This window comes from Haliotis rubra, unplaced genomic scaffold (assembly GCF_003918875.1).
Source record: "Haliotis rubra isolate DU_JTF1 unplaced genomic scaffold, ASM391887v1 Scf463, whole genome shotgun sequence".
Classification (NCBI taxonomy): domain Eukaryota; kingdom Metazoa; phylum Mollusca; class Gastropoda; order Lepetellida; family Haliotidae; genus Haliotis; species Haliotis rubra.
This window is the reverse complement of record NW_025767150.1, coordinates 586,080-658,168: the sequence shown is the minus strand read 5'-3', so window position 1 is coordinate 658,168 and position 72,089 is coordinate 586,080. Positions and strand designations below refer to the sequence as shown.

The following is a 72,089-nucleotide window of genomic DNA, read 5'->3' as shown; positions in this document are numbered from 1 at the left end:
TGATTCAGAAAATAAAAGGGAAGGGCTCTTAATCTAGCATTAAGCATCTTAAAGACGGAGACGAATTATTAACTAGTAAAACTGATATAGCAAATAAACTTGGAGAAACTTTGGCCAAACATTCTTCTTCTTCGAATTATATCCCCCAATTTCAAAACTATAAAATGCAACAGGAAAGTGAGTGAGTGAGTTAATATTTAACGTCACATCGGCAATATTTCAGCCATATCGTGACGAGAACATTTTACATTGTAATGGAATATGTTTATATTATAAAACCTGCCATCGAAGGACAGTAAAGCAACTAGATTATCACAGATATATATATGTAAAACTAGTAATTGAATCTAAAACATTTTAACCATAGGGGACATCACAATCTAAAAATGGGCTATAGATCGCTAACAACTGAAGGTAGATCACCATACTAGGGACCATGGGGACTTACAGTACATTTGCTTCCTGCATGGCCCCTAGCTGGATTTATATCATCCCCTCAGCCGTTAGCAATGAGGACATATCTAGCCATACATTAAAATTACAAATATTCTACGATTAAAAAACGGAAAGTTGAAATTTACTTTGAATGTTTTGGGACTTACGTACCCTCTCAGGAGGACAATAATTTTACAGTACTTTAACCCCCCTCGAGGATACAGCCACTAACAATCTCAGTTACTAATTTAAACTACCAATAATAAAATATATATCTATTTAAAAATTAGTTAGCAAGTCTAATTTTTTTAAAAAGGCAATAATTAAATGAGAACTTATATGACTAAAAAGATCCTTCATAGTTTTTACTTTGAAATAAATATCCCTTGTGATGGAATATTCAACACAGTCAAGCAGGACATGCTTGACGGTGATTCTTTCATCACAAGGGATACAAAACGGAGGATCCTCACCTTTTAATAGGTACTCATGAGTATATCTAGTGTGGCCAATACGACATCGTCGTATGATGACCTCTTCAAATCTGGACTGACAACCCAAGTAAGTGTAACCAACATAGGGTTTTATTTCATGTAATTTATTAATACCTACTTGGGTGTCCCACATCTTCTGCATCAGATCACGGATGTAAGTTCTAATGTCAGCTTTATAATCAGAATATGGAATAAGAAGTGGTGTCACAGATTTGTTGAGTGCTGCCTTGGCAGCAAGATCAGCCATTGTGTTCCCAGAAATGCCAACGTGGCTGGGTAACCAACAGAAGACGATGTCGCATTGGCCAGTAGCAAGATCATTATATAATTCAATTATTTCAATTAAAAGTGGATGTTTGCAAGAGAGATTTTTAATAGCCTGAAGGCAAGAAAGAGAGTCAGAAAAGATGATATATTGTTGATATTTAGTGTGTTTTTTAATATATTTTAAGGCTGTTAATATGGCGTTTGCTTCAGCTGTAAAAATAGAGCTGTTATCTGGTAAACGAGAGGAGATTGTTCTGGATCCAATGACAGTGGCACAAGCCACCGCGCCACCACCCTTGGACCCATCTGTAAATAAGGATTTGTATGTATTATATTTATTTTTTAATTGATTATATTCTTGTTTATATTGTAAGTCATTAGTTACAGATTTCTTAAACTTTGTCAGAGTTAGGTCAACTTCAGGCCTCACCAGTTGCCAAGGAGGAGAAGAAAGAAGACGGGAAGGAGATATATTCTCCAACTCAATGCCAGCAGCAGAAATATATTGTTGGATTCTTATCCCAAGAGGTGGGACAAGTGAAGGTTTTTTATTATACAAATCCTCATAAAGAGGATTAAAAACGCAAGTGTGAGCTGGATTGGATTCATTAGAATATAACTTTGTGATATATTGTAGGGACAATTTGATACGGCGAAGTTTTAAAGATGGCTCATCGGCCTCAACGTAGAGACTGTCAATGGGAGAGGTTCTGAAAGACCCAAGACAAAGTCTTAGACCCTGGTGATGGATAGAATCAAGTAGTTTGAGGTTGCTTTTACAGGCCCCACCATATACGATAGAGCCGTAATCAAGCTTCGAGCGGACAAGTGATCTGTAAAGGTGTAGGAGCGTAGCTTGATCCCCCTCCCCACCTTGAATTAGACACGACTTTCAATAAATCGAGTGCCTTCAGGCATTTAGTTTTCAGGGATTTGATATGCGGAAGAAAAGTTAAATGGGAGTCGAAAATGAGACCTAAGAACTTGGCCTCTTTTACAACCTTGATGGGAGTGCCATTTAAAAACAGTTCTGGGTCTGTATGTGGTTTATATTTACGGCAGAAATGTATGCAATTAGTTTTTGATTTAGAAAATTTAAAGCCGTTTTCAAGACACCATTTATTTTTTTTTTGTTTAAACACAACTGTAGTTGCCGTTCAATGGAATGCATATTCTTACCGCGACAAGAAATATTAAAATCATCCACAAAAAGTGATCCATCAATTGAATCATTTAAAACCTTTGACAAACTGTTAATCTTGATACTAAATAAAGTGACAGACAAAATACTGCCTTGAGGGACACCCTGGTCCTGATTATAATGGTCAGACAGGGTAGAACCCACTCGGACTTGAAATTGCCTGTCTTTTAAAAACTGTGATATAAAAAGAGGTAAACGACCCCTTAAACCAAAATCATGTAAATCCTTCAAAATGCCATGCTTCCAGGTGGTATCGTACGCTTTCTCGAGATCAAAGAATATCGATACTGCATGTTGTTTATTGACTATTGCGTTTTTGACAAAGGATTCTAATCGTACCAAATGATCAATGGTACTACGATTTTTCCTGAAACCACATTGAATATTTGTTATGAGGTTATTGGTTTCAAGATACCATGTTAATCGGTTGTTTACCATTCGTTCCATGGTTTTACAGACACAACTCGTTAAAGAGATTGGTCTGTAATTAGACGGATCATTATGATCTCGGCCAGGCTTTGGAATAGGGACTACAATGGCATTACGCCACGAAGTTGGGAAATTCCCTGTAGTCCATATTGTATCAAAATATTCAAAAGTGTTTCCAAACATGATTCAGGTAAATGTTTCAAGAGCTGATAGTGTATATTATCAGCCCCTGTGGCTGTATCATGAGCTTGATCAAGGGCGGTACGGAGCTCATGTAGTGAAAATAATTCATTGTAGTCTTCTCCATTTTCTGAGTTGAAATTAATTCTTTTCTTCTCTTGTTGTTTCTGATGTTTCTGAAACTCAGGAACATAGTTGGATGAAGACGAATGTTTGGCGAGTGTTTCACCAAGCTTATTGGCAATGTCAGCCTTATCAGTTAATATATTGTCACCATCCTTCAAATGATGAACGGTAGATTCGGAACCTTTTCCCTTTATTCTTTGTATCATGTTCCACACCTTTGACATCGGTGTGCGCGAATGTATTTTGGAAACATAGTTTCGCCAAGACTGACGCTTATTTTGTTTAAATGCGCGTCGAGCTTTGGCATGTAAAATTTTAACTTTATCTAAATTGTGAACTGTAGGATGTCGTCGAAAATATTTTTCGGCTTTTTTCCTACTCTTCCTGGCCTGTTTACACTCGTTATTAAACCATGGTTTGCGAATGTGAGGATTTGCAGAGGACTGAGGTATGGTTTGATCAGCTATGTCAGTGAGCTGATCTGAAAATATCTTAATTGGATCTTCAGTATTATCAAAACGATCAGATGTAAGGTTTGAAGTACACAATAACTCATACATTTGCCAGTTTGCTGTATTAAACTTCCATCGAGATGACGATGAGTCAGCAGTTGGGGTCATGGCTTTAGTACAGTGGGAAAGTGATCACTACCACAAAGGTCATCATGAACTGACCAGTCAAATTCTTTTAATAAGTTTGCATCTGTGAGAGAAAGGTCAAGGGCTGAATAGGTCCCAGTGGCAGGGTGTAAATAGGTGGTTGAATCATCATTAAATATGCATAAGTTATTGTCATTTATGAAGTCCTCAAGGACTTTCCCTTTATTATTTGTATTTATACTTCCCCATAGAGGGTTGTGTCCATTCAGATCACCCATGATTATGCATGGTTGAGGGAGCTGATCATATAGGTGTTGAAGCTCAGATGGTCGAAGTGTAGTAGACGGAGGTATGTACAATGAACACAGAGTAAACACAATGTGTAAAGTTATGCGGACGGCAACAACTTGAAGATTGGTATTAAGGGCAACAGGGCTGGAAATAACCCCTTGTCGTATGAAAATAGAAGATCCGCCTGAAGCCTTATCTCCAGGTGGAGAAAACGAATGATAACAGTTGTACTGTCTCAAATCAACTTGATCAGTCGGTTTAAGATAAGTCTCTTGGAGACACAGTGCTGATGGTCGAAAATCTTGTACTAATAACTGTATCTCATTTAAATTCCTCCTGAGTCCTCTGCAATTCCACTGGATCAGAGTTTTGGAGCCATTCATGGAGGCTCAACTAGGGGTCTAGAATGTATGGAATGACCACTCTCATGTATTGGAAGCGATGGAGTGACATCCATATGAAGCGGTTCAAATGGATTGTGAACCGTTACATGAGCATCCAAAGAGGGGACCTCTAAATGCTTTAGAGTTTTACCCTTTTTCTTTAACTGTTTTCGTTGATGTTTTGACAGTTGAATTGTCCCAATTTCCTGGTCAGATGTTGGCACAGTTAGTGGTTCTGATTGTTCCTCCGTCTGAGAAGCTGATGAGGTTTTTTGGACAGTTCCGGATGAGACAGATTTATCAAATGTGACCTGTGTATCTGTCACCCAAGATATCTCTGTCTGACAGGAAACAGATTGCTGTGAAACTTTAACAGGACAAGATGAAGATACGGCTGCAGAATAAGAGGAAACAGTTGTTTGTGTCGGTATTGGAACTAATTTTTTGGCTTCTGCAAAAGAGATGTTGTTGGTATACTTTAGTTTGAGTATTTTAGACTGATTTGGATGATGCTAAATGCTGTCCAGCACAGTTGGCACACTTGATTTCATTTGTGCACCCTGAGCTCTCATGAGCCCCACTGCAACGGACACAGATAGAAACATGATTGCAAGTCCTGGCACCATGACCAAATTTTTGGCAATGAAAACATCGTAGTGGGCTTGGTATATAAACGTCCACACCAATATTAAAGTAACCAGCCTTTATTGATTTCGGAAGAATGGAGAGGGCAAAGGTGAACAGGTAAGTATTTGTTTTGATAATATTGTTGTCCTGTTTTCTGGTGAAGCGTTTCACAGAGGTAATGCCTTGATTTGTTAAAGAAGTAGAAATTTCATCTTCTGTCATATCAGACAGACATTTAGCTCTGTCCCGAACTATCCCTCTACATGAATTCAGTGATTTGTGTACCGAGACAACAACCTTAGTGTTAACAAACTCCTGGAGACCCAGCAGGTTAACAGATTGCTGTTTTCGAGCATATCTCAACAAGCAATGAACCACTGGCGAAGACGAAGTTACATTCTTCACTTCCCTCGCAGACACTTTGTATGCCCTTGGATACAGCTTAAAGGATTGATTTTCAATGGATTTCCATCAGCAGAAGATAGAACGATAAACTTTGGCCAAGATTTTGCAACATCTGGAGAAACTTCTTCATCAGAAGACAAAGATTCTACGTGGCGACGTTTCGTTGTTTTCGAAGAACCAGGGTTTTGGTTTTGAGACATGGCGTACGAATGGTATTCAACACCCTCGATCTCCACCCGCCATCGAGTGTCAACATGGACGGTGGTGCAGAGGTAACCATCTACAACACCAGGGCTACAAGGGTGTTATACTCCAGTAAATACAACGTGAATAGCCATATTTGCCTACGAAAAAACACTGCCAGGCTGGTTCGGCCCATAACAGGTAATTGGAGACATACGGAATTCAGAGGGCGACATTACCAGATTGGCCCATGAGCCACCGCCTTCTGGCATAGGACTCTAGGCAAGATAAGATCATGAATAATTTGAAAATTATTTGTAACCTACATATCAAAGTAACCAATACCCAATAAATTGAATGTGCAAAAATAGGTCTATGCACAGGGCATGGCGTGACCAGCCGATTGATAGAACCGGGCAAGTTCTACCACCCGTCTAGGTGAAGTAAGGGGCGAAGTGGTGTGTTGGGCAAAAGGAACACGGTTCCAGGCTCCCAGTGCCCTCAACCACCAGCCTCCCGTCCTCCACCGACACAGGGGCGCAACCCACGGCAAACGGGTTGGTGGACCTAATATCCCCCCGGGTCCACAACGGGGGGTTGAAGGGCGCTTAGCGTGACCCAGCACCCACCACGAGGAGGTGGCCCTTCATGGGTGCCGCAACAGGAAAGAAAACTATTAATTTCAATTCAGATAATGGGGAAGATTATAATGAAATATTTTCTAGTCATGAGCTTCATACTGCTCTTGATCAATCTCATGATACGGCTACAGGTGCTGATAACATACATTATCAGCTCCTGAAACACTTACCGGATTCATGCTTTGAAACCCTTTGAAACATTTTTGATGATATTTGGACTTCTGGACAATTTCCTTCTTCGTGGCGCGATGCTATTGTTGTACCCATCCCTAAACGTGGGCGTGATCATACTGATCCTTCGAATTATCAACCAGTCTCATTAACTAGCTGCGTTTGCAAGACCATAGAGCGTATGATAAATAATCGACTTGTGTGGTACCTGGAAACTAATAACCTTATAACAGACATTCAATGTGGTTTCCGTAAAAACAGAAGTACTATCGATCATTTAGTGCGTTTAGAATCCTTTGTTAAAAATGCCATAATTAATAAACAACATGCAGTGTCGATCTTTTTCGATCTAGAAAAGGCATACGACACTATAGTTTGGCATGAAATGCATGTGGACCCGGTTTTTTGTAAATATCTCTTCATCCAATGACCCAGTCGATCTCAAACTGTGCAAGTGGATGTTTTCTCAGACAACCTAATAACATTGTAAATCACCGATTTTATGCATTTGTATTAAAGAATCTGTCTATGTAACTGTCAACAAAATAAACAGCAGAACGCAGAATTCGTGCAGAGGGAGGGAGACAATGACCTGTAACAGTGGCAGTGTTGGGTCATAAAGGTCAATGCACGTGCAGTTCATGATAGTTACCTGTGCACTGCACAGTGATAGACCGTTTGGATCATTCACATTGACTACTTCTAGCTGTCATCATGAAAGCTTATTCAGATGATGCTAAACTTTTAATTAGAAATGTGTCGAATTTTTTTTTTTAAGAGAGCAAACGTAGCAAACCGATTTATAAGGTGTCGGATTACATGAAACTACAACTTTTGCTCTTGGCATATAAAGAACATCGTGCTAAAAACTGTGAAAAATAAACCAGCAACCAAAAAACAAAACCTTGTACAAAAAGGTAGGCATCCAAAGTTAGATTTTTTGACATCAGGGTCATCAGAGATGTCATTCGCCGGCTATTTGCAAAATTTAAAGATTTTAACTTACAGAATAATTCTCACTAATGGGTTTTGTGGTTAATGTTGAACAACTCAGAGAAACAATCTCCGTATGGTGGTTTACAAAAAAACCGGGTCCACATGCATTTCATGTCAAACTATACATGGAAACATGGGATTTTAAAGGATTTACATGACTTTGGTTTACGAGGTCGTTTGCCTCAATTTATATCCAATTTTTTAAATGACAGGCAATTTCAAGTCCGGGTGGGTTCAACCCTGTCTGATCATTACAATCAGGATCAGGGTGTCCCTCAAGGAAGTATTTTGTCTGTCACATTGTTTAGCATTAAGATCAACAGTTTATCCAAGGTTTTAAACGATTCAACTGATGGATCACTTTTTGTGGATGATTTTAATATTTCTTGTCGTGGTAAGAATATGCAAACTATTGAACGTTCTATGATGCCTAGCGGTTAGAACAATCGAACAAAAAATACATTATCAGACAATAAAGGTATAGTTTTGTGATGACGTAACAATTGAATGACGTTATCCCGTCACTGCGCCATTCTAGTGTGCCCCCTCGTAATCGAACCATTTTACATTACGTCACAATGTAAGCGACGTCACGATGCATGTCAGTTGTCATCGCCTCGTACGGCCTCCTACAGTAAACTACACCGTTGCATCCAGTTTCTTGGTTTGCTGTTGCTTCACGCAGCTAACATCACTGGTGGAAACATTACGTTTATGTTTTACGACGGTTAAAATGTGTCATTTCGACTCACAAGTTTTCAGCGACACGGTAACGTTCGTAATGTTTACATTCCCACAATGCAATTGTGGAATGTCGCTTGACTACTCAACTTCCTCCGGATGTACTGAGCTAAACTTACGCTGGTAGTAGAAATGCAACGTTCATATTGCCCCATATGGTTTACGTTAATGACAGATGTAATTAAAATAATACAGAGAAGATATTTAATCCGAACGTAGACCGTCATCCAACTGTTATCATTTGTTGTTTTTTCTGGTAACGTTCGTCTTAACGTAGGGGGCAGAGACATCACTAGAACAGCGCGCCAGTTAGCCCTGTGCGAGGATTCTTAATTTAGGTCACCGACACCGTCGTTTGTTTTCTGCCTTAAATTAATCGTAATTATCTTTAGAAAGTATTAAATTTGGCATCTTAGCAAAGAAATACACTTCGCCCTATCACCATGTATAGTGTTATAGAAACGACGCTTTTGTTCTGAACTATTATAGTTGTGCACGAGGACGCTTGCGTCCGAGTGCTTTAACCATAATAGTTCAGGGCAAAAGTGTGCTTTATTACACTATACATGGTGGTAGAGCGAAGTGTATTTCTTAAGCAATTGCAGTTATGTTTAAATAAAATAAATAAATGGTGTCTTGAAGACGGATTTAAATTTTCTAAATCAAAAACTAATTGTATACACTTTTGTAGAAAGTATATGCCGCATAAGGACCCAGACCTATTTTTAAATGGCACTCCGATCAAAGTAGTCAAGGAGGCCAAGTTCTTGGGTTTAATTTTCGATTCTCATATCCAATCACTTAAAGCTAAATGTCTGAAGGCACTTGATTTGTTAAAGGTTGTTTCTATTCAAAGTCGGGAGGGGATCAAGTTACCCTCCTTCACTTATATCGATCATTGGTCCGCTCCAAACTTGATTATGGCTCCATCGTATATGGTGGAGCCTGCAAAAGCAACCTAAAACTACTTGATTCTGTCCACCACCAAGGCCTAAGACTATGTCTTGGGTCTTTTAGAACCTCTCCTATTGTTAGTCTCTACGTGGAAGCAGACGAGCCTTCTCTTGCCCAACGGCGTATAAAATTATCTTTACAATATCTTACAAAACTATATTCTAACGAATCGAATCCTGCATTTCACTGTATCTTTAATCCTCTTTATGAGGATTTGTACAACAAGAAATCTTCTCTTGTTCCGCCACTGGGGCTCAGTATGAAGCCATTCATTACTGCTGCCGGCATTGAGCTTGAGAATATAGCTCCTTCTCGTCTTATGTCTTCTCCTCCTTGGCAATTGGTTAGGCCACAAGTTGACCTAACTTTGACAAAGTTTAAAAAATCAGAAACTAATGAATTACAATATAAACCAGAGTATAATCAATTAAAAAGTAAATATAATACATACAAATCTTTATTTACAGATGGGTCCAAGGACGGTGGCGCAGTGGCATGTGCCACTGTCATTGGATACAGAACAATATCTTCTAGAATACCGGATAACAGTTCTATATTTACAGCAGAAGCAAACGCCATCTTAACAGCTCTTAAATATATTCACAGACATCTTAAACATAAACAATATAAACTCTGTCAAAAAAGAAACGCAACCCCTGTATTTTAGAGATTTTGATCTGAAGTTTTAGGACGACACGGCATTTTTATTATTTAAGACAGAAGTCTGAAATTTGGCAGAATAATAACCCAGATGGGCATGTTTAAAATTGTCATTTCAAAAGTCATCTCACAGACACCAGTTTGTCACCAGGGGGGCGTCTTTCTCAGTATCTCGTATGAGCACCACGCGCTGCAATCACTGCACGGCATCTCCTTGGACAAGAACGGATAAGACGCCGGATTCTTTCCTGGGGAATGGCTCTCCACTCCTCCTGCAGTGCAACGGCGAGCTGTTGCAGCGTCTGTGGCGGCGGCTGACGTTGACGTACGCGTCGATCCAGAGTATCCCACAGGTGTTCAATAGGGTTGAGGTCTGGTGATTTAGAAGGCCATGGCAAGACATTGACGTTGGAATTCTGCAGAAAGTTCATTGTTGCACGTGCAGTATGAGGCCGGGCGTTGTCCCGTTGAAAAATCTGTGTCTGTTGGTCAATAATCGGGAGAAGGTGAAGCTCTAACACGTGGTTGATGTAACGTTGGCTGTCAGGTTCCCTGGAACGATCACCAAGTCTGATTTCTGGTTGTATGGAGATGGTTCCCCAAACCATGACGCTTTCTCCGCCAAATCTGTCCACCCGTCGGACGCAGATGGGCGCAAAACGTTTATGACGTCTCCTATACAGACGCTGTCTTCCGTCGTGACGTTGCAAAGAAAACGTGATTCATCAGAAAACCAGATTCGCCTCTAGTTTTGTAAAGTCCGTATCCTTACGTTGTTGCACCACCTGAGTCGTCGGCGTCGATGTAGGGGCGTAGTACAGGTCCAACAACTGGTCTACAGGCACGTAAACCCGCTTCTTTCAGGCGGTTCCTAATCGTTTGAGCTGACACTCTCCTCAAACCTGGTATTTGTGTGGCAGTCACGGTTGGTAGGGCATGCCGATTACGCAGGTGATGGACCCGGATGTACCGATCTTGAAGGGGGTCGTGATTCTTGGCCTTCCACTTCGGGCGATCGTTGGTCAAATTGAAGTTGTTGTAGCGGCTCCAAAGTCGGGATATCGTTGTTTTGTGAACATTTAGGTGCCGTGCAACAGTTCCAAAACTTTCTCCGGCTTGAACACGACCAATGGCGATATTTCGGTCGGCAGCACTCAATCGTGGCATTTTTAACACAGCTTTTCGGCGACAAATGAATGAATATAATACGAAAGCACATGGGCTTTTATACACCCCTACATTAACTGCCATTTTCATGATTTGCATGTGGTTTTTTTGTGCGAAGTCACCATGAGGGTCATTTCATGCGTTGTGACGGAATAAGCAATAAAATACACTTATGCGTACAAATGCAGTTGTTTGGATGGTAATCTTCATTAATTACGTGTATAATTTCAATACATTCGAATAAAATTTAGTTTGGAAGCAATAACTTCATTCAAACGAATTTTTCATATCTGAGGACAGGGGTTGCGTTTCTTTTTTGACAGAGTTTATAATCTTTTCTGACTCTCCTTTTTGCCTTCAGGCTATTAAAAATCTATCTTGCAACCACCCACTTTTAATTGAAATAATCGAATTATATAATGATCTTGCTACTGGCCAATGCGACATCGTCTTCTGTTGGTTACCCAGCCACGTTGGCATTTCTGGGAACACAATGGCCGATCTTGCTGCCAAGGCAGCACTACACAAATCTGTGACACCACTTCTTATCCCATACTCTGATTACAAAGCTAGCATTAGAACTTACATCCGCGATCTGATGCAGAAGAAGTGGGACACCCAGGTAGGTATTAATAAATTACATGAAATAAAACCCTATATTGGTTACACCTACTTGGGTTGTCAGTCCAGATTTGAAGAGGTCATCATGCGACGCATTGGACATACAAGGTACACTCACAAATACGTGCTAAAAGGTGAAGATCCTCCGTTTTGTATCCCTTGTGATGAGAGAGTCACAGTCAAGCATCTCCTGCTTGACTGTGTTGAATTCTCCATCATAAGGGATAAATATTTCAATGTTAAAACTGTTAAGGATCTTTTTAATACTGTTCATCTTCGTTTAATTCTTGCTTTTTTAAAAGAAGTTGATTTAATTAATGAATTTTGATAATATGTTCTGTAGATAGATGTGTTTTAATGATTGGTAGTTTTGATTAGTAACTTAGATTGTTAGTGGCTGTACCCTCAAGGGGGTTGAAGTATCGTAAAATTACTGTCCCCCAGAGAGGGTACGTAAGTCCCAAAACTCTGAAAGTCAGTTTAATGCTACCAGGATATTTAAACGTAGTATTCTTGTTATTTTAATTTTGGCTAACATTTCTTATAATCGCCAACGGCTGAAGGAATGGTGTAAATCCAACTAGGATCCATACAGGTAGCAAAAGTAATATAAGTCCCCACGGTTTCTAGTATGGTGATTTACCTTCAGTTGTTGGCGATCTATAGCCCATTTTGACATTGTATTGTTTGAAAATAGTTTTGTATTTTTAAAGATATATGCTAGCTAGTTTTAACTCAATCTGTGATAATCTAGTGGTTTTACTGCCCTTTGCTGACGGGGTTTTATATATTATATGTATGTATTATGAATTTAGAACTAGTTTTAGTCACGATGTGGCTGAAATATTGCCGATGTGACTTTAAATCTAAACTCACTCACTATAGTGTGATCAATAACAAACCGAACTGTCTAAATTGCAAGCAAGCAAAATATGAAAATTAAAAAAAGAAATTCCGAAACACAGCTTTCCTTTCATGTACAATATTCCAACAGCATCAGCCTTTGGTGTTGACATTTCACAACCTTTGAAGTACAGTCGAGACAATTCTTTTTACCAAGATTTCAAAGACGCCATACGTTGATTAAGGTCACAACATTCAATTTCTTATTTTGACTTGCACCATACGTTCCTGAGGTTTTCAGGTGAACAGTTATCCAGACTTTGTATATGTATATGAAGGGTGCCACCGGTGAGGCATGATACCCTCACCATTTTTAGAACACCTGGTATCATCATTTTTAATTGTGATTCAGAAACACAATCTCTGCTATCGATTCTCAAAGTGTCAATGACTGGATTGTCTGTTTACTGACCGCGCCTTACAGTGAACCGTAATGTCACACATGGATGACTGACCGTGATGTCACACGTGGATGACTAACCATGATGCCACACGTAGATGACTTGTTGTGATGTCACACGTAGATGACTGGTCGTCATGTCACACGTGTATGATTGACCATGATGTCACACGTGGATGACTGGTCGTCATGTCACACGCGGATGACTGGTCGTCATGTCACACGCGGATGACTGACCGTGATCTCACACATAGATGACGGACCGTGGTGTCACACATGGATGACTGACCGTGATGTCACACGTAGATGACTGGTCGTCATGTCACACGTGGATGACTGGTCGTCATGTCACACGCGGATGACTGACCGTGATGTCACACATAGATGACGGACCGTGATATCACACGTGGATGACTGACCGTGATGTCACACGTAGATGACTGGTCGTCATGTCACACGTAGACGACTGACCGTGATGTCACATGTGGATGACTGGTCGTCATGTCACACGTGGATGACTGATCGTGATGTCACACGTGGATGACTGACCATGATGTCACACGCGGATGACTGGTCATCATGTCACACATGGATGACGGACCGTGATGCCACACGTGGATGACTGGTCGTCATCTCAAACGCGGATGACTGACAGTGATGTCACACATTGATGACGGACCGATATGTCACACGTGGATGACTGACAGTGATGTCACACATGGATGACGGACCGTGATGTCACATGCGGATGACAGACCATGATGTCACACATGCATGACGGACCGTGATGTCACACATGGATGACGGACCGTGATGTCACAAATGGATGATGTACCGTTATATCACACAAGGATGACGGACCGTGATGTCACACGTGCATGACGGACCGTGATGTCACACAAGGATGACGGACCGTGATGTCACACGTGGATGACTGACCAAGATGCCACACGTGGATGACTTGTCGTGATGTCACATGTAGATGAATGGTCGTCATGTCACACGTGTATGACTGACCATGATGTCACACGTGTATGACTGGTCGTCATGTCACACGCGGATGACTGACCGTGATGTCACACACGGATGACTGACCATGATGTCACACATGCATGACGGGCCGTGGTGCCACACGTGGATGACTGACAGTGATGTCAGACAGATGACTTGTCTTCATGTCACACATGGATGACGGACCGTGATGTCACACGTGGATGACTGACCGTGATGTCACACATGGATGACGGACCGTGATGCCACAGGTGGATGACTGGTCGTCATCTCAAACGCGGATGACTGACAGTGATGTCACACATGGATGACGGACCGATATGTCACACGCGGATGACTGACAGTGATGTCAGACAGATGACTTGTCGTCATGTCACACATGGATGACGGACCGTAATGTCACATGTGGTTGACTGGCCGTGATGTGACATGAGGTTGACTGGCCGTGATGTCACACGTTGATGACTGGCCATGATGTCACACGTGGATGACTTGCGCTGCGTCAAACGTGGAAGACTGATCGTGATGTCATTTGTGGATGGCTGGTCGTGATGTCGCACGTGGTAATCCATGCGTGTTGCCGTGCTCAATGAGTGAGTGAGTTAAAATTTATAGTCAGATCGGCATTATTTCATCCATATCGTGACTATGAGAGTTGAATATATGAAAATAAGATTAAAATGACACATATTCTGCAATTAGAATACTTAGTATGAAAAAATACTTTGAACGCAGTTGGACTTTATACATATGACTGTATTACCTGTATGCACGACTGGGTGAACTTAGAATACCTATATGTAGCCTATACCTTCCAACTGAAAGGAAAAACATGTACATCTTTATACATATGAATGTATTATCTATATGCACGACTGGGTGAACTTAGAATACATATCTGTAACCTATACCTTCCAGTTGAAAGGAAAAACATGTACATCTTTATACATATGACTGTATTATCTATGAATGAATGAATGTTCTTTATTTCCACCAATGGTTTGATGAGTTATACATCCAGTTATGTATATATTTTTAGAGCATAACACACATTTGTGACAAAATAAACAGTTCAATAATATTTGAAAAATTCAACAGAACATAAAAAATCATAGCTCTTGGCAACAGATGATCACTGGGCAATATGTACAAAGCATTGCATGCTATTCTTATAAATACAGAATGCTGGCTAGGTTCCATAACTGAGGAGAGGGCGTATGAATGGCACCAATCTCTGTAACGCTCTATACCTTTCAATAGAAAGGAAAAACATGTACATCTTTATATATATGACTGTATTATCTATGTGCACAACTGGATGAACTTAGAATACTTATCTATAACCTATACCTTCCAACTGAAGGAAAAACATGTACATCTTTATATATATGACTGTATTATCTATGTGCACAACTGGATGAACTTAGAATACTTATCTATAACCTATACCTTCCAACTGAAGGAAAAACATGTACATCTTTATATATATGACTGTATTATCTATGTGCACAACTGGATGAACTTAGAATACTTATATGTAACCTATACCTTCCAATTGAAAGGAAAAACATGTACATCTTTATACATATGACTGTATTATCTATGTGCACAACTGGATGAACTTAGAATACTTATCTATAACCTATACCTTCCAACTGAAGGAAAAACATGTACATCTTTATATATATGACTGTATTATCTATGTGCACAACTGGATGAACTTAGAATACTTATCTATAACCTATACCTTCCAACTGAAGGAAAAACATGTACATCTTTATATATATGACTGTATTATCTATGTGCACAACTGGATGAACTTAGAATACTTATCTATAACCTATACCTTCCAACTGAAGGAAAAACATGTACATCTTTATATATATGACTGTATTATCTATGTGCACAACTTGGAACTTAGAATTCTTAGAAACCTTATACTAATAACCTATAACCATTACCAACTGTGGTTAGGAAAAAATTCATTCTTAAAAAACTTGTGGTTAATTAATACCGAGCGATTAAAAGTTGCCAAAAAGTCGCCTGCTTCACTCTCGCCCGCAAACGAAACCACAGACAGGTTCCGTAACTATGTAGCGAGACCACTGCAGTGACGTCATGTGAGGAATGATTTTCAGTTAGTTGTATATAAAGTGTGTAGCAGGCTCGTCATTTTGATGATTTCTCGACATCAATGAAGACATGCCGAATCGTGGCGTTGTCGTCAATTGCGCCTAGGGGTCGGGCGATGGTGTCACCATGCACAGATTTCCACAGGACCCCGCAGTTCGTGCTAAATGGGTTATGTTTGTGAGTGCGAAGCGAGCATTGTGGAAGCCTGAAACGATATCTTACCTGTGTTCAGATCGCTTCACGGAAGTTAAAGAATCAAAACTACTAACTAGTTGTAGTAAAATATGTATATGATTGATGACCATAAAGATTTTCCATGACACAACTTGTAACATAACGATTTCTACCTCGGAAGCGAGGTTGTAGTCGAAGTAACAATAATATTGTAAGTAGTATTATATTGACACCCACCTCGCTTCCACGAGAGAAATTATTATGTTATAAGCTATGTCATGCAAAACCCTATTGGCCATCAATCAAATACTGAGTTTAGTTTTACGCCGCTTTTAGCAATATTCCAGCAATATCACGGCGGGGGACACCAGAAATGGGCTTAACACATTGTGCCCATGTGGGGAATCGAACCCGGGCCTTCGGCGTGACGAGCCAACGCTTTAACCACTAGGCTACCCCACCGCCCCCATCAATCAAATACATATTTTACAAGCAGTAGAAAGTAGTTTGGATTTTGTAACTCCGTGAAAACAAACCTAAATAACATTTATCCTCAGACTGGCGGATGTTCGCGACAGGCCGCCGTCAGTTTTGAAAATCGTAAAGTCACGGGCTAAAGTCTGTTAGAATTAATGAGATTATGGTTTGTTTTCATCAAGTTAGAAAATCAAAACTACTTTCTACTCGTAGTTAACTATGTATTTGAAGCATGGCCAAAGGGATTTTGCATGACTCAACTTGTAACATAACGGAAGCGAGTTGGGGGTCGAAGTGACAATACTGCGCGATAAATTTCTTGCTACATTCACGTGGTTAACGTCCACTCACCAGTATGTAGATACTAGTCAATGTACGTCTTTATATTTGGTCTTATAATCCTAATTTGTTTATTATCATACTTGTATGCATTTTGAAACTAAATAAAAAGCAGACGATGTGCTGATACTTATAGTGAATTTATAACAGGACTGTAATATCTAGACATTTTATAGTTTGCCAATGTGATTCATAGGTGTCCTCCCATTACGCAGACAGCCAGTTCGCAGACACCTTAAAACAACAACATTTACGGTTCAGTGAACAGATTATCTACTACCTGATACCTACAAATTATAATGGAATAGTCCAAACAAACACACAGGGACAAACTGAAGCTATATTATTTATTTTCAAAGATGGACGAAAATACAGTAATTTGAATTTTTATTGCTGCAATATAAAAACAGTTTATTTTTTAATAAACATTTCGTTTTAACCTTCTAGTCTAACAGGAGTCGGCATCATCATATTGAAAACATTAGCTTAGCTATTAGAAATTGCGACACTGTTCTATCATATAAATCAAATAAAGACAAATGTGAACCTAAATATTATTCACATGGAATAAAGAAGTTATATGTTTTGTACACAATATTATAAGATATATAAGTAAAAACAGAATGCCTTTTTCTCCTACATGTTTCGTTCTTTACTCTTCAGGGAGATTGTCATATATATATGAGACGAGTGCACTTAATTACGATTTATTTAGAATTGATATTTAAAATATGACGCACCATGTCAATGTGGCCATGAATGTGAGAATGTTTTTCAATTACTTACTTGAATGTCCATTGTATACTACTCAAAGACATAAACTGTTACAATCTTTAGAAAGTATTGTTAAAATTAGAACAGTGATTGGTATTAATTGTATCTTACATGGCAATGCAGGTGTCTCATTTACTGCAAATTAGAATGTTTTCAAATATGTACATATCTATATCTCTCCAACAAAACGTTTTCTCAGTTAACTTCTGTTGTACATATGCTATTATTGGGAGGGGTCTTTTCTATCAATAAACACAATCAAACCTCTCAGTGACAAACCTGTTTTAATATTCGATAGTAATTGATAGTAAAATCAATTTTGAGAAGAGAAATCATTTATCATTTAATCACAATAAAGTTCTATTTACAATCACACTTCTCAGTAACGAGCCTGTTTCAGGCTCACCCTGCTCTACTCACTGGACAGTGGACTGTTCCATTATACCCGTAGGTGTTACCCTTTATTAACCATCTAGTTCAGTGTCTGTCAATTGGGTGTCTGTCAATTGGGAGATAACCGATTCATAATTCGCACACACGCTCTAATGTATATTGTCAGTCTCATTACACGGCGAAAACAATGATTCTGTTGAATGCTACGACAAATGAATAAAAACAAAATGCAAATATGTAAACTAAAACAGATTAAAGTTATAGGAACAATGTCAGGCTATTACCTTGTTCGTGGAATGTATCCATAAATATCCACAAAAACGAGATATATGCCATTCATCTGCAGCTGTTCCAAGTGATGTGTCTTTTAACAGCCGAATATACGAAAAAGTGATATATCGTGTCAGGTATTTCACATTGGTGTATAGTCTCATTGGTCACCCAAGATAGCACACCTGGCAACTACTAGTAATTGCCTAATGTCTGCCATTCTTTAAAAACAAAAGTAATTTAGTTAGCCAATAATGAGCAATCAATCAATGTATTGGCGGTTAATCCTTTGAAAGAAGGACGTTGTTTTTACATAGACACAGACACGACAGAGTGTATTCAGTATAGATTAGTAAATCTACATACATAAACACTACCTTTTGACAAATCCGCTGTGCAAGATAAAACAATTAATCAATCAGCGTGTTATCGGTTAATCCTTTGATCGATGTTTATAATGTTGAGTATTTACTCCAGACACAAAAAATGCCAAATGGGAACCTTTGTCGGGTAATCTAAGTGGTGTTACCACTAATTATACCTGTTATAAATTCATTAACTGACCATCAAGTGAATGATGACAAATAACATGTTTTATACAACCTAACACGGGTTACAACAAGAGAGTATTAATTGCTGTATTGCATGCAATTTTAATTGCATATGAAAACTTATGGGCCGACACTGTTTTGAGAATACGAACAGAACTTCATTGTTGCATAAGAAATACATATAAGCATTTGCTGTGTGCTAAACCTGTTTGTACCTATTTACCTAAGTAACTTTTCAGATTCTTCTAGCAACGGCAATGTAGGGTTGTTTAGTTTACGGAATCAAATAAATCAAATGTCAATTTTTAATATCATACGTAATAGACGTCATATTTTTACATGACATGATTAAATATCGAGGTAAAAACACACAGAAATGGGATTAATTTGGATCAGTCATTATACCATCCAGGCATTAGAAAACCTGAAAAAGCCCACACCGCTTTGATACTTTATTACAATCAGACAAGAACTACCGGGGATATTTTCAAATAACTGCATCAGATGGGCATCCACCCTTCTTAATGTCACACTGTTTAGGTTGAAGAAATTAACCGTAGCTGTGATGAGCGAGGCTGATCATCGTTTTCACTTTCTGGCTCGAACAAATAAGGCCTCGCGACACCAAGCGATTTTGACAGAATCGTCTATGAAAACAAGTTGTAACTCGGAAGCTAGGCAAAGCAGGAGACAAAATTAAATGACAGTAGATTGTGAGAACATATAGCTTTCATTTTTCACAACAGTTGTCACGATTTCAGGTTTATACAAACCTGTAAACAAGATAATTTACCCCCTGAAATGTACATGAATTCTGCATCGCCCTCATGTCTATTCCTCACATGACGTCACAGAGACGCGCCGCTCTGATTGGTTGAAATTTCGTTCGCGGGAGAGAATTGTGCACTGTTGTCAAAAAGGTCGATTTAAGTTAATTGAAGATCGAAATGAGTACTTTTAATGACGGGTTTTCATTTATAACGATGCCAATAAGTGATTTATGTATTTGTACCCCCCTAGAGTATATGTGATCTTTAACCCATTTAATTAGCCTATTAGCAATTTCTTACTCATCAATTAAGCGGTGTGAACAGCATACTGCCAGAAATGGGACTTACGGAAATCGCACTGCCAGATATGGCACAATGCGCTAAACCAATTGAAAGATGTGATAATCTCACTGCCAGAAACGGGACTAACTCAACTATAGTTCCTGTGAAGTTTACATATCTTTCGTTGCCAAGCTCCAGCAAGCCTGCTACAAATCTTTGACATTTGAACAATCTCATAACTAGTGGGGAAATGCTGAAACACTTTAGAACAACGACAATGGTGCACATTTCAGAACATATTGTATTCCCTGTGGATTCTAAAGCGTGGAAACTGATCAATCTATATTCATGTGTTTCCGAAATGTCAATACGTTTAAAGTATCAATCGTTGGGTCTTAAGAATAGTGCGTTTTTCTGATTGTCAAGGTTCTCAGTCTGTCTTTTCTTCACTCGGATATACCGCTTAGTTAAACAATACACTGTATTCTGTATATGTACAATTTCATCGAATATACATTAAAGTGTGGGCCAAATTGTTAAATCATCATGAAATATAGTTTCTTATGTTTACATACATTTTCTATGTACAAGTGCATGTTTCACTATTGGACGTACATGATTCATTGACATCAATTTGTTTTATTCAATATTGCTTCTTTTGAACGTACAAAAAGAAGGGACCTTAATATTGCATTAAACAGTTTCAATCCGAACACTCAGGTTACATGTTGTTTCGACATATAGAAACAATTTGGACAGACCTTTGTTACATATTCCAGCAACTGTAGTCTTTGGCGTCTACATATCACAACTTTTGAGGTACAATCAAGTCTTTTCTCGGACTCTTACCATTAACGTCATTTGTCCCCCATACCAGAGTTGTTTGATCGTCCTACATATACAACTTACACACTGTTTGTGTTATACATTTAGAAGACAAATACAATTCCACGAATTGATCTTCATTGTCAAATATCACGTGTTTTCTAAATGAGACTTTGCCTTTGTTTGTGAGAAGGATACGCCCGTCATTTCGCGAACACTTGGTATAATCAATACTTGGGACTTACTCATATCTAAAACTTAGATGTTTGGATATGATGGATAGAATGTTTATGAATGTAGTATATGAATCGCACCAACGATTTGGCTTGAAGGCCATATTTCTTATAATTATGAAAAGGGTTTTCCTTTCTTTTATGTAGGAAAGGTCAGTATGTTGACTGCAGAGGTAACTTTCATTACCAATGAGTGTTGTTAAGTAATTATGTTGATATTGTAAGGCATCAGTAAATTTTAAAAAAATATATTGGACAAGCGAAGACGTACAAGCATATCTTATCAGAACATCGATACAATAATAATATAGTGCATTTAGGGGGCGATACAAACAAAAATATCCTTTTAACATGTTTTTTGTCGTTTACTGTGTGAGAGAACTGGAGCTTGTTAGGGTGCAGATGGTAGTGATTGTTAGTATTGCGACAGCCGGATACTGCAGATCTTGATGAATCTACTTGTGTCTGTAAGGAAGAGTTGGAATAATGATCGGTTCCTTAGAAACAAGTCGTGAATATAGCTTTGCGTACTTTCAATATGAAACAGAGGTAAAAACTGTAACACATTTTAACATGCTTGGTGCGGCAATCATGTGGAAAAATAAATTATATGAATATGAAACACAAAACTAAACGTCAATCCTTAACGTCAGCACTATCACATCAAGGTAACAATATTTTTTAAAGAATGTTTCTTTTCATCTTGTTAACCTTTTCTAATAAGTTTCTGTTCGGCTGGGGCGGTGGGGTAGCCTAGTGGTTAAAGCGTTCGCTCGTCACGCCGAAGACCCGGGTTCGAATCCCCACATGGGTACAATGTGTGAAGCCCATTTCTGGTGTCCCCCGCCGTGATGTTGCTGGAATATTGCTAAAAGCGGCGTAAAACCAAATTCAGTCAGTCAGTTCTGTTCGGCTGAAAAAAATAGAATTTTCTTTGATTACTGTTTTGGAGCTTGTATGCAAATAGCTTGTCACAGGCTTAAATGGGACATTTGTGATTGAACAGTATTAATGGTTTTTAATGGCATTAACTGGGGTACCGTTAACAGTTCATTATCTTTATTATATAGTTAATCAAATAGGTTGAATCATGATTTGAAAGAAAATATGCCACCAGTAGATGGAATAGCATGTTTAATAAGAGCTTTATCTCTATAGTATAGCGCCTTTTGATATGATTATATATGTTTCAAGGTGTACTGTGACCACCTCCAACGATTAATAAACCATATTTCATTACATTTTGAAAGTATGTTGAGCAATGTCCTTCAACTGGTTTTCTAGGCGAGATGACAAGGGTACCATTATTAAAAACGGTTGACGAAAATTCTGATGTCTATATTATTGGCAACAGGTATATGCAGTTTTATCGTCATTGGTCCAGTATCTTCAGACATGACAGGAAACAATGCATCAGGCATTCTGACGTTTCTAGGCAAACTGAAACCAGAGGACTTTGAAATATCCACTGCATTATAAATTATGTCACCACATAATGTTCATTTGACTACCACCGATGGTTCAGAAAGTTACACACATTATATCAGTAATATAATATCGCAAAAAGTATTTGTTCATACTCTTGCCAAATGGGTGGTATGGTGGCCTATATGAATCTCCACTTGAAATAGAATCACAAAATATCCAGTTTTTTTATGAATGAACACATTTGATGCTTGTTGACACGAAGTAACAGGAACATTGCTAACGGGCAAAATCTGTAAGTGTTCTTTTCATGAAACATCTGCTTGGCAAGCCGTAAATCTTTCACTGACCTTTGAGCACTGGGTTACAATCGGAGTCAGGCAGCCAGGTCTGGCAACTGCAAGCTGCAACTGTTATATGCACACATTAGCATTAATAAAGCACCACCCACTCTTTCCTATAAGTACGAAAACACTACATGCAGTTCCATATGCTTTGAAAACCAAATTAAACCAATTCAAATGGTAACTGTAATTTACGTGGATCCGATTAAACACAAAGTTAACATTGAAATTTTGTTACAATGTTCTTGAATGGAGTGTCTGCGTCAATTCCCACAAATACGAGGTTCGCTTGCTCAGATTTGGCATTCACGATAGTCCTTTGGATGTTCGATGGGGTTCATATCAGCGTTCCTTGCATTCCATGGGAAGTTGTTCTGCAAATGAACGGTGAGGACTAGGATTGTCATCCATGAATATCGGACCACTGGCAAGGGAGTGACATTAAAGGCGGGATCTAGTACCTACATGTAGGCGGTCCGTAAATAAGCGAATCTGGACCAGACAATCCACTGATCAACGTAATAAGCATCAATCTACGCAAATGGGATAAGAAGACATTTGTCAGCCAAGTCATCGAGTCTGGCCACCAGATGCCTCTTACGACGAACGTGGGTTGCTGAAGACCAATTCTAACCCGGATCGTCATTGGTTGCTAAATATGGGTAAATGAAACCCGTGCGAACTCGAACCTCTAGGCTAAGCTAAGGCGTAATTGCGTCTGTTCTTACAATTTGGAGAACCGCAAATACTTCTTTCCATACTGTTTGTAGTACTCACCAACCTATATCCACCATAGATAGATAAAACTACATTCGTAGTCGTTGCTGCATCATTCACTTTACAAGATTACGTCCTTTTGGGAAGGACACAAATTACTTTAAACATTTGCAATGAAAATTCCAGGTGATGTATTTTCTTAATCATATTTTAAGGCATAAAATACTTATAATTGCACAGAGCTTATAGAATTTAGAATATATTTCCACATACATACATATATTGATTGAAAGTAGGTCAATATTCCTCGTCAACAGAAGCAAACTGCCAAGGTACAAGGTATCTGTTAATGTCCTATCAATTCAATTATAACGGGACATGTTTGTATTATTTGTGAGCCATAATGGTGATTTATGTTCTCCACAGAACTCTTTTCCTTTGCATAGACAGAGCTATCAATGGGCGTACAAAAATATATTTTGTAAAGTTATTTACAGTTGATATTGCGTAAACAATCAGTAAAGTATACATTTGTCAATCTATGCAGTGACTTTAAATGTTAAATCACTCACTCAAAGATTCGAAAACGAGATCGTTTATCAAGAACCTGTACAGGACGTGTCAAATGTCCTTGTGTAACTTCAAACAGATCCATAATTCAGAGTAAGACAGAGTAATAACACATCCATAGAGGCGGTTTGAGTATCATTCTGAGCCATATTTTCGTTCTTGATAGTGTATGAAGGTCATAGCTATTAATTTTGTATACTAAAGAACTTAAACATTTATATACTTACCGCCAAAAGAAACGCAAATTGTGTGGAATGATTATACTGACGAGTGAAAACAAAGCGTTTTTCTATTAAGTTTACTTTCACAAAAGACAACGATAACTCGAAAGAAAGCACTTAGTGTCTTTATTCTCCACATGACATGGAAATCCAATAAATCAATATGGAAACCACAAAACGCATGCCTTTAGGAATCGTCCTTTATAGGGAAACAAACGTTAACGTCAATAACAGGTGTGACCTCCATTGGCATCAGCAACAGCTGCACATCTCCTCCCCATGCTGTTGAAGAGACGTCGAATGAACCTCCTGTGAATGTTGTTGTAAGCGTCAACAGCACTCCGTTTTCAGTTGTTGCAAGTTAACTGGACGCACTCGCTATTGGTGAATTTGTCTTTCCATCTCATCTCAGAGGTGTTCGATGGGATTCAAATCCGGGCTTAAACCTGGCCAATCCATGGTCTGGATGTTGTTGCTCTTGAGGAATGTCTGTGTCAGTCTTGCTGTGTGCGCTCTCGCGTTATCCTGCTGAAAAACAAGAAGAGTGAGTGAGTGAGTTAATATTTAACGTCACATCTGCAATATTTCAGCCATATCGTGACCAGAACATATTTGACATAGAAATGTAATATGTGTATATTATTAAAACCTGTCTTCAAAGGACAGTAAAACAACTATAACATCACACTTACAACTAAAACTAGTGTGGAAAGTTCAAACTAATAGCACTACCTGTACAATACAATATAAAAACTGGCTATAGATCGCCAACAAGTGAAGGTAGATCACCATACTAGGGACCATGGGGACTTACAGTACTTTTGCTACCTGCATGGACCCTAGCTGGATTTATATCATCCCTTCAGCCGCTGGCGATTGAAGTCAAATTTAGCCAAAATTATAATGACAAAAATACTACATTTAAAACAGCTGGTAAATTTAAATTTCCTTTGAATGTTTCGGGACTTACGTACCCTCTCAGGAAGATAATACTTTTACGCTACTTCAAGCCCCTTTGAGGGTGCAGCCACTAACAATCTCAGTTACTAATCTAAACTACTAATAATAGAATATGCATCTATTTACAAATCATTTAACAAATCTAATTCTTTTAAAAATGCAATAATTAAATGAGAACTTATATTATTAAAAAGATCCTTCATAGTTCGTGATTTGAAATAGTTATCCCTTGTGATGGAATATTCAACACAGTCAAGCAAGACATGCTTGACCGTGATTCTTTAATCACAAGGGATGTATTTACGGCAGAAATGTATGCAATTAGTTTTCGATTTAGAAAATTTAAAGCCATTTCCAAGACACCATCTATTTATCTTGTTTAAACACAACTGCATAGTGTTACCACGACAAGAGAAATATTAAGATCATCCACAAATAACGATCCATCGATTGAATCGTTTAAAACATTTGATAAACTATTTATCTTTATACTAAATAGTGTGACAGACAAAATACTGCCTTGTGGGACACCCTGATCTTGATTGTAATGATCAGACAGGGTAGAACCCACTTGGACTTGAAATTGTCTGTCATTTAAAAAGTTGGCTATAAATTGAGGCAAACGGCCTCTCAATCCGAAGCCATGTAAATCTCTTAAAATGCCATATTTCCACTTTGTGTCATATGCCTTTTCAAGATAAAAAAGATAGACACAGCGTGTTGTTTATTAATTAGATCGTTTTCAACAAATGATTCCAAACGCACTAAGTGATCGACAGTACTTCTGTTTTTAAGGAAACCACATTGTATATCTGTTATAAGGTTATTTGTTTCCAAGTACCAAACAAGTCGATATTTATCATTCGTTCCATGGTTTTGCAAACACAGCTAGTTAGTGAAATAGGTCGATAATTTGACGGATCCGTATGATCACGTCCAGGTTTAGGTATTGGTACTACTGTAGCGTCACGCCATGAGGGAGGAAATTTACCAGATGTCCAAATATCATCAAAAATATTTAAAAGAGTTTCTAGACAGGATTCTGATAAGTGCTTCAGGAGTTGATAATGTATGTTATCAGCCCCTGTAGCAGTATCGTAAGCTTGTTCAAGAGCAGTATGGAGCTCTTGAATAGAAAATATTTCATTATAATCTTCCCCATTATATGAATGGTAAGGAACGGTAACATGAACGGTAACAATGCAGACGTTTAGCATCGTAAGAGCAAGAACAACATGCAAAGAATGCAATTCTAACTTCACGACCTATCTCTGCACGGGTAATGAAAACCATTGAGCTAATATTTAGTGATGTCTGACGTCACGCATGCTGCGTTTATGGTAAACATTTTTCTTTTGCCGTGAAAAACAGTATTCAAGGAACAATTACACATCAGAAACCGATTCTTTCCTTTCTCTAATCTGTTAAGTAACTTCAGTAATGGAAAGAACCGGGTGAACCTTAATCTCTTTTGAGTAGTGGACAAAGCTCCTTGGCATACACATTAAACATTAAGATTTCTAATTGGCATTGCGTAATCATTACTTGTTGGGATGAATTGATGCAGAAACTGTATGACAATGTATCCAAGAAATGCGTTATATATTGATCATCTGTCGTTGCTACACGGAATCTTGTCATCAGTTTCTTCAGTCTGCCAGAACAAGCCTTGCGCTCAGTTGGACCAAGTTTGCTGTATACGGTTAAGGATCTATACACACATCTACACTAAAGTTATGAAAGGACATCCGATTAAAAGCATGGTCCAAATCTCAAAGGTAATAATGTTTGAGTGTCTAGTCTATGTGTGCTGTCAAGACTGTGAACGTCCATACAATGAAGCACATTTCAAGCAGGCTGATTCAAGTTACAATTTCTCGGACGTCCTTCTTGTACAACACACATCGAAACCTCTCCATTGCGTCAACATGTGCCTTCTACACACCCGATGTGTCGGGGCGAGGTTTGTCTCCAGTAGTGGCCAGTGTAACCTGTACGCAGCCTACCAGACACAGACCACCACGGGGATGAGGGCAAGTGGAGACAAATACTACATAATGGAAGGTTAGTTCGGACAAGTTCTTAAGAAACTCTGGTATCGAGAGGATACGATACAGTGTGCGGAAAATGTTATGGAGACATTTACATTATCATTTCAATTAAATGAGTATGTTTAATCACAATATATCTGAAAGTACACATAATAGATGAAAGCACAATGATGTACTCGAAAATGTGAATACCTTTCTTTTTTAAGTTTCTTTCGATTCGACTTTTCTGTTTAACTACCGAAGTAATTACCAACTCATTAATAGATAGTATACAATCTAAACAATAAGAAAAGTGAACATGAAAACATTATCCAACAGTTCTGTTTATGAAAACAATGGAACCGATCTCAGTAAGTGGAAAACAAAACCCTCCCACATCTATAAGAAATCTCTGTTAAAAGTAGAGTCGCCTGTACAGTTCTGACTATATCATGGGTATGTGTTTGTTTGATGCCACATTCAGCAGCATTACATCTGTACGACACGCTGTCAACACGATTTTAGTCCAGTTATTAATTCAGAAAATGCGTGACACGTTTTATAGATAACAACTTCTTTTATTCTTGCTCCTACATCAAGTGAATGAATGCTGCTTCGTCATTCACCCGATGAAGGAACAAGAATTAGCCCTGAAACGTCTGGATAAAGGATACGTGGCATGTATTCATGTTCGTCCAACTTCCAAATGCCTTTCAAGAACCTATATAACGATCTTTCGATTTACTGTTATTCATTTATCCTAACATATTCGTTCTGTGACTCATAGCAATATGTATGCAGATGGTATTCATGATCATTGGCCATAGATTTGTACCAATTATGTTGACATAATAACTAATGTTTCTAATTCAAACCAGTATATATTCCATTTGTCTCGCATGCTCATATTATAGTCAGGTCTTTCATTGAGATATGTCGTGTTCTGATAGGAGAATGCGGCCCGCCAAATACCTATCAATCCTTTATCTACTGGAGAGCATGCCTGCTTGCCAGTACCACTGTGTGCAGCAGTACCAAAGCTTTCCTAGGTATCAATACCACTGTCTGGTGCATTCCCGGACCCCCTACATGGACCCCAGCGCCTGGAAAGTGTATTAACACAGTAGGTATTAATTCTTCCTTCTGACACTCTTTTGTTCTTTTTATGTGCACCATTCATTCATCTTGACACTCTCTTGTTCTTTTTACATGCATCTATTCATTCATTCTAACACTGCTTTGTTCTTTTTATATGCATCTATTCATTCATTCTAGTTTTCTGTATGGTCAAAATACTGCTGATTCGACGTTAAATATTACCTCACGCAGTCGTTTACTTTTTATAAATATTCACATGAACTTCTGTCCTTGCTTGATGCGTGAGTAGTTCACGACCTGGGGCCGTATTTATATAGATTCTTAGAATTTTCTTAGTTTTGGTCTTAGAATTCCTAAAATCGGTCTTAGTTAAAAGTTCGCTTTTAGAGTTATCTATAAACGTTCTTAGACTAACTTTTAGCTACGTCTCAAGAGTAACTCTCAGATAAATTCTACGAGTCGTAACTAAGGACTTTCAGAACTCTCCCCGGCAAAAAGATTAAAGTCACAAAGGGAAAATCCGCGTTTATTTTTAGCTCGAAAACGCGAAAGTGCGACGTCTCATTCCTCTGTTCTGTCCAGTTTACGACAAGAAGACGGTATATTTCATGTTTTTTGTTCTGACTTGTCTGAGGCGGATTTCCCCATGTAGGACATGGAATCTCCGTTTCAGCTGTCCAATTCCTCTCTCCACCACATACCTTGTAGCCTTGTGACTTCTGAAATGCAAAATCGAAATTTTATGGATTGAGTTTTAATATATTTTATAATATCTTTTGATCTGTCTCACAACATGATTTTATTAAATTAAACTGTCATCAGTATGCTGTTCAATGAATCACAGTAATAAATTCAATTTCAGTAACAAATGAGCAGCATTCATCAAAATGATTTCAGATGATATCATCATAATCAACTGTATAAAAATATTTAATTCTACAGTATAAGGAATATTTCATAACTATAATTAGTTGTTTGTGCCGTTTCAAACTATCCTCGGTACAGATTTTCCTATCACCCAAGGGAAGCTACTCTCGAGTAAAGTAGGGTAATTGTAGTGTCAACAAATTAGGTTTGTTTACCTGTTGTATCTTGCCTTTTGGCCAGTTCGCGGGTGGATGAAGGGTGTCAGCAGCCACCTCCGACATGGATAGCCACTGTCTCCCAACAGGTGACAACCATGAGGCATTATTCCCCTCTCAAAAAGTACTGGCACACTACTTTCATTCAAGATTCGCGCGCCGTGTGTCGCCCCTGGCCATTTTGCGACGACATCACATATACTGTCCTCGGATTCGAATATGAGTTGCACATTGAGTGAGTGAAAGTTTTTTCTATTTACATATTCAACTTCGTGCTCACTTTGATCTCTTATACAAACGGGGGTGCCATCAATAACTCCAACAACACCAGGAAAGCCAGCGACAGCGTGGAACTGGCCTTGGTGTCTTTGTGGGCATTTTGATGAACCTTCTAATCAGAGCAGGCTGGCATATAGCGTCTATGGTGTCAGTGATGATTTTGTTTATACTAGGCTGACTGATACCGAAGTCATGACCATTGCACATTTGCAATTTTCCCGTAGCAGGGTAACGAAAAGTATGGCTACCTTGATGTCGGCGTCTACAGAGAAATTTCTATTCGTTGGAGGGGGGAGTGTGTTGGGTTAATTCGTTCCGTATGAGATCTGTGACAAAACGAATGCCACCACTGTCTAGACAAAATCTCGTGATTAGTTCATCGTCAGTAAACGTCGTATATACATCCTTTCTTGGGCGGAAATCGTCACGATATGGTTGAAATATTGTCGATGTGACGTTAAAGAATAACTCACACACTCACTCTTGAGCGGAAAACTCTAAGTCGGCGTTGATTGGCGGCCATTTTGTTCGGTTAAGAAAAATTCTTAAGTGTCTGATAGTGCTATGTGAGGACTCCTAACTCTTTGGTGACTTAAGAGTAAAACTAAGAATAAGATGTATTATAAATATGACTGAAGAAATGTCTTACAGTTAAGACCATGAAATTTCTTACATTTTATTTAATCGTGAAACCTAAATAATTCTTAGAAATTCTTATAGTTAAGAATTCTTAAGCACTCCAAGAATTTTTATAAATACGGCCCCTGATCTGCAAATGACGATCTTCTAATCGCATGTAGGAGCAATCTATCACCCACGTACTTAAGGTGTATTATATGAGCCGCCTGATATGATAATCGTGTACTTTCAGTGAGGTATTTGGGCACTGATGGCCTGGCACTACTGATCGTTGTTCCCAGAATCAAATACTGGTTTTCCAAGACCATGAAATTTATGGTTCATTAATGAAATGTACTTCTCGTCTGACCGTGTTATCCCCATAGATGTTGGGGACATGTTCAGAAAAAATAACAATTCATTCTCCCACACACACTTTTGGTCGCACGGAAAACAGAGACCTGGTCGTCATTTTCTATATGTGATACTTTTTTCTCTAACCGTTGGTGTTTACATTATACAAAAGCCTATTTTAACCCATCACCCAAACAAATGGAAATGGAAACGTATTTCTTAACCATTAGTCGGAGCCTGGGCACAATCATCTAAGGAGTGTCACATTAGCATGATCGGTTGTTCGAATCCTTGTTTGTTATTCTTGGTTTGGCAGCATCATATTTCAACAACGTTTTATGTTTTGGTCTCCTCAAGTTTAAATTTAAACAATCAGTGTATACATTTGTATACACCTGAAACAACCAGCCAAAACACAGAACTGAGTATTCCAACTGATATGCTTATATTCTTACAGAATCCGATACGCATGAAAGGAACATATTTACATCCCTTGGATTCTGGAGTGTCGTTTGTTGGAACGCCAAATGAAAACATGTATGTACAAATAGCATCAGTTTAATAATTGTCCTCATGTCTTTGAATTGAATGTACGATCACCACGTACATGAACGTATCTGTATAATAAAGTGCCCTAGCTCTTTATTATATTACCGGTAGCGCCATATACGGATAACCTATTCAGTTAATGAAATACGAATCTCATCAACCAACCAACCAGTCGTCGGTCATGGTTTCATATAGCATTTAGCACCCCTGCTTGTCGTCAGAGGCGACTTACGGGATCGGGAGACCAGCCTATCTGACGTGGTTCGTGCATATCATCGTGTCATATATGCGTAAATTGATGCTCATGATATCAGTCACTAGATCCCAGATAGCATTCAGACGTTGGCCCAACGTTGGCAATGGTTTTGCCAACGTTGGGCCAACGTCCGAATGCTATCTGGGATTGTCTGGTTCAAACACGATTATTTACAGACCGCCGTCATATAGCAGGAACATGCTGGGTGTGGCGTTAAATAACATACTGACACATTTAAGAAGGATATGATGGGAATGACTGATCGTAATAACTCAAGATCTGACGTACACCTGACATTACAACATGACCTTCATTACAATGTTTATGTCCTGGAATATGACATCTGTCGAGACACTATAAATAAGTTAATGTATATATCACACGGGTGTATCGCCAATAAATTTCAAGCGACGTCTTTGATTCCTGACATGAAGCCTATTTCTGGTATCGCCCGCTGTCGGATTGCTGGCATATTTCTTAAAGCGGTGTTAAACCATATTCACTCGCCGAATGTATTTTCAGAGACATATATACTTTTCGCCACGATAGTGCCTTTAAGGGAGATAATCGTAACTGACTATTCTCTGCACCAGATACTTTATATTTGTGTAATGAACTGGGTTTTTTGTTTCACGACGAAGGTTTCGCGTTTATTTCATCACTGCAAGTGACGACTACCTACTGAGGCTCACTGTAATAATCGACCAGCAGAGTGTCCTGAGAAGCTTTCGTGAAAACTCAGTCTATCAGGGACTTGAAACTAACTTGGTTTCCCCTTTCCCGTTTGAAATGACGAAGAAGTTTACGATGGACATAATTTCAACTGCTACAGAATACCTGGTATGTGTCTGGAATAATATCCAAATCTGGATTTGGAATGGACCATGTCTCTATTTGCACCTATTCAGAAATATAATCCTGGATTTCTATTTTGCGCTTCTTTCCAGCAAACCTAAACAGATGCGTGTTTTACTTGTCATAGTGTCATCAGGAAACACTACGTTTCATTATCTAGTGGACATTTTCGGGATGTTTTGCCCTGTGGAAATGACGACCTACAGACAACGAAGTTATAGATGAAGTAGTACCCTGTTTCACGTTTTAATGTCAGGCTAAGTCTGTGACGACTGAGGACACTCTGGTGAACAATCAGGTTGCATAACACAATCCACTCATGGAGTGCCTCCCATATCAAACTATCTTGCTATTTAAATTGACCTTAAACCAACCACACCCAATCAATACTTGACTTTAGACAAGTAGGGGGAAGTGGAATAGTCTCTGTACAGCAAATCAAGGTCAAATCACAAATCGAAAATTACGTCACATCTGCAATATTTCATGATCAGTCTTATGTTTGTTTGTTAGTTTGCAATTTGTGCTTTCATGCATGAAGCATAGGCAGCAACGTATCAAAGCGTGTTACAGGTCGAAAGCATAACACTTGAATAAGGACTGTTTGGCGTTAAGCTAGAATCAACCAAACAAACAATTGTTTGGCTAATTATCTGTATGCATGTATGAGGAGTCTTATAGATATTTCCCTGCATAATCCTACGTGATTTGCAGTCCGCCCTCTTGCCAAATTGCCACTCTGCAACCACAACCATACACCTATCCTCTTGTAGCTGAAATGTATCAACTCTTCCATTTTATGTTTCAGTGCAAGGTCAATGGTGCGACCTTGTTTATCTATCAACATCGTCTCCCGAGAGATAGCGTGGATGATATCAAAGTATTTAACGTCAACATTGAAAAGGTTTTGTTGATTTGAAATATAGATATTTGATTTGTGTACTTCAGTGTATAAGTTCAAAGACTTATTAGATATAGACATTTCATTTCTTGTGAGGATTTGGATAGTATTCCTCATTGACAACATCTTTGTGAAATTGTAGACAAGAAGTAGGCATCTCCATTGGCACAAATTGTACCCCTCTTAGCGGATCTTTTTGCTTATATATATGAATCGGGATTTCTGTTCGGGTTGGCAAAATCCAAACAAGGAAATTTGGCCCAAACAAGGAAATTTGATGCCCATCGTTCAGTTACCATCAAGCAGCTAGCTTCCTTCCACTGATTTACACAATTGAACTCATGACTATCTGCTGAAAACGGATGGTGATGGACCTCCTATGTGTATCTCTCGTGATGAAGCGTTCACCATCAAGCATATTCTGCTTGACTGTGCGGACTTTTTAAATGCAAGGGATTCACATTACGAAGTGACAAATCTGAAAGATCTGTTTTCCCGCGTGAGTAGGCATCTCATTCCTAACAACCTGAGGGAAGTTGACCTGTATCATAAATTGTAGTTATGTAATGTGAATGACGAACTGCTTGCTTTTGAATTTGGTGTTATGACATTTTCTGTTTTTAAATAATAATGATATGAATATATGCTTTTAAAATAAAACACATTTGGATTTTGTACTTAAAATGTTTATGAATGCAGAGTTGATCTCGTCACTATATGGCTGGAATAATGCCGATGTGACGTAAAGCCCAACTCAACTGAACTCAACCCAACTGAGCTTGAAATAAAAGAGACAACTGAGACCGCCTCAACTGTATTGTATTTGGATCTGTGCATAAAGATTGAGAGTGACAACAAATCTCTTCACATGACTGTATGACAAAAGGGATTATTTTAACTTTCCAAAAGACAGTTTTCCTTTCAGGCCGAGCAATATTCCAACAGCACCAGCCTTTGGTGTTTACATTTCACAACCTTTGAGGTACAATCGAGCATATTCTAGCCCTATAAAGGGAGTACCTTCACAGTACTCCTTGTCTTCAGCCCACTGGATCACCAGAGGTGAGGACCCTTACTTCGGGTACTTGAGTCCTGGTACAGCAGACCAAGTCGATAGGCTTTTGGGGGTATTCTTTTTATATTCCTTGAACTCTGAACTCTGAGTCTGGAATGCCTTTTATATAGGGAATTGATGCATTTATTTTTGGAGATAGGCTCTGAAATCACGCCGGAATACAACTGGAATACTGTTGAAGGCGATTACACCGTCGATACACGAGGACCCTCTCCACAAATCCGTAATGAAGTACGCAGTTTAATCTTGCTATGACACTCTCAGGCAAGTGGAAGTGTTCATTTTATGTCCAGTCTTTTGTTTATCTTTTCATACATTACTTTCCGCGAAATCGTGTGTGAACTGACTGGCAGTCCCACCAACTCACCATAACTGACATCAAAGATAATCGGTATTGATGCCTGAAAATGAAACTAAGTTCACAGAATGAATACATGTATCAAAAAGGTCATGCTTTGACTCGTCACATTTGTTGTAGTTGACTATTACATACTGTCTAAAACGGTAGAGGATAATGAAATACAATTCTTACGATCGCTCACCAGAAGAAAGATTTGCTTTAAATTATGATTGCTAGAAAAAAGGAACTAAACCCGTAACACACCCGAAACATTGCACACAGATTAAACACCTCAGTCTGCGTTGACCCAGGGACTGTTTTCTGCAGAAACAAACTGGTACTGATCGTTACTGTATGGCAGGTTGAAAGACTGGTTTGTGTCAAATGGGTGAGTAATGGAAGGTTAAGGCATTAGAATCAAGGAGTGTGTGTTGTTTTGCAGATGAGTCCTTGAATAACCTTGAGACAGCATCTGCTGATTGCGTATCTGCATCTGAACTATCAACCAACGGTATTACAGCTGGTGCAACAAACCTATCTACGTTGGTGGCACTGACGTTCTATTTCAAGGACGTGAGTTTCAGCCCTTCCCATGCCTCTGGTGTGATTGCAGGATTCCACTTTTTCCTACCCGTCCCAGCCCTTCCCATGCCTCTGGTGTGATTGCAGGAAAGACGGTGCTGATTAACACCTTGACATGCATGAAGTCGAACAAGTTTGGAAACTTAGCCAACCTTTATGATGGGCAAGGTGTAAATGGGTCTAGTTGCCCGAACACCTATCAATCAATCAACCAATCAATCAATCGGACTTTGAATGTGAGCCCACGTTCGCACCTAAACAACATTTGAAACAAGAAATCAAAGATATTTGACGAAATAAATACTCAGACAAAATACATGAAATAGTTACTAAAACAACAGCAAACGACACGGGTACTTGCGCCGCGAAGCTTGGTCGCGGAGTCATTAATATTCATGAGTCTATTCTTTTTATGGAAATACCCGCCTTCAACTGGAAAGATTAGATGAAACAGAATTATCATACAATTGGGGGGTTTATCACTGACGATAAGGGATTACTTAAATCGAAAACATGAAACACAAAAGGTCATTATCTACAGAGATAAAATTAAGTGGGCCCATATTTCTGTTTCCACACAGTTTGGTTAGTGATATCGTCGTATATAGAAGACAAAGACAATAAAATTGCGTCAATGTTATCAATTCACCCAGTAAACAGAAACGATAGGGAAACATCACGAAAATCGATAAACTGTCCAGGACATTGTTAAAGTTGCCATTTAACAGATCATTTTTCAAAAATGAATGATCATTCTTCAAACTTTGAACGAATCAATATATCGGAAAGATAACGTATTCTGTTGTTCCCGATCATCAACAGTTTCTGTGTAAATTTGTCGTGCATCATGTGTAGGTAGCATTGAAGAATAAAACCACGCTTCGGGTGTTTAGAAGATCTATAATCAGCATCAGAAAAGAGCAAACTTTATGAACGGAAATGCATTAACATCATTTCCATTTTTCTTAAATTTTGCAAATACAATAGCTCTGACAAACCATTTAATATATCTTTCTTGAAATATTAAAAATATGCATGAGCACATTGATTATTTAAAAACCGTATAAAATGATATTAATCCACTTCCGAAAATATCTCTGTGCACCTCGCATCAAAATCTATGAAGGTTTGTATGCACATGGTTTTAGTGATGAATGCGTAAGCGAATAAATAAGAGGGACCATAAACCTTTCCATATTCATCAGAAATGTCTACAGCAACCACATGGGCATGTGTTTGTGAATCACCATCACATAATAATGACAGCGGGTATTTTCGAACATTTTATCGCAATATTGCCAATGCGATGTAAAATGTTACTTCACTCGAAAATATTAGCTTATCTTGCCGTACCGGTAGCACCAGTCACAAACACGTGGACATGAGTTGGTCACCTTGACCCGACATGAGAACTTGTGCTCAAGTGAAAGTAGGGACGTGTTTCTGAGCAAGAGCCGTATGGTACTCGTTATAATCTTGGTAGAAGGAACATGCTCGACTATAATCTCAAACATTGTAAAAGGTAGGCCAGTTTGGAGCTGCTGGAATATTGATCAACCAAAAGGTGGAAGGGACAGCCCAAACTTCTGTTAATGTGGGCGACACTGAACGCCTTTCAATCAACTTCTCTCGACCAGGTTCAAACCAGATAATGAAATTTACTGCAGCTTTCGTAAAATATCTGACCAGAGATCAATTCACACACTGCTGACTGTGTTTGGCCGCAACCTGTGATAACAGACGAATGTGTAATCTTTAAAAATGTCTGTAAAAGGTAACCAAATCACACCCCATAGTTGGCAGACACCGAGCACAGTAGCGTCAAACACATGTGTGGAGTGTCATTCGTCATTTCCACATTCAGGGAAGGTACAGTATTGAATTGTTAGTCATGTCAGTCTTACTGATTCTGTTTATCATACAGTTGTCATTTTCTCGACTTCATTCATTATGTGTATGAGAACTAGCGTTGCGGCGCCAGCATCGTCTACTGGCTCTTATATGTTGAGAATTGGTAGAAGTGGCCGTGCAGTTACAACAACGTCAACGTTCACATTCTATTAATAACCAAAAATGCTGACGATCGACCTCGTTGGTAGCATCCTTGATCGACAGTACAGGATCTATTGATGCGAAACCAAGCTCTACGAAACCCAGATGAAAAGATGAAGCAGATTTCTGCCAACTTTCATGAGGCCACTGGTGTACGACTCGTCTATAATGTCAGAACTGGGACTAATCGTCGCGTTAATAGGCACGGTTGTGTATTTAAGATTCTCTAATGCTGTGGTCTATAGGGAATTGTATTTTGTTTGTTGTTTAACGTTGAACTGCACAATCTTCGAGGTCTGTGACTAAAAACCCTTTCACTGTTGCCAAATGTTACGACTCCGTTGCCAAATGTTACGACAGATACATGCTCGCCGCTCCCAGATTCCGTGGGCACGTCCCATGGGGATTCGAACACGGGTTTCGTGACGAGCCAACGCTCCATTAGACCCGCTTTGAGCTTTGAGATACGGGCATAATTGTGGAGACGTTAAATCGGATATTCTGCTGCTCATTGTCATGGTGAACACCTGGTGTCATCACTGATTTTCAGTGTTCCTTTCATGTAATTGTAACAGCTATATTTCCCTTTACACCAAACGGAATTTGTTTCTGAGGCAGATCAAGAATCAATCTGTCAAAAACTTTAAAATATTTTTATGAAATGAATAAATGATAAGCAAGTCTGTCGCCAATGTTCGATAGAATTTATCGTTAAAAAGGTCATGATTGTCTTTCATGACAATCGCAGTCGCAGTTTCTTGCACTATGTAGTTGGAGTGTATATGAATTCACTCAACTAATAAGTCAACAATTGCGTTGACAATGATAGTCCATACAATCTCCTATACTTCCACTGTATATTATCTGGAAGAGTGGATTAAATAGAAACTGACACCCGAACACAAAACGAAATAATCAAGAACTACAACGCAAAGATATTTGTGTTTTCCTGCCAGTTTTGATTTCATTCATCTCGCGTGATTTCATACCATTAGACAGACAGAGACATAGAAACTGACGGCGTTTAGTAACGCAAGCTTAACAAATATGTGAGCACTATACTTTTCCAGTATTGTATTTGGGAACCTATACTAAGCTTGGCATGCCTGAAGCTTGGAAGCTTAATCTGGCGCAACGCTTGACGACGGAGACGGCTGCTGTGCTCCCTCAACCACATGCATACGGCTCCATAACTGAATGATCTCAACCCAACAATAGTCCGAGCTGGAAACCGTGCAGTTTGGTATCGATTCGCGTAGATGTTGTCTTGGTTACGTGATGTCCCACGTGGATGACTGGCCATGATGTCACACCTGGATGGCTGACTGTGATGTCACACCTGGATGGCTGGCCGTGATGTCACACCTGGATGGCTGGACGTATGTCATAGTTTGAGGCCCAACTACAGTTCCTGGGAATGTTACTTATCCCTCGTTGCCAAGATCTGGTCAGCCTTGGACCTATGTAACCCTGCTGCAAAACATTGATATCTGAACGTGAAGAACGAAAAACAATAGCTGAAACACATTAGAATAAACGACTATGTTGCACATTTCAAAACATATTGCATTTTTGCAATTACGAAAACATGGAAACTGATCAATCTATTCGTATGTTTCGGAAATCGATTTAAGGGTCTTAAGAAATAATGTGTTTGTTCAAAAGTGGTTGTAAACATATTGAATTATTATTTAAAATTATCATTTTTTTCTGATTGTCATACTTCCCAGACCGTGTCGTTATTGTAAGACGTCAATGATTTTAAGAAGATATATTAGACAATCGAAGACGTACAAGCAGATTTTATGAGTACATCGATTCCATAATAAAAGAGCACATTAAGCTAGCGAGACAAACAAAAGTATCCTTTTAATTTATGTTTGTATATTACTGTGTGAGTGAGCGTGAGCTTCTTAGTGTGCAGATGGTGGTGATTGTTAGTATTCCGGCAGCCGGATACTGCAGATAGAGCACAGTCTTGATCAATGTATTTGAGTTACAGGAATGATCGATTCCTTAGAACAATGACGTGAAACAAATGTAAAAACTGTCTACAAACAAAGACAAAGGTAAAAACTGTAACACCTTTTAACCTGCTGTGACGTCTATTAAGGAGACAATAAATCATAATAATATGAAAAAGCCATGAAACTATACTGAAAGCAATTAAAAATGCAATTTGACATTCATACTTTCTTTACTCACACTAATTTCAACATATATAAACCTAACTGGCAGATATGTTTTAAGTGAACATCTGTGAATAATTTCATCTGAAAATGTCCAGTCAACAACAACATCAGTGACGCAACAACGACATCACACAAAGGAGGGGTCACTTGCAGTCAATATCGTGTGTGTCCACCGTGCGCTGCAAGACATGCTCGCAGTCTTTGGGGCATTGAAAGACACACATTTCTCAGGAACAGCTGTTGGATGGTCTGCAGCCTCTGATGGTCTGTGGTCTGATCATGACACCACCCACCTCCAAAACGATCATGTTCAAGGACACAGTTTGGCGCAAGTCTTTCTCCTTTACGTCGATAAATCTGTGGACGTCCATCTGCAAAGGATAAGTTAAACCTGGATTCATCTGAAAAATGACATCTGGCCATGTCCTGTTGCCAAGATTGGCCCCATTTGCTGCCCATCGCTGTCTGGCAAGTCTGTGGCGATGCAATAAGGTTGGACCACGGTACGGGTGACGACACCGGATGTTGAAGGCAGCAAGGCGTCCTTGCTCCTTTGGGCGCTGAAATGACGTTGACTTGTCCCATTTGTCCTCTTTGCCTCATCATCAGCTGTTTGGAACCGATTTCGCAAGTGTGAAACTCGGATATTGCGGTTTTGTCGAGCTGTTATCACAGGTGGTGCACCAGGTCGCGGACGATCAGCAACACTTCCGGTAGCCCGAAAACGTTGTTTGAGTCGACTTACAGTGGATGGATGCACATTAAAGTGCCTGGCAATCATCACATCTGAAGCACCTTGGCTGACCATACCGATAACCTGATTCCTTTCGTCTTGTGTCAAGTGTGGCATTTTCTAAAAGTGATTGAGTTCCACAATTCCTTGTGCTTTTACAGGGCCTGGGTGCAGGTAATGCATGTGCACAACGTGTTTCATGAATGTGGTTGTGTTTACGAGAAATGTCAAAGGTTCAGTTTTAAGTATCAAAGTTCATGTGAGAGGAATGCTCCGGGACTCGAACTCGAAATGGGCCAGAATAACAGCCTATTATCCCTACATCCTCTGTATCGCAGGAAAAAATCTTCAATAGAACTTTTTTGTAAGTTTCAGGACAACAAATACCAATTGCGTTTTTAATGGCTTACGATATATATATATATATATCAGTCCTTTATGTCAACACTGTCACAGCAAGGTAAAAATAAGAAAAGATTTCAATTTATTTCCATCAAGGTCGATTTACTGGCTGACAAGACTGACTGAGTTTGGTTTTACGCCGCTTTTAGTTATATTCCAGCAACATCACGGCGGGGAACACCAGAAATGGGCCTCACACATTGTACCCATGTGGGGATTCGAACCCGGGTCTTCGGCGTGACGAGCCAACGCTTTAACCACTAGGCTACCCCCACGCCCCGGCTGACAAGAATGACAACCCTATGATTAATACTTATAGCTTTCTCTTCAAATAGCTTGTCACACAGGCCCCAGGTGGACGTTTGGTCTTGAACAGTATGAAGGTTTTTGAATGGTATTAACTGGTGTAACTTTAAAATCATCATCTTTAGTTAATATTTGATAAAATACAGTGAATCTTGATTTGGAAGACAGTGCACGGATGACATTTGATATGATGAAACAAGAGTATAGGTATTTTGTGACCACCAACTACAACTAATACACCCATTTCATTGCATTTTGAAAATATGTTGGGCAATGTCCGTCAACTGGTTTTCTAGGCTATATGACAAGGCTGCTATTATTAAAAACGTTGACGACAATTTGATGCCCATATTATTGGCAACAGGTATGTGCAGTTTCATCGTCATTGGTCGACTATCTCCAGAGCAGGGACCAAGCCATAAGTTCATACTGTCCAGAAAAGATTGAATTCTGACTCATTTCTTGTCCCGTTGCACAGAAAATTAAATCATGTAAACAGAAACCTAGCATTAGAACAGACCGTAAGTTAATTTCTTTAGATATATCTTTAGAACCATAGATCAAATATAACTTTTGGAAACATAATATATCTTTGCTATATTATCTGTCCTTATGTTGACGAAATAAGTAACTTTTTAGACCAAGTCAATAATCCCGCCTCGAAATGGGAATGGATCAAGTTTAGAATTATGAATATAAATAAATATTATAGTGAACAGGGAATAGAAAATGCACATAAAGAAGAAAATAATCTTATCAAAGAACTAGCTATTTAGAGGATATGTTAATAGACGACCCGAGTGAGGATAATGCATTAAAAAAGAATGATTTGTTAGATAAACTGAAAGTTGTATACAGAAAGAGAAGAAAGGGAAGAAGAACACACGGTATTTTACAACCTAGAAAGAGATAGGCAAAGTGAGTGAGTGAGTTAATATTTAACGTCGCATCGGTAATATCTCAGCCATATCGTGACGAAAACAATTTATACAATAAAAGTGAAAATATTTTGAAGATTCAAACCAGTCGACAATGGACAGTAAAAATACTAGATAATCACAGATATAATATAAAACTAGCGAACAAAGCTAAAACATTCCACTTAAAGAAGATTATACAATGTATAACTCGGGCTATAGATCGCCAACAACTGAGTGAGTGAGTTATTATTTAAAGTCACATCGGCAATATTTCAGCCATATCGTGACGAGAACGCCAACAACTGAAGGAATACTAGGAACCATGGGGACTTACATTACTTTGCTACCTGCATCAGCCGCTGGCGATTGTAGGATAATTTAGCCGAAATTTAAAAGAACAAAAATACTACGTTTAAAAACTTGGTACGTGAAAATTTTACTTTGAAGGTTTTGGGACTTACGTACCAGATAGGCAAAGAAAAAAGGTATAATCATAGTTAAAAAGAAATGATAGCTCTTTAGCAAAAGAGGAAAATGAAATACATAACGAGATGTTTGTTTACTATCAAAACATTAGTAACTCTCCCACAACAGCAACTCGTAAAGATATAAGTAATTTCTTTGATTAAGAACTTCCAAAAGTAAACGACAACGATAGACATATTTTGAATAAGAAAATATCTGAATATGAATTACAATCATCACTAAACAGTATGAAATCAAACAAATCCCCGGGCAGTGATGGACTACCTAGTACATTTTACAAGAAAGTCCGGGATAAACTTAAGGATCACTATATGTCAGTGTTAAACCACTCATTGGATGATGGTAATGCTTATAGTGTCCCAAAGAAGGGGCACGGTGATATTGTTACACACGAAACATAAAGATCCTCTTAATATAAGTAATTATAGACCTATAACGTTGCTGAATGTAGATTATAACATTTTTGCAAAGGTCATCGCTGTTGAAATTGATTATCTAATTGACGAATCATAGACAGGATCCATGAGTCATTCACAATAATATTATTTTTTTCGTGGATCTCTTAAAAGTTTATGAAAATAAACCATATCTATTATTTTTAGATTTTGAAAAAGCCTTTGATTCTGTAGAACATAATTTTTTTAAACAGCATTACAACAGTTTGTTTTTCCAGATGGAATGATTAAAATGATAAAGATCTGTCTCAATGAAACATTTGTTTGTATCTTTCATAATAAACGATCTACAAACTGTTATAGTAGCTCAAGGGTGTAAAACAAGGGTGTCCGATGAGTCCGTTATTTTTTCTTTTGTGCGGAGAGATGATAAACAGTAAATTCCTCAGTGTAAACACAATAGAGGGTCTCAAAATCAATAATGAAAGGAATTTATTTGGCTCACGCCTCTGCACACATCCTTAAAATATAACATCGGATAGACATCAGTCTCGATTTACAGGATAAAAAATCAATGCGAATAAATCGGTCGGTCGTTATATGGCAATCAATGAAGATAAGAAAAAAACGTTCTACCGCTATTGACTGAGTGAGTGAGTTAACATTTATCGGCACATCGACAATATTTCAGCCATATTGTGACGAGAACAATTAATTATCATTAAAGATCAATATAATTAGAAGCTATAAAATTGTTTACGATGAACAGTAAAACTACTAGTGTATCACAGATAGAGATATAAACTTGCATGTAACTATACCACAATGCAACACAATACAATATAAAAACGGGCTATGGTCACCATACTAGAGACCATGGGGACTTTGAGTACTTTTGCTACCTGTATGGACCCGACAACTCAAGTAGGTCTAACCAATGTAGGGTTTTATTTGATGTAATTTATTGATACCTACTTGGGTGTCCCACTTCTTCTGCATTAGATCACTGATGTAAGCTTTAATCACTGATTTGTAATCAGAGTATAAGGATTAGAAGAGGCGTCACAGATTTGCCATAGCTGCAAAATTATGTTACCAGGAATTCCAACATGGCTGGGTAACCAACAGAGGACGGTGTTGTATTGGCCAGGGGCAAGATCATTATTTATTAATCGATTCAATTCTTATTTATATTGTAATTCATTAGTTTCAGATTGTTTAAATATTGTCAGTGGTAGGTCAACTTGTGGTGTCACTAACTGCCAAGGAGGAGAAGAAAGCATGCGTAAAGGGGAAATACCAGCAGCAGAAAAGAAAGGTTTAATTCTGATTCCTAGTGGCGGAATAAGAGCAGACTTCTTGTTATACAGATCCTCATAAAGAGAATGAGAAACACAGTTATATGCAGGGTTAGACTAATTAGAACATAATTTTGTGATATATTGTAGGGGTGATTTTATACGACGTTGTTTTAGAGATGGCTCATTGGCCTCTACATAAAGACTTTCGATAGAAGTTCGAAAAGATCCAACACAAAGTATGAGACCGTGGTGATGAACAGATCCAATAATTTAAGATTACTTTTGCAGGCTCCACCATACATGATGGAACCATAACCGACTTTAGAACGGACGTGTAATCTCTATAAGTGAGGGAGGGTTGACTGGTCCCTTCCCCACTTGGAGTTTGAAACAAATCAACTGCCTTCAGACATTTAGCCCTCAGAGATTTAATATGTGCTAAGAAAGTAAGATGTTGGTCAAATATTGTTCCCAAACATTTAGCTTCCTTTACAATTTTTAGTGCCAGATAGATGCAATTCTGGGTCTCTGTGCGGCTTATTTTTCTGACAGAAATGAATGCAATTATTTTTAGCTTTAGAAAACTTAAAACCATTTCGTTCTGACCAATCATTAATTTTGTTTAGACACAGTTGCAAGTGTCTTCCAATCCTGTGCATATTGTTACCTCGACATGTCACATTAAAATTATCTACAGATAATGATCTATCAACGGATTCATTTAAAACTTTAGATGAGCTGTTTTTGTTTATACTGAATAACGTTACAGATAATATGCTACCTTGTGGTACACCTTGGTCTTCATCATACATATCAGGCATGGTGGAACCCACACGTACCTGGTACTGCGATCTGTTAAAAAACTGAGATGTGCATTGAGACAAACGGCCTCTCAGGCCAATTTCATAAAGATTTTATAAAATTCCATACTTCCAGGTTGTATCATATGCTTTTTCTGAATCGATAAATATGGATACAGTATGTTGTTTCTTGGTGATAGCATCCATTACGGACGTTTCCAATCTAACTAAATGGTCTGTGGTACTTCTGTTCTTTTTCTAAAACCACAGAGAATGTTTGTTATAAGATTATTTGTTTCTAGGTACCATATCAGTCGGTTAATATTGACCATTCTCTCCATGGTCTTACATAAACAGCTTGTAGGAGATATTGGCTATGGCCTATAACTAGAAGGACCTCTATGATCCCGGCTAGGTTTAGGTATAGGAATGACGACAGCATTTCAACATGAAGAAGGGAAATTCCCAGTAGTCCATATATTGTCAAAGATACATAATAGTTCTTACAAACAAGTATCAGATAAATGTTTTAATAGTTGATAATGAATATTATCACCACCTGTTGCTGTATCGTGTGCTTGCCCTAAAGCAGTGTGCAAATCATGTAAGGAGAAATTTCATTATAGTCATCACCATTATCAGAATTAAAATTAAGTTTCTTTCTTTCTTCCTGGTCTTTGAATTTCTGATATTTTCGTGTGTAATTCGATGAGGAGGAATATTTGGCTAACGATTCCCCAAGTTTGTTTGCTATATCTGATGTATCTGTAAGTAATGTGTTACCCTCCCTTAGATGGTGAACACGAGATCCGGAACCTTTTTCTTTACATTTTTGTATCATATTCCAAACTTTAGACATTGGAGTTCTGGAGTTGATTTTATATACTTACGTCTGCCACGATCGATTGGCGGTTAGATTGCTTGAAGGTGCGTCGGGCTTTAGCATTTGATATCTTAAATTTGTTTAAGTTGTGAACTGTGGGATTGATTGCGGAAATATTTTCTGCCCTCCTCCTAGCTTTTCTAGCTTCTTTACGGTCGTCAGTATGGTTTTGTATAAAATTAAAATTTAATTCAGGTGTAATTGCACGTTGGCATAATGTCTCAAATATATTTTATATATTGATGAAGGTGGAGCATCAGCTGGATGATAAAGTGAAAGTAAAGTTGGAAAATGGTCACTTCCATAAGGGTCATTATGAACTGACCAATCAAATACGTTGAGCAGACTTGAATCTGTGAGGAGTATGTGCCTGTAGCAGGGTGTATATAAGTATGTGAATCATCATTTGAAATCCATAAATCATTATTGATAAAAAATTCCTCTAGGACTATGCCCTTTACGGTTGTGTGTGTACCGGCCCAGAGCGGGTTGTGGCCATTCAGATCACGCATGATGACACATAGTATATGTAACTGATCATATAATGATTGAAGATCAGACTTCTGAAGAACGAAAGAAGTCAGAATGAGTGAGTTAATATTTATCGTCACATCGGCAATATTTCAGTCATATCGTGACGACAAAAAGTTATGTACTAAGAATAAAATATATTTATACTTATTTAAAAACCTGTCAGTGAAGGACAGTATAACGACTAGATTATCACATATTAATTAAAACAGTGTAAAATGTTAAATCATTTCAAAACCACACAATATAAAATCGGGCTATAGATCTCCGGCAACTGAAGGTAAGAGCACCTTACTAGGGACCAGCATGGACCCTAGTTGGATTTACACCATCCCTTCAGTCGCTGGTGGCTATAGAAAACTTTGGCCGAAATTTAAAATAAAAAAATACGTTTAAAAATTGGTACGTTTAAATTTACTTTGAATGTTTTGGTACTTACGTCCCCTTTGAGGATGACAAAAATTTCACAATACTTTAACCCCCTTTGAAGGTACAGCCACTAACAATCGCAGTTGCTAATGTACACTACCATTCATAAAATACCATTTATCTATTTACAAAACATATTATTCAAAGTTACCTAATAATTCAATTTCCTTTTAAAAAACAATTATTAAATGATAATTAACATTATAAAAAGGATCCTTAATTGTTTTGACATTAAAATATTTATCCCTGGATAAATGGCAAAATCTATACAGTCAAGCAGGACATGCTTGAAAAGACGGCAACAGCCTGAAGATTGCTGCTCAGTTTGTCAGGGCTAGGCGTCACTCCCTCCCTCACCAAGATAGAAGAACTTCAAGCGGTCCTATCACCATTAAGAAAAACAACAATTATACGAGTTGTACTGACGTAAGTCAATTTTGTTTGTCTACTTTAAATATGTTTCCTGCAGACAGATAGCTGATGGATTATAGTCTTTGACTAGTAATTGTAAATAATTAAAATTTGTTTTAAATCCTCTACAATTCCACTGAATTAAAGGTTGAGAACTATTCATCTCTTTGGTGGATTGACCGGATATCTGGCTCGCCCATTTCTTTCAGGCGAGAAACGTGTCCTGCGATGCATGTTTTCCGATACATCCATCCCTTCAAGTGATCCAAACGTGGTATGAAGTTTTAAGGGATCATTTGATCCTGTTGATACCCCATCAGTATGTTTGTTACGAGACGATGAGTCAAATTTATGCCTTGCTAAGCAATTCCTTTCTCGCCTATATTGTGATTTTGTTGAAGAGTCATTTTGTGACCCTGATCTTTGAGGTGGTGTCACAGAAGCAGTTTGTGAAGAATCAGAAATCTGTTCAGCTGGGAAGGGATCCGCAGTCTGAGTAAAAGAATGTGATGAACAGTGGGGTTCAGACTTAATGGAATTTATCCAACTCTGTTTGACACTGAACTGTTGCTGAGGAATTTTGGTAACAGAAGTTTCTTTGGTTCAGTGTAAGAAATATTTTTTTGTACATTTTATTTTCCATTTCATTTTTTCATACTGGGCAAGCTTTACTCGATGATGAGTGTCCTCCATAACAATTCTGACACTTTTTAACATCACTGTTAAATTCTTCTGTAACGTGGAAAGATTGACTACAGTGCGCACAAGTGATTTTGTTTTGCAGGAATTAGACCCATGACCATGACATTTAAAGCGTCTCAATGGCTTAGGTATGTAATATCAACATGCATGTTGCAATACCCTGTTGTAACTGATATTGGTGCTGATGGAGATGAAAAGGAAAATAAGTAAGTGAGTGAGTTAAGATTTAAAGTGCACATCGTCACCTTTTTTAGCCATCCTTTGACTAAAACTAGTTCTAAATTCATAATACATGCATTTAACTGTAGGAACTATATCCAGCTCTGACAGGTCATCAAACTGAGTTGATCACCAATCTCCAATGATACCTTTGCTGTGTTCAAGGATCTATGAGGAAATACTGTTCGGCAACATTCTTCTAACATTAGGCTTATAATGCTTTATGTATCCGTCATTGGTCAGTTAGTATTGATCCTGTCCTCAGTGAGTGAGTTAAGATTTTATAGTCATATCGGCAATATTTCAGCCATATCGTGACTGAAACTAGTTCTAAATTCATAATACATACATATAATAAATAAAACCCTGTCAACGAAGGACAGTAAAACCACTACATTATCACAGATTGAGTTAAAACTAGCTAGCATATATCTGTAAAAGTAGAAAATTATTTTTGGACAATACAATGTAAACATGGGCTTTAAATCGCCAACAACTGAAGGTAGATCACCATACTACGGACCATGGGACGTACAGTGCCTTTGCTACCTGCATGGACCCTAGTTGGATTTACACCATCCCCTCAGCCGCTGGCGATTGTGGGAAAATTTAGCCGAATTTTGAAAGAACAAAAATACTACATTTTAAAATTTGGTAAGCTTAAATTTAACTTTGAAAGTTTTGGGACTTACGTACCCTCTCAGGAGGACAATAATTTTACAATACTTCAACCCCCTTTGAGGGTACAGCCACTGACAATATCAGTTACTAATCTAACCTACTAATAATAAAATATTTATCTATTTACAAAACATGTATCACAATTTATCTAGTAATTCTATTTCTTTAAAAAAGTTAATTTTGATTAAATGATAGTTAATATTAAAAGAGCCTTCATGTTTTGACTTTGAAATATTTATCCCTTGTCATGGAAAAATCTATACAGTCAAGCAGGAGATGCTTGACCGTGATTCTCACTTCACAAGGGATACAAAACGGAGGATCCTCACTTTTCAATAGGTATTCATGAGTATATCTTGTGTGGCCAACACGACATCGTCGTATGATTACCTCTTCATATCTGGACTGAAAACCCAAGTAGGTATAACCAATATAAGGTTGCATTGCATGTAATTTATTTATACCTACTTGAGTGTCCCACTTCTTCTGCATTATAGCACGGATATAAGATCTGATGACGGCTTTATAATCAGAGTATGGAATAAGAAGTGGTGTCACAGATTTGTGTAGTGCTGCCTTGGCAGCAAGATCGGCCATTGTGTTCCCAGAAATGCCAACGTGGCTAGGTAACCAACAAAAGACGATGTCATATTGGCCAGTAGCAAGATCATTATATAATTCAACAATTTGAATTAAAAGTGGATGTTTGCAAGAAAGATTTTTAATAGCCTGAAGGCACGAAAGAGAGTCTGAAAAGATTATATATTGTATTTAGGGTGTTTATTAATATATTTTAATGCTATTAATATGGCGTTAGCTTCTGCTATGAAAATAGAGCAGTTATCTGGTAATCGACAAGCATTGTTCTGGATCAATGACAGTGGCACAAGCCACTGCGCCATCATCCTTGGATCCATCTGTAAATAAGGATTTGTATGCATTATATTTCCTTTTTATTGATTATATTCTTGTTTATATTGTAATTCATTAGTTTCTAATTTATAAATGTTGTGAGTGTTAGGTCGACTTGTGGCCTAACCAACTGCCAAGGAGGAGAAGAAAGAAGACGGGAAGGAGATATATTTTCCAGCTCAATCCCGGCAGCAGTAATGCGCTTAATTCTAAGCCCAAGAGGCGGAACAAGAGAAGATTTCTTGTTGTACAAATCCTCATAAAGAGGATTAAAGACACAGTGAAGTGCTGGATTGGACTCGTTAGAATATAGCTTTGTAATATATTCTAATGATGATTTTATACGGCGTTGGGTAAGAGATGGCTCATATCCCTCGACGTAGAGACTGTCAACAGGAGATGTTCTGAATGACCCAAGACAAAGTGTCAGACCTTGATGGTGGACAAAATAGTTTCAGGTTGCTTTTGCAGGCTCCACCATATACGATGGAGCCATAATCAAGCTTCGAGCGGACCAGTGATCTATGCAGGTGTAGGAGGGTAGCTTGATCCCCTCCCCACTTTGAATTAGAAACATCTTTCAATAAATCGAATGCCTTCAGACATTTACTTTTTAGGGATTTGATATGCGGAAGAAAAAGTTAAATGGGAGTCGAAAATCAGACATAAGAACTTGGCCTCCTTGACAACTTTGATGGGAGTGCCATTTAAAACAGTTCTGGGTCTTTATGTTGTTTATATTTAAAGGTCACATAAACCCTAGGGGTAAAATACATAAATCACTAACTGGCATCGTTATAAATGAAACCCCGTCATTAAAACTACTCATTTCGATCTTTAATTGACTTAAATCGACCTTTTGACAACAGTGCACAATTCTCACCCGCGAACGAAATTTCAACCAATCAGAGCGGCGCGACTCTGTGACGTCATATGAGGAATAGGAATTTGAGGGCCGATGCAGAATTCATCTACATTTTAGGGGTAAATTATCTTGTTTTACAGGCTTGTATAAACCTGAAATCGTGACAATTGTTGTGGAAAATGAAAGCTATATGTTCTCACAATCTACTGGCATTTAATTTTGTCTCCTGCTTTGCCTAGTTTCCGAGTTACAACTTGTTTTCATAGACGCTTCTGTCACAATTGATTGGTGTCGTTAGGCCCTATCTGTATAATGACTGATCCAAATTGATCCCATTTCTGTGTTTTTTACCTCGATATTTAATCATGTCATGTAAAAATCTGTTTGTATTCTCAAAACAGTGTCGGCCCATAAGTTTTCACATGCAATACAGCAATTAATACTCCCTTGTTGTAACCCGTGTTAGGTGGTATAAACCTACACATGTTATTTGTCATCATTCACTTGATGGTCAGTTAATGAATTTATAACAGGTATAATTAGTGGTAACACACTTAGATTACCCGACAAAGGTTCCCATTTGGCATTTCTTGTGTCTGGAGTTAATATTCAACATTATAAATATCGATCAAAGGATTAACCGATAACACGCTGATTGATTAATTACTTTTATCTTACACAGCGGATTTGTCAAAGGTAGTGTTTATGTATGTAGATTTACTCATCTATACTGAATACACTCTGCCGTGTCGGTGTCTGCGTAAAAACAACGTCCTTCTTTCAAAGGATTAACCGGCAATACATTGATTGATTGCCCATTATTGGCTAACTAAATTACTGTTTTTAATGAAAGGCGGACATTATGCAATTAGTTGCCAGGTGTGCTATCTTGGGTGACCAATGAGACTATACACCAATACCTGAAAAGATTTATCACTTTTTCGTATATTAAACTGTTAAAAGACACATCATTTGGAACAGTTTTGTGGATATTGATGGATACATTCCTCAAACAAGGTAATGGCCTGATATTGTTCCTATAACTTTAATCTGTTTTAATTTTAATATTTGCATTTTGTTTTTTATTCATTTGTCGTAGCATTCAACAGAATCATTGTTTTCGCAGGGAAGTGTAATGAGACAGACAACATACACTAGGGTGTGTGTGCGAATTATGATTCACATTGGCAAACTATAAAATGTCTAGATATTACAGTTCTGTTATAAATTCACTATAAGTATCAGCAGATCGTCAGCTTGTTATTTAGTTTCAAAATGCATAAAAGTATGATAATAAACTAATTAGGATTATAAGACCAAATATAAAGACGCACATTGACTAGTATCTACATACTGGTGAGTGGACATTAACCATGTGAATGTAGCAAGAAATGTATCGCGCAGTATTGTGACTTCGACCCCCACCTCGCTTCCGTGGAAGAAATCGTTATGTTATAAGTTGTGTCATGCAAAATCCTTTTGGTTATGATTCCAATACATATTTAATTACGAGTAGAAAGAAGTTTTGATTTGCTAACTTGATGAAAACAAACTATAATCTCATTAATTCTAACAGACTTTACGATTTTCAAAAAATGGCGGCGCCCTGTCGGGAACATCCGCAAGTCTGTGGATAAATGCTATTTAGGTTTGTTTTCACCGAGTTACAAAATCAAAACTACTTTCTACTGGTAGTAAAATATGTATTTTATTGATGACCAATAGGATTTTGCATGACATAGCGTATAACATAACAATTTCTCTCCTGGCAGCGAGGTGGGTGTCAATATAATACTACTTACAATATTATTGTTACTTCGACCACAACCTCACTTCCGAGGAAGAAATCGTTATGTTACAAGTTGTGTTATGGAAAATCTTTATGGTCATCAATCATATACATATTTTACTATAACTAGTAAGTAGTTTTGATTCTTTAACTTCCGTGAAGCGATCTGAACACAAGTAAGATATCGTTTCAGGCTTCCACAACGCTCGCTTCGCACTCACAAACATAACCCATTTAGCACGAACTGTGGGGTCCTGTGGAAATCTGTGCATGGTGACACCATCACCCGACCCCTAGGGGCAATTGACGACAAAGCAACGATTCGGCATGTCGTCGTTCATGTCGAAATCAACAAAATGATGAGCGTGCTACACACTTTCTATACAACTAACTGAAAATCGTTCCTCATATGACGTCACTGCAGTGCTCTGGCGACAGAGTTACGTAACCTGTCTGTGGTTTCGTTGGCGGGCGAGAGGGAAGCAGGCGACTTTTTGGCCACTTTTAATCGCTCGGTATTAATTAACCACAAGTTTTTAAAGAATAAATTTGGTGTTCCGCATAAGACTAACCACAAATCTTTCATATGTAATGGTTAAAAGAGTAACAAAAACAAAGTTTAGTGGTTCTTTAAAATGTAAATCCTTTAAAATGCCATACTTCCAGGTGATATCGTATGCTTTCTCGAGATCAAAGAATAGGCATGTTGTTTATTTACTAAAGCATTTTTAACAAAGGATTTTAAACGTACCAAATGATCAATGGTACTACGATTTTTCCTGAAACCACATTAGATATTTGTTATAAGGTTATTGGTTTCAAGATACCAAGTTAATCTATTGTTTACTATTCGTTCCATGGTTTTACAGACACAACTCGTTAAAGAGATTGGTCTGTAATTAGAGGGATCAGTATGATCCCGGCCAGGCTTTGGAATAGGGACAACAATAGCATTACGCCACGAAGGTGGGAATTTCCCTGTAGTCCATATTGAATCAAAAATAGTTAGAAGTGTTTCCAAACATGATTCAGGTAAATGCTTCAAGAGCTGATAGTGAATATTATCAGCTCTGTTTTGCTGCATCATGAGCTTTCTCAAGGGCAGTGTGGAGCTCGTGTGATGAAAATAATTCATTATAGTCTTCGCCATTGTCTGAGTTAAAATTTATTCTCTTTTTTTTCTTGTTATTTCTGATATTTTTGAAATTCTTGTACGTAATTTGACGAAGAAGAATGTTTGGCGAGTTTCACAAAGCTTATTGGGAATGTCAGACTTATCAGTTAATAAATTGTCACCATCCTTCAGATGGTGGACAGGAGATTTGGAACCTTTGCCCTCTATTCGTTGAATCATGTTCAACACCTTTGAAATTGGTGTGCGTGAATTTATCTTGGAAACATAATTTCGCCGAGACTGACGCTTATTGTGGTTAAAAGCACGTCGAGCTTTGGCACTATTTATTTTTACATTATTTAAATTGTGAACGGTAGGATGACAGCGGAAATATTTTTCTTCTTTCTTCCTACACTTTCTGGTCTGTTCTTATTCATTATTGAACCTTGATTTACGAATATGTGGAACTGCAGAGGACTGAGGAATTGTTCTGTCAGCAATGTCATTAAGGATTTCAGAAACGACTGAGTAGGATCTTCACTGTTCCTAAAACGATCATGAGTTAAGTGTTCACAACACAGAGTCTCATATAATGACCAGTCAGCCCTGGCGAAGTTCCGGCGTGATAAAGGTGGATCATCACCATGGTTGATTGTTTTTGAGAATGTTGGGGAAGTGATCACTCCCACACAGATCATAATGGACCACCCATTCAAATTCATTATACAAGCTGACACCCGTGAAGAGCCACCTCCTCGTGGTGGGTGCTAAACGCTCTTCGACCCCCGTTGTGGACCCGGGGGTATATTTGGTCCACCAACCCGTTTGCCGTGGGTTGCGCCCTGTCTGGTGGTTGAGGGCACTGGTTCCAGGAACAGTGTTCCTCTGCCCAACACACCACTTCGGCCCTTACTTCACCTAGACGGGTGGTTGAACTGGCCCGGTTCAATCAATCGGCTGATCACGCCAAGCCCTGTGCATGGTGAATATTTTTGCACATTTAAATTATAATTTGGTCTTGGATATTTTGATCTATTGTATATAAATTATTGCTTTCGTTAAACTGCCTAGAGTCTTATGCCAGAAGGCGGTGGCTCATGGGCCAATCTGGCAATGTTGACCTCCAAATTCAATATGTGTCCAGTTACTTGTCATGGCAGAACCACCCTGGCACTTGATTTGGTACACAAATATTGCTATATGTGTCATATTTGCTGGCGTATAACATCCCTGTATCCCTGGTGTCGGCATCTTGGAGATCCGGTGCTATTTGACATCGTCCTTGTTGACACTCCATGGTGGGTGGGGAGCAGGGATGCTGAATTGTTTCGTTCTCATTATGGCATCCCCACAAGCTGGTTCATCTCATTATGAAAAAAGAGGCGTCTGGTTGAAATAGATCGTCGAGCTGAAACTGTTTCTGTAAACTTGATTCCTGGGCTCGATTTCTTGTGATCGAGCCTAAGGACTTTCTACCGATCAAACTTCGCAATTTCGAAAGCTATCTCTGGAATCTGTGGAGAGGTAAAGAACGTTACTCGTCTCCGAAGTGGCTCGCTTCTGGTGGAGTGTGCACGGAGACAGCAATCTCTCAATCTGCTGTCTGTCACGACCTTTGCCAATATCGAGGTTGCTGTGTCTGTGCACAGAACGTTGAACTCTTGCCACGGTATCATACGAGACCGAGCTCGTTGTCTTTGTCATATGTCAGAGGAGGATATAGCCCTAGAACTTGAGGAACAAGTTGTTACAGCGGTGAAACGTTTCACCTTCAAGAAAGATGGTAATATCACTCAAACTAATACCTATCTCTTGACTTTTTCGCGATCTTCCCTTCCACAGTCAATAAAAGCAGGTTATGTTAACATCGGGGTGGATGTGTATGTCCCCAATCCACTCCGGTGTTACAAGTGTCAGCATTTCGGTCATGGGTCTCACTCTTGTCGAAACTCTGTGGTGTGTCACCGCTGTGGTGACAATCATGAGAGTACAGATTGCGTGAATGATTATAAATGCGCAAACTGTGAAGGCCCACATGCTGCTTCATCCAGGTCGTGCCCTGTTTATCAAAGGGAATCAAAAATAATGAAAATCAAATGCGAAAAAAACATTTCCTACCTTGAAGCCAAAAAACTGTTTACAAGTCAGAATTCAACTCCATTGAATATCTCTTATTCTGCTGCAGTCACCCGCACTGTAGCTACATCCTCTACTGCTTGTCAGACTGACTTGACTTGGGTCAAGTCAGAAAGACCTGTCTATTCAGCAAAAGCACCTACTTCACCAGTAAATCGGTCTACTTCTGGGTCTCAGACTGGAATTCAGCCTGCGACATCAAAGACGTCTGCTTCACAACCATCTACTTCACAACCAGCTACTGACCAAGTCAAAGGAAAAAAGTTAAACAGAAAACAACCACCTATTGTCTCTTCACCTTCCGAGGTTCCTCTTCAAAACCCGTTTGAACCTCTAGACATGGAGGGTGCTCAGTCCTCACAGGACAGGCGGAGGGATAGCTCCTCCTCACATGCCCGTGAACGATCGCCAGTTGAGCCACCATGACTCAGTTGGCCAATATAATTCAGTGGAACTGCAGAGGACTTAAAATAACTTTAACTTTTAACTAGTAACTTTTTACAGTTACTAATTCAAGATTTTCGACCGTCAGCATTATGTCTCCAAGAGACATATCTAAAAAATACAGATATTTGATTTACGACAGTACAGTGATTACCACTCATTCTCTCCTCCAGGATATAGAGCAACAGGAGGTGCTTCAATTTTGGTGCGGCAGGGTGTCATACATAGCCCTGTACCACTTAATACAAATCTTCAGACAGTTGCCGTTCGTTTAAACCTTCACATTGCATTGACCCTGAGCAGCTTGTATATTCCTCCTTCATCAAATATTCGACAATCGGATCTTCAAAATCTCTATGATCAGCTTCCAAAGTCATGTGTTATCATGGGCGATCTGAACGGACACAACCCGCTTTGGGGAAGTGTCCATACTAATAATAAAGGCAAAATCCTTGAGGAATTCATTTCCGATTATAATTTATGCATTTTCAATGATGACTCAGCCACTTATTTACATCCAGCTACGGGAACATATTCTTCCCTGGATCTATCACTAGCTGATTCCAACTTATATAATGAATTTGAATGGATGGTCTATAATGACCTATGTGGGATTGATCACTTCCCCACCATTCTCAAAAACATCAACCCTGGTGATGATCCACCTGTATCAAGAAGGAACTTCGCCAGGGCTGGTTGGTCATTATATAAGACTCTGTGTGTTGAACACTTGAAGCATGATCGTTTTAGGAACAGTGAAGATCCTATACAATCGTTTTCGGATATACTAAATCACATTGCTGACAAAACAATTCCAAAGTCCTCTACAGTTCCATATGTTCGTAAACCATGGTTCAATAATGAATGTAAACAGGCCAGAAAATGTGGGAAGAAAGCCGACAAATATTTAACACCCTACTGTCCATAATCTAGACAAAGTCAAAATTACTAATGCTAAGGCTAGACGTTCTTTTAAACAAAATAAGCGTCAGTCTTGGCGAAATTATGTTTCTAAAATAAATTCACGTACACCTGTGTCAAAGGTGTGGAACATGATCCAAAGAATAAAGGGCAAAGGTTCCAAATCTACTGTTCATCATTTGAAGGACGGTAATAATTTATTGACTAATAAAACTGACATTGCAAATAAACTTGGTGAAACTCTTGCCAAGCATTCATCTTCATCAAATTATGTCCCTGAGTTTCAAAAGTATCAGAAACAACAGGAGAAGAAAAGAATAAATTTTAACTCAGACAATGGTGAAGATTATAACGAACTATTTTCGTTACATGAGCTCCATACCGCCCTTGAGCAAGCTCATGATACAGCAACAGGAGCTGATAACATTCACTATCAGCTCTTGAAACATTTGCCGGAATCATGTTTAGAAATGCTTTTAGACATTTTTGATCAAATATGGACTTCAGGGAATTTCCCAACTTCGTGGCGTAATGCCATAGTAGTCCCTATACCAAAGCCTGGCCGGGATCATAATGATCCGTCTAATTACAGACCAATCTCTTTAACGAGTTGCGTCTGTAAAACCATGGAACGAATAGTAAATTATAGATTAACATGGTATCTTGAAACCAATAATCTCATAACAAATAAGAGGTTTCAGGAAAATCGAAGTAGCATTGATCATTTGGTACGTTTAGAATCCTTTGTTAAAAATGCTATAATAAATAAACAACATGCTGTATCGATATTCTTTGATCTCGAGAAAGCGTACGATACCACCTGGAAGCATGGCATTTTAAAGGATTTACATGATTTTGGTTTAAGGGGTCGTTTACCTCTTTTTATATCACAGTTTTTAACAGACAGGCAATTTCAAGTCCGAGTGGGTTCAACCCTGTCTGACCATTATAATCAGGATCAGGGTGTCCCACAAGGCGGTATTTTGTCTGTAACATTGTTTAGTATTAAGATCAACAGTTTATCAAAGGTTTTAAATGATTCAATCGATGGATCACTTTTGTGGATGATTTTAATATTTCTTGTCGCGGTAAGAATATGCATACTATTGAAGGCAACTAAATAAATGGTGTCTTGAAAACGGCTTTAAATTTTCTAAATCAAAAACTAATTGCATACATTTCTGCCGTAAATATAAACAACATAAAGACCCAGAACTGTTTTGAAATGGCACTCCCATCAAGGTTGTAAAAGAGGCCAAGTTCTTGGGTCTGATTTTCGACTCCCATTTAACTTTTCTTCCGCATATTAAATCCCTAAAAACTAAATGCCTGAAGGCACTCGATTTATTGAAAGTCGTTTCTAATTCAAAGTGGGGAGGGGACCAAACTACCCTCCTACATCTATATAGATCACTGGTCCGCTCGAAGCTTGATTATGGCTCCATCGTATATGGTGGAGCCTGTAAAAGCAACCTAAAACTATTAGATTCTGTCCACCACCAAGGTCTGAGACTTTGTCTTGGGTCATTCAGAACATCTCCTGTTGACAGTCTCTACGTCGAGGCAGATGAACCATCTCTTACCCAACGCCGTATAAAATTATCATTACAATATATTACCAAACTATATTCTAACGAGTCTAATCCTGCATTTCACTGCATCTTTAATCCTCTTTATGAGGATTTGTACAACAAGAAATCTTCTCTTGTTCCGCCTCTTGGGCTCAGGATTAAGCCATTCATTACTGCTGCCGGCATTGAGCTGGAAAATATATCTCCTTCCCGTCTTCTTTCTTCTCCTCCTTGGCAATTGGTTAGGCCACACGTCGACCTAACGCTCACTAAATTTAAAAAATCAGAAACTAATGACTATATAAAACAAGAATATAATCAATTAAAAGTAAATATAATACATATAAATCCTTATTTACAGATGGGTCTAAGGATGGTGGTGCGGTTGCTTGTGCCACTGTCATTGGGTCCAAAACAATATCTTCCAGATTACCCAATGACAGTTCAATTTTCACAGCAGAAGCAAACGCAATACTAAAAGCTCTTAAATATATAAATAGACACCCTAAATATAAACAATATATAATATTTTCTGACTCTATTTCTTGCCTTCAGGCGATTAAAAATATTTCTTGTAAACATCCACTTTTAATAGAAATTATTGAATTATATAATGATCTTGCAACTGGCCAATACGACATCGTCCTCTGTTGGTTACCCAGCCACGTTGGCATTTCTGGGAATACAATGGCCGATTTTGCTGCCAAGGCAGCACTCAACAAATCTGTGACACCACTTCTGATCCCATACTCTGATTACAAAGCTAGCATTAGAACTTACATTCGTGATCTGATGCAAAAGAAGTGGGATGCCCAAGTAGGTATCAATAAATTACATGCAATAAAACCAACTATCGGTTACACCTACTTGGGTTGTCAGTCCAGATTTGAAGAGGTCATCATACGACGATGTCGTATTGGCCACACAAGATATACTCATGAGTACCTATTGAAAGGTGAGGATCCTCCGTTTTGTATCCCTTGTGATGAGAGAACCACGGTCAAGCATGTCCTGCTTGACTGTGTTGAATTCTCCATCATAAGGGATAGATATTTTAATGTCAAAACAGTAAAGGACCTTTTTAGTAACGTTAATTATCATTTAATCATTGATTTTTTAAAAGAGATAGATCTGTTAAATGAATTTTGATATATGTTTTGTAAATAGATAAGGTTTTATAATTGGTAGTTTAGATTATCAACTTCGATTGTTAGTGGCTGTACCCTCAAAGGGGGTTGAAGTATTGTAAAATTATTGTCCTCCTGAGAGGGTACGTAAGTCCCAAGAAACATTTAGAGTAAATTTAGGCTTGCCACGTTTTTAATCGTAGAATATGTGTGCTTTTAATTTATGGCTAGATTTCTCTTCTGTCGCCAATGGCTGAAGGGATGGTGTAAATCCAACTAGGGTCCATGCAGGTAGCAAAAGTAATGTAAGTCCCCATGGTCCCTGGTATGGTGATCTACCTTCAGTTATTGGCGATTTATAGCCCATTTTTATACTGTATTGTTTTTCCCCTATAGTTAAAACGTTTTAGATTTAATAACTAGTTTTACATACATATCTGTGATATTCTAGTTGTTTTACTGTCCTTCGTCGGCAGGTTTTTATTATATACATATATTTCATTTCAATATATAATGTTCTCGTCACGATATGGCTGCAATATTGCCGATGTGACGTTAAATATTAACTCACTCACTCATTATAGAAGCTGGAGTCGGCGATTGACAGATCCGGGGAAGAATATGTTCCCGTAGCTGGATGTAGATAAGTGGTAGAATCATTGGTTATATATACATAGGTGATTATCGGAAATAAATTCCTCAGGGATTTTACCTTTATTATTAGTATGGACACTTCCCCAAAGCGGGGATCAGATCGCCCATGATAAGCCATGGATTCGGAAGCTGATCATATAGATTCTTAAGATCCGACAGTCGAATATTAGAACGGAGGTATATACAACTGCACAAGGTGAGTGCCATGTGCAGTGTAATACGAACAGCTACAGTTTGAAGATTGGTATTAAGAGGGACAGGGCTATGTATTATACCCTGTCGTACCAAAATGGATGCACCTCCTGTTGCTTTATCTCCTATAGGAGAAACAGAGTGATAATAGCTGTACTGTCGTAGATTAAAGTCATCTGTATTTTTAAGATATGTCTCTTGTAGACATAATGCTGACGGTTTAAAATCCTGTATTAATAATTTTATCTAAAGTTATTCCTTAGTCCTCTGCAATTCCATTGCATTAAAGTCGGCAATTGAGTCATGGTGGTTCAATTGGTGATCGTTGACGGGAGTGTGAGGAACTGTTCCTCCGCCTGTCCTGTGAGGACAGAGTAACCTCCATATCTAGGGGTTCAAATGCATTCTGAACCACTAAAGGTAAGGGGACAGAAGGTGGTTTGTCTTTTGTTAGTTGTTTTCCTTTCTTTGTTTTAAGTTGGTCGCTGGCTGGTTTTGACATAGACTTTTGAGATGGGATCACGGAATCAATTTCATCTGTCTGGGAACCAGACGTAGATTGAGTGACTGGGGTAGTTGGTGTCATGGCTGACGTTGATGAAAAAGGTTGAGCTGACTTGACAAGTCTGACATGCAGTAGAGGACATTTCTGCAGAGCGGGTGACTGCGGCGGAATACGAGATATTTAATTGAGTTGAAGACTGACTTGTGAAAAGTTTCTTGGCCTCAAGATAAGGAATATTCTTTTCACATTTCACTCACTCTCGTCACGATATGGTTGAAATATTGCCGATGTGACGTTAAATAATAACTCACTCACTCTTTTCACATTTGATTTTCATAATTTTCGATTACCTTTGATATATAGGGCAGGACCTGGATGAAGCAGCATGTGGGCCGTCACAGTTTTGTACATTTAAAATCATTCTGACAGTCTGTACCGTTGATGGTGAAACACTTTACTGCCGTAACACCTTGGTCCTCAGGCTCCGTAGCAATGTCTTCTTCGCTCATATCATACAAACAGCGTGCTCGGTCACGTATGATACCCCGACAAGTATTTAGGGTTCTGTGCACAGACACAGCAACCTCAGCAAATTAAGAGATTGCTGCTTCCGTGCACATTCCACCAGAAGTGAACCAGTTTACCTCACCCCAAATCCAAGAGATAGCTTTTGAAATAATAAACGGGTTTAGTTTGATTGGAAGAAAATCCGTAGCTTCAAAACTAGAAATCGAGCCCATTATTCAACGTTTGCAGAAATATTTGCGTTTGAGTGATCTAACTCGTTCAGTCGCCTCTTTTTTCATTCCGAGATAAACCAACTTTTGGGGACGCCATGATGAAAGGAAAATAATTCAAGATGTTTGCTGCCGGGGTTTGTTGTTGTTGTTGTTGTTGTTGTTGTTGTTTCGAAAAAGCCAAGGTTGTATGGTTACGTTACGGATATTTAGGTATAGTTTTAAATAAGCATGACATAATAGATTACGAGTGACCCGTCATTTCATAAGTGGATGAACTATTGACAGCTGGAGAATTCGAAACTTTATACTTTATCAATAGAATCCGAGGAAATTCCCAGGCTTATTTATTCATTCAAGTTCTTTTGTAATCCCTCAAGATCGCTTAAAAAAGAAGTTTTTTTACGTTCATATCGAACAGCTCTTCAGAGACGGTTTCAGATGTCAAGAGATAAAAATGTAGTTGTGCGAAAATCTTTAGACAGATATTGAAGAATGAGAGAGAAAAAAGAAGCTGTGTGCCCGACGAAATGTGCAAACTCGAACCTTAGGCTACTCTAAGGCGTAATTGCGTCTCTTCTCAAAATTTGGAGAACCGCAAATACTATTTCATACTGTTTGTAGTAATCACCAACCTATATCCTCCATAGATAGATAAAACTACATTCGTAGTTGTCGATGCATCATTTACTTTACTAGATTACGTCCTTTTGGGAAGGACACAAATTACTGTGAACATTTCCGATGAAGGTTCCAGATAATGCATTTCCTAATTTTATTTTAAGGCATGACATATGTCTAATTGCACACAACTTAAGAATTTAGAAGATATATCCACATACACACATATATTCATGGAAAGTAGGTCAATATTCCTCGTGAACAGAAGCTAACTGCCAAAGTACAAGGCATCTGTTAATGTCGTATTAATTCAATTATAACGGGACATGCTTGTGTTATTGTGAGCCATAATAGGCGATTTATGTTCTCCACAGAACTTTTTTCTTTGAATTGAGAGCTAGAAATGGACGTACAAAGTTAATTTCAGTTGATGTTGCGTAAACATATACAATGTATGCAGTAAAGTAAACATTTGTCAATATATGCAGAAAGTGGCTTTATGTGTATGAAGTAAAGTATACATTTGTCAGTATATGCAGTGACTTACTCACTCACTCACTCATTCACTCCAAGATTCCTCCATCAGTTGATGATAATGTCCCACAGAGATTCGCCTCTCAGGTTTAAGCCAGTTCCTCACCCAACAAGTTCTTTTCCTCCTTTCTTGCTCTACCAACTCATTGTACACTAGCTCTCCTTCCAACATAAATTGCACTAAACCAGCATTGAACACGTGGACAGCTGCAAACTTGTTCATGTTTCACGGTTAGAAATCTCTATCCCAAATGACGAACATGTTAAAAACGCATGTATGTATATTGTATACCCTACTTCGTCATATCGTACTACACACGGTGTTGACGTGGTAAGGACTGCGTGAGAACTACACATACGTACTAACAGTGAGTGGAACGTAATTCGAACCTATTGCCAAGTTTTTGAACCGTGTAGACACGTACTGCGAACTTCTTTAGAACAATTCACTTTGTTTTGAACATATTTGCACGGAATAGCAACTAACTAATGCGGTCGAGTTAGGTCTGTCTGCCTACGGGATGGACGTGGTGGAGACTGTGTACAAACGTATTGCAATTGATACCTGACTTCACTTCGTCCACACACGTCCCCAGTAAGATTGAAGTACGGCAATTCTGTTCATAGTACGAAAATCTCGTTTTAAGTACGTTGTCACTCTGTCCCATTTCAGAACGGGTAGAACGGGGATGTTGGACATGTTCAACTATCTGGAGCACCCTTCCATCCCTAGTCCGACCGAGCACGTCCATAAAGATCTTAAACACACTATAAACAGGTGCCGCTATGTCCAGTCCGTTCGCACACAGTTCGAGCCGGATCCGAACATTTTTCAAGAACGTACTGAGAACGAGCCGGATCCGAACATTTTCTTTTTGGAAAGAACGTACTGAGAACGAGTTTGGTGTGATGGGGATATTACATTTTCCCAAAAGCTTAAGCACAAACCGATTCTTCCTATTACTATACTTAACGTGTCATGGCACTTCAAATTTGATTCAGTAATTGAAAGAATCGGATGATCCTTAACCTCTTTCTACTATTATACAAACTCTTTAAACTCTTGTTGGAATGCATTGGTACACGAAGTGCAATAATACACGCATCCAAGGAATGAGGTGATATCGATCGTTGTCGCTGCCACACGGAATCTTGTATTCAATTTCTTCAGTCTTCTTCAGTCAAGCCTTGCACACAGTTGGACCAAGTTTGCTGTATACGGTTAAGCATCTATACACACATCTACACTAAAAGAAGGAAGGAAAATCCGATTAAAAGCATGATGCGAATCTCAAAGGTAATAATGTTTGAGTGTCTAGTCTATGTGTGCTGTCAAGACTGTGAACGTCCATACAATGAAGCACATTTCAAGCAGGCTGATTCAAGTTACAATTTCTCGGACGTCCTTCTTGTACAACACACAGCGAAACCTCTCCATTGTGTCAACATGTGCCTTCTACTCACCCGATGTGTTGGGGCGAGATTTGTTGTCAGCAGTGGCCAATGTGACATGTACGCTGTCTACCAGACAAAGACAACCGCGGGGACGAGGGCAAGTGGGGAAAAATACTACATAATGGAAGGTTAGTTCGGACACGTTAGAGTGTGTATTACAAACGGCAATGTAACAGAGACATGTATATTCTCATTTCAATAAAATAAACTAATGAGTATGTTTAATAATAATACATTCTAACAACACCTAACAAATGAAATCACGATGATGTAACTAAAAACAGTTTCGATATATCTTACGAAATGAGAATGTCTTTCATTGTAAGGTTCTTGAACATTCGACTCTTCTGATCAACCAACAAAGTAATTACATACTCATTAATAGATATTATACAATAGAAACAATGAGTCCGTGAGTGAGTATGGTTTTACGCCGCTTTTACCGATATTCCAGCAATATCACGACTTGGGACAACAGAAATGGGCTTCACACATTGTACCCATGTGGGGAAACGAACCGGGGTAAATTGAAACTGAACGCAATATCCTACTGTTCTGTTCAGAGAAACGGTGTAAGTGGAAAACAAAACGCTTTCCACATCCATAAGAAATCTTTGCTAAAAGTAGAGTCGACTGTACAATTCTGACTCTATCATGAATATTTGCTTGTTTTATGCCGCATTCAGCAGCATTACATCTGTACGACAGGCTGTATACACGATTTTAGTCCAACTGTTAATTCAGTGAAAACATTACACGTTTTATGGATAAAAGCTTCTTTTTATTTTTGCTCCTACATCAGGTGAATGAATGCTGCTTCATCATTCTCCCGATGAAGCAGCAAGACTTAACTCTGAAACGGCATGGTAACTTCCAGAAATTTCCAGAAATATAGTACAACGATATTCTGATTAATATTATTATTCATGTGTCCTAACATATTCGTCCTGTGACTGGGGCGGTGGAGTAGCCTTAATGGTTAAAGCGGCCGCTCGTCATGCTGAAGACCCGGGTTTGATTCCCCACGTGGGTAGAGTGTGTGACGCCAATTTTTGGTGTCCCCCACCGTTATATTGCTGGAATATTGATAAAAGCGGCGTAAAACCAAACTCACTCACTCACTATATGTATACAATATGTATGCAGACGGTATTCTGTAAGTCCCCATGGTCCCTGATGTGGTGATCTACCTTCAGTTGTTGACGATCTATAAACCTGTTTTTCCATTTGGCTCGCATGTGATATCGTCCTCTTTCATAGTAAAACTATTTTAAATTTAATTTAACTAGTTATAAATATATATATACATATATATATCTGTGATAGTCTAGTTGGTTTTACTGTCTTTTGTATTTTGAAATGATTACCTTGTTTTCATCGCATATATGGCTGTAATATTGCCGATGAGATGTAAACATTTAGCTCACTCACTCATTGAGATATGTCTTGTTCTGATAGGAGAATGCGGCCCGACAAATACCAATCAATCCCTTACCTACTGGAGAGAATGCGTGCTTGCCAGTACCACAGTGTGCAGCAGTACCAAAGCTTTCCTAGGTATCAATACCACTGTTTGGTGCATTCCCGGACCCTCTACATGGACCCCAGCGCCTGGAGACTGTATTAACAAAGTATGTATAATTTCTTCCTTCTGACACTGTTTTGTTCTTTTTATGTGTACCTATTCATTCATTCATTCTCGGTTTCTATATGGCCAAAATACTGCTTATTCGATGTTAAATATTACCTCACTCAGTCGTCTATCTTTGTTTGAGAAGTGCATAGTTCAGGACCTGATCTGCAAATGACGACCGGATACAGGAGCAATCTATCACTCGCGTACTTAAGATGTATTACATGAGCCGCCTGATATAATAACCGTGTACTTTCAGTGAGGTATTTGGGCACTGCCTGCTTGGCACCACTGATCGTTGTTCCCAGAATCAAATACTGGTTTTCCAAGACCGTGAAATTAATTTATAACATGGTTCATTAATGACATGTACTTCTCGTCTGACCGTGTTATCCCCATAGATGTTGCGGACATGTTCAGAAAAAATATCAATGCATTGCACCATTTAGGTCATCATTCTTATATCTGTGATATTTGTGTTTTTAAGCTTTGGTGTTACATTATACACATGCTTATTTAATCTGTCACCCAAACGATATATAAACCTTAAACGTATTTCTGTCATTTTGGCAAGATAGCACCCCTGATTGCTATTCTTGGTTTGACAGCATCAAACCCGTGCTCAAGAAGGGCGTATTTCAGTGTACGTTTTCTACACACGTAACCACCAGCATAAAACATAGAATTAGATATTTCAAGGAACATATACATTTATTCTTTTTTTCAGAATCCGATACGTATGAAAGGAACATATATACTTCCTTTGAACTCTGGAGTGTCGTTTGTTGGAACGCCAAATGAAAACAGGTATGTTGAGATAATAGCACTTTAAGTACAAGTAGCATCAATGTAATAATGTTCCTCACATGTCTATCATTAAGTGCCAAAATTCTTTACTTTCCCCCATAGCTCCTTATTTTGATAACCAATCAGAGCAGTTAAGATAATACGAATCCCACGAATCAACCAACCAGTTTTCAACCAGGAAATAGATTTCGTTCACATCTTTGAGTTAGAACTGGGCATTTAGCAACCCCTGCTTGTCGTAAGAGGCGACTAACGGGATCGGGAGATCAGCCTATCTGACGTGGTTCATGCATATCATCGTATCATATATGCGTAAATTGATGCACAAGATATCAGTCACTAGATTGTCTGGTTCAAACTCCATTATTTACAAACCACCGCCATGGAAATCTGATGTGTGCTGTGTTAAACAACACATCTTTATACAACATTTAACAAGGATATGATGGGCATATGATACGATATCCAGGTGTAATACGTGTAGAGGGTATCAGCTCAAGGTCTGATGTACACTTGGTAACATTACAACCGGACCTTTCTTACAATGATTATGTCCGGGAATATGACATCTGTCGAGACACTATCGTTTAGCGTCAATATATATCACACTATAAATGTCAACAGGCGGTGGGGTACCGAAGTGTTCCAAGCCGTTTCTAGTGTCACCCGTCGTAGTGTTGCTAAGAGCATACTCACTCACCCAATGCATTTCAACTATACATTTACCTTTCACCACGATTTTTGCCTGTTCGGGAAGATAATCACAACTGACTGTTCTCTGGCCCTGACACATTATATGTAATGAACTGTTTTTCTTTCACGACGAAGGTTTCTCGTTTACTTCATCACTGCAAGCGAAGACTACCTACTGAAGATCACTGTAATAATCGACCAGCAGATTATCCAGAGGACGTTTCGTGTCAACTCAGTCTGGCAGGAAATTGAAACTAACTTAATTTCCCCTTTCCCGTTTGAAATGACGAAGAAGTTTACGATGGACATAATTTCAACTGCTACAGAATTCCTGGTACGTATCTGTAATTATCTCCAAACTGTGTCTCGATTTGCGCCAATTCATATATATAATCCCGAATTTTATTTGTGCTTCTTTGCTTTGTGGTAATTGAGGAGACACTGATGAACAATCAGGTTGCATAACACAGTTCACTCTCCTCGATTGGGTATGTGAGTCTTACCTTCCATATCAAACTATTATGTCATTTAAACTGGTATTCGACAATATTTCGATTCTGGGTGAGATTCAAAGAAATTCATCCAAACAAGTGACGTCCTCAATCCACATTGTCCATTCATGCTTTAAGCGTGGGAATAGGTTGCTATTCGAAATACCCACTGTATTGCATGGTTAGGACTTGCATATTTACGGGTCGATAGCACAACACTTGAATATGGACAGTTTGGCGTTAAGCTAGATCCAAACAATCAAATAATTGAGTTTGTGTTGTTTGTTATGTATGTATACGTGCGTTCGTGGGTGCGTACGTACGTACCTACGTATGTATGTATGTAGAGTGTATGTAGGTACGTACCTGCGTATGTATGTATGTGTGTGTGTGTGTGTAGTGTATGTATGTATGTATGTATGTATGTATGTATGTATGTATGTACGTACGTACGTATGTATGTATGTATGTAGAGTGTTATGGACAATATTTACCTGAGTAACAATACCTGGTGTGGAGACCGTGAAATGTATCAACTCTTCCATTTTATGTTTCAGTGCAAGGTAAATGGTGCGACCTTGTTTACCTATCAGCATCGACTCCCGAGAGATAGCGTGGATGATATAAAAGTATTTCAAGCCAACATTGAAAAGATTTTCTTGATTTGAAATTTGGATATGTAATAGGACGTTCTGATGTACCAAAATAGTAGCGCCTCCAGTAGCCTTATCGCCTGGAGGGGAAAAGGAATGATAATCACTATACCGTCTTAAGTTAAAGGTATTTTTAAGATATGTCTCTTAGAGACACACTGCTGACAGTTGAAAATCCTGTATGAGTAACTGTATTTCACTGAAGTTATTTCTAAGCCCTCTGCCATTCCACTGAATTATATTTGCCAGTTGAGTCATGGTGGCTCAGTTGGAGGTCTTTCTCGGGAGTGTGAGGAGGATAAGCTCCTCCGTGTGTCCTGAGAGGACGTTGTAGACGGTGTCTAGAGGCCCAAAATTGTTCTCTGAATCAACCTCTGAAGGTAAAGGGATGACAGGTGTTTGCTTCCTATTTATCTTTTTTCCTTTCTTTTTTGTTGATTGACTAGTGCTCGGCTGTTTGTCCGACTTTTGTGGTGATGTCTCATGCTCATCCATTCTCAGTCTGAGATCCAAAGGAAGACTTAGTTACTGGGGAATCAGGTGGTACAACTGAGTTATAGGTTTCTCTGACTTCACCCATGTCAAGTCTGTATGGCATGTAACAGAGGCTGTTGCAACAGAACGAGTGAATGCAGCAGGGTATGCATATCAACTGGACTTGAAAACTCATTTACAAATAGTTTGTTGGCGTCAAGGTACGAGATGTTCTTCTCACGGTGTATTCTCACTGTTTTATATTCCTTTTGCCAGGCAGGGCAAGAATTGGACGAGGCACCATGTGGGTCATGGCAGTTAGCGCACTTAAAACTCTTGTTGTGGTGGCTCTCACCACATCGATGACACATCACTGAGCCACAACAAGAGTTTGACCCATGACCGAACGTTTGGCAATATGCACGGCCACTCTGATATTAAAACATCCAACCTCAATTGACTGTGGCAGTGAAGCACGAGCAAACGTTAATAGATAGGTGTTTGTTTTCACAAGGATACCTTCTTTCTTAACGGTGAAACGTTTGACTGCTGTCACACCCTGATCATGGAGCACTGCAGTAATATCCTCCTCGGAAATGTCAGACAGACAAAGAGCTCTGTCACGAATGATACCAGGAATTTATAGTTCTGTGCACCCACAGCACCCTCAATATTAGCAAATGTTTCAATCGATAACAGATTGAGAAATGGCTGTTTCCGTGCACATTCCATCAGAAATGAACCACTACCGAGACGGGTGACGTTTTTAACATCCCATAAAATTCCAGAAACAGTCTTCGAAATAGCAAAAGAATTTAGTTTTATCTGCAGGAACCCAGTAGCCTCAATCACCAGGAAACGAGCCCAGGAATCAGCATTGGGGGGGAAACAGTTCTCAAAGATGGACCGACGTTGTCGATTCGTCTCTCTTTTCATTTCTTGATGAACTAGGTAGTTGTGTTGTCATAATGTAAATGGTTCAGCACTCTTGCTCGCTACCCACCATCGAGTGTCAACAAGGACGGTGTCAGTTTGCACTGGATATCCGAGATGCTAACACCAGGGATACAGGGGTGCTATACCCAAGTGAATATGATATGAACAGCTGCATTTGTCTACCAAGCTAATACCAAACTGTTTCGGCCCATGGCAAGAAATCATTATTCAGAGGTCAACATTACCATGGGCCACCGCCACCGCCTTCCGGCAAAGGACTCTAGGGCAATTTAATATTATCAATAATGTATGCACAAGAAATCGAAATTACTAATACCCAATAATAAGTACATTATGTCAGTCGAGATTTGAAGAGGTAAGTTAAGATGATGAAGCACTGGCAACTGGAGATGCATTCATGAATAATTATAAAAAAGTGACGGTCCTCCATTTCCTATCACTTGTGCAGAAGTAATCATGGTCAGGCATGTTTGCTTGACTTTACTGACTTAATGTCTTTATTTGAAGTTTCATCCATGATGGATCTTTTTATAACTTTAGGTTTTCATTTAATTATTGATTTGTTTAAATAAATATATGAATAGGTTATGGTATTTTGCTTGAAATATTTGTAAATAGATCAGTTATTTTCAAATTGGTAGATCAATTTGCATCTGAGATTGTTGTTAGAGGTTGTATCCTCAGAAAAGGTTGAAATGGTGTTAGCCTTGACAGGGTATGGAATTTCATGTCATTCAAAGTATATTTATTCCTGACACGTTTTTTTATGGGAGAATATGTGTTCATTTGTCAACATCGATTACACCTTAACGGGTCGTGTAATTCCATCCTTTTTTCAGAACCGGTCGATAGATAGATTGAACTGATAATCACTCACGAAACGCAGATAATGATTGTTCTACCGTTGGGCCCAGGCTCTTGTATCCTTAATGCCAACAAACATTAATGCTGCGGGTTGTATGCATGTAACATTTGCATCAAGACGTTACTTCGATTTTGCAATCGCCCGTCTTGATGGGTTTAGTACCCGTGAAGGTCCGGGTAAGAATGTGCCTTCAGTGTCCCATGCTTGTCGTAAGAGGCGACTAACGGTATCGGGTGGTCAGGCTCGCTGACTTGGTTGACACATGTCATCGGTTCCCAATTGCGCGGATCGATGCTCATGCTGTTGCTCACTGGATTGTCTGTTCCAGATTCGATTCTTTACAGGCCGCCGCCATATAGCTGGAACATTGCTGAATGCGGCGTAAAACTAAACTCACTCACTCACTAGTGATAATCATTGAATATATGACGGATTGTTAAATGACACAACATCTGATAGGACATAAACACAAACCCAATTACTCTACATTTGATTCATTGATAACTATTAGTTTCGGCCGATGCTGACCTCCGCATACTTTCTGTTAAACGTGGCATCTCACTACCATGCCAAATACGTGTAAGGGTACATTTACTGACAAGGGCCATTACATATCGCCGATATATCAGGGTATTAAAGACCCCACAAATATTTCGGGAGCGAACGTATGGCGTTAAATGCCAGCGTTGAAGACAGCCAATACAGTATTTATTTTGAAAAATAGCGAGAAACTCCAAAGTTTAATGTACTTACCGATGCCAACAGATAAAATCTTGAATAAAATAGCATCTTGTCTCTTAATCTGCTATGTTGTTTGATGATCTTTATCTTGAAAAAAGAGCCCAACAGCCGAATCCATGTCGTTGCATAATCAGCATTATATTCGACATTTAGGGTTAAAGGAAAATATAGACCCTTCAAGCACATGGTGGCTTGGCAACGAGCAACTATGTAGGTGTTCCTTACAGATGATATTCGATTTAATCGTTGTTGGCAGTATTTTATATACATAACGACGACCAGTATAGAGTTTAGGTCCGACAAACAAGTACATAATGAGCAACGTGCCACGCCCTCTAACTACAATGTAACCAGGGCGGGCCCATGGGGCAAGTCGTCCTTACCCGAATGCAG

At 38.7% G+C, this 72,089-nt stretch overlaps 1 protein-coding gene across 1 annotated transcript; it reads left to right on the top strand.

Annotated features, from left to right (window-relative positions):
- Positions 1–27,016: 27,016 nt before the first annotated feature.
- On the top strand, positions 27,017–33,762 carry LOC124290377. Its single transcript, XM_046727084.1, has 5 exons — positions 27,017–27,407; positions 28,324–28,496; positions 31,262–31,341; positions 32,251–32,449; positions 33,273–33,762. Exons 1-5 carry the CDS (start codon positions 27,080–27,082, stop codon positions 33,381–33,383), a joined length of 891 nt encoding a protein of 296 aa, XP_046583040.1. The 5' UTR covers positions 27,017–27,079; the 3' UTR covers positions 33,384–33,762.
- Positions 33,763–72,089: the final 38,327 nt, after the last annotated feature.

Bases quoted from the DNA above. Each gene is read 5' to 3' on its own strand.
- LOC124290377 (XM_046727084.1), top strand. From the start codon at position 27,080: ATGAAAGGACATCCGATTAAAAGCATGGTCCAAATCTCAAAGGTAATA. The intron at 28,497-31,261 runs GTAGGTATTAAT...ATATTCTTACAG, and splicing joins CTGGAAAGTGTATTAACACA to AATCCGATACGCATGAAAGG. The intron at 32,450-33,272 runs GTATGTGTCTGG...TTTATGTTTCAG, and splicing joins CAACTGCTACAGAATACCTG to TGCAAGGTCAATGGTGCGAC.